Here is a 72,089-nt window from a genome sequence, read left to right as displayed (position 1 = left end):
ACCAAACAGGTAAACACTATGGCTGCAGGCGCAAGTCAGAGGTTATTAATTCTGCCGCTAGTACCTCATATCCCGTCTCCCAAATGCATGTTCAACATCTACAAGGCACATGTCAGGAGTATGATGGAATGCTCTTCACTTGCCTGAATGGGTGCAGCTCCAACAACACAAAGGAACTTCGAAACCATCCAGGACAAAGCAGACCGCTTGATTGGCACCCCAGCCACAACCTTCAGCATCCATTCGCTCCAGCACCGACGCACAGTGCAAGTAGTGTGTATCAAGAACAAGGTACACTGTGGCAACACACCAAGTCTCCTTCGAATAGCACCTACCAAAGCCGCTACCACTACTACCTAGAAGAACAAGGGCAGCAGATACATATGAACACCACCACCTGAAACAATCCCCTCCAAGCAACACGCCATCCTGACTTGGAACTGTGCCATCGTTCCTTCACTGTCGCTGGGTTAAAATTCTAGCACTCCCTTCCTTACAGCACTATGGGTGTACCTACACTCCCAGGACTGCAGCAGTTAAAGAAGGCAACTCACACCATCTCAAAAGCAATCAAGGATGGTCAATAAATGCTGGCCTCGTCAGGGGCGCCCACTCCCCATAAATGAACAATAATAAAAAAATAATCTCTCCTGCCCTACGTCCTATCGCACATCTTAACTTTATTTCTTCTTAACCCCTTTTTTCACTTTCAGAAAATAAAGTATAACATTTCTCATCTTTCCCTGTTCTGCTGAAAGTTCATAGACCTGAAATTACCTAATTTTGTCTCCTCAGATGTTGTCAGATCTGTTGAGTATTTCCCACACTTTCTGATTTAAGGTCAGTGTTTATTGGTTTGCCCGAGTGTCAGATTATTAATAGGGATCCCAGAAAATGACAGTGCTGGCATACAGATCCTCAGATCTCTATTTTCATACGACATCCTCTTAAGCGAAATTCTGAGGAGATCTTGCATGTGTAACATAATTTATATAAGTTAATAGCTGAGTATCAGTGCTTACTGCAAGTTCCTTGGTTAGTATTACAATTTTCAGTATGTTCATGTGTAAGTGCCACTGTTTACAGGATTGATCATTTCCTCGCAGACACAAGGAATTGACCCAAGTATCTTAAACCAACAACATTCTGAGCGTGTGCTTCAAGTTTCTTTGACAACCGGTTGCTGTCATCACCCATGTCTCATACTGAAATTGTCAGTCTGTGATATCTGCAAAACACACCTCAGGGAGAGGAGTCTATCAGACTCAGAAAAGACCGGATACACCTGCAGAAACCAAGGAGAGTGTGGCAGAGTTATAGATGGAGATGGTGAGAGGGGACAGTAACTGCAGTGAAACAGGGACACCAGCAGATGGAGATAGTGAGAGGGGAAACAGTAATTGCAGTGAGACACGGACACCAGCAGATGGAGATGGTGAGATGGGGACTGTCACTGCAGTGAGACAGGGACATCACACTGGGGGAGGACAAAAGCACTTCTCCTCTTTGACAAATATTTTATATTTCCCTCCCACTGCGCTGTATCAGCAGCCAGACCTGGAGCCCCCACTGAGAGATGGCTCTGTCGTGCCAGTCACTGCACTGTCATCATGCAGGCAGAATTGGAGACCACACCGAAAGCTGACCATGTGGTGCCTGTCATGGCACGGTGAAGCAGCGAGTAACATGTGAAGTCTGAGAACAAGTGATTAAATATCGGTTGTATTGAAATGCTGCCCATACCCATTCCTCCCAGCCCTGCACCCAGTGATCCACGAACATCATTCTTCTCTTACATTTAGCTCAGATCTCCACTGCACCTGGACAGAGAAAATCCCTGCATGAGGATTCACATGCCCACACACTGTGAAGGAACTAAAGTTATTAACAAAACAATCTGCACAAATTGACACGGATAAACGGTTAACTAATATTACGTTCACATATTGCACTCAAATTAATATTCATTCATGTGCCACCCAATAATGTTTCCTTGAAGGCTGTGTGTTTTCTAATTCTAGAGCTGCCCCTTTGACCTCAGTGTGGTGGACGCTTACTGCAGTAATATAAATGGCACTGCAGATATTTACAGCCGGGATTTTCGGCAGTGCGACCAATAGTGGGACTGACTTCTGGTTGGAGCATCTCGACTAACTTGGTGGTGCCTGCATGGGCATCGAACGAGGGTCTGTCAAGGGCGCAGATGCACTTCCCTCTTGAAAGAGAACACCGCCTGCAGCTCCCGTAGCACCAGTCTGCTCCCATGGGGCTGTACATTATAACTCACTGATCTGCATGAGAGAAAACTAAAGGACATCAGTGATCCGACCAAAGCTCCTCTCCATTCGAACCACTAAATCTGTCAATGCTGCCTCTCTACTTTGCGAGGCTGGAAGGGATTGTGGAAATCAGTGCCCCAACAGCAGCAGGTTGGGCTTTAATCAAAGCTGGCCTGTGTGAGTTGGTGTATGTTTTTGTGTGTGTGCGTGTGTGTTTGTATATCTGCCTGGCTCGGTGCCTGGGTTCTGATCGGTGTGCGTGTGTGTGTTTGTGTGTAAGTCTGTCTGTCTCTGTTTGTGTCTATGTGTTTGTATATCTGTCTGATTTAGTGCCTGGTGTCTGGTCGGTGTGTGTGCGTGTGTGTTTGTGTTTGTGTGTGTGTATGTGTGTGTGTGTCTTTGTATATCTGTCTGGCTCACAGCCTGGGTTCTGATTGGTGTGATTGTGTGTGTGTGTGGGTGTGTGTGTGCGTGTGTGTTTGAATGTCTGCCGGGCTCGGAGCCTGGGTTCTGATCGGGGTGTGTCTGTGCGTGTGTGTGTGTGTGTGTGTGTGCGTGTGTGGCGTGTGTCTGTGTTTGTATCTCTGTCTCGCTCAGTGCCTCGGGTCTGATCGGTGTGTGTGTGTTTGTGTTTGTGTCTGTGTGCACGAGTGTGTGTGTTTGTCTTTGTAGACCTCTCTGGCTTGCTGCCTGGGTTCTGATCTGTGTGCGTGTGTGTGTTTGTGTGTAAGCCTGTCTCTCTCTGTTTGTGTCTATGTGTTTGTATCGCTGTCTGATTCAGTGCCTGGGGTCTGATCCGTGTGTGTGTGTATGTGTTTATGTTTGTGTGTGTGTGTATGTGTATGTGTGTGTGCATCTTTGTATCTCTGGCTGGCTCACAGCTGGGTTCTGATTGGTGTGATTGTGTGTGTGTGTGTGTGTGTGTGTGTGTGTGTCTCTCTCTCTCTCTATCTCCCTCTGTCTGTCTGTGTGTATGTGGTTGTATATCTGTCTGTATTAGTGCCTGGGCTCTGATAAGTGCGTGTGTGCGATTGTGTATATGTGTGTCTGTGTTTATGTGTATGTGTTTCCATATCTCTCTGGCTCAGTGCCTCGGGTCAGATCGGTGTGTGTGTGAGTTTGTGTTTGTGCCTGTGTGCACGAGTTTGTGTGTTTGTCTTTGTAGACCTGTCTGGCTTGCTGCCTGGGTTCTGATCGGTGTGCGTGTGTGTGTTTGTGTGTGAGCCTGTCTCTCTCTGTTTGTGTCTATGTGTTTGTATCTCTGTCTGATTCAGTGCCTGGGGTCTGATCGGTGTGTGTGCGTTTGTGTTTGTGTGTGTGCATCTTTGTATCTCTGGCTGGCTCACAGCTGGGTTCTGATTGGTGTGATTGTGTGTGTGTGTGTGTGTCTCTCTCTCTCTATCTCCCTCGGTCTGTCTGTGTGTCTGTGGTTGTATATCTGTCTGGATTAGTGCCTGGGCTCTGATAAGTGTGTGTGTGCGATTGTGTATATGTGTGTCTGTGTTATGTGTATGTGTTTCCATATCTCTCTGGCTCAGAGCCTGTGGTCTGATTGGTGTATCTTTGGTGAGTATTTGTATGTCTGTCTATGTTTGTGTGTGTGTGTGTGTGTGTGTGTTTGTATATCGGTCTGGCTCAGTGCCCGGTGTCTGATCTGTGTGTGTGTGTGTGTGTGTGTGTGTGTGTGTGTGTGTTTGTGTGAGCCTGTGTCTGTGGGTTTGTATATCTGTCTGGCTCAGTGCCTGAGGTCTGATCGGTGTGCATTTGTGGGTGTGTGGTGTGTGTCTGTGTTTGACTGTATGTGCTTGTATATCGGTCTGGCTCAGTGCCTGGGGATTGATCTGTGTGTGTGTGTGTGTGTGTGTGTGTGCCTGTGTCTTTGTATATCTGTCTGGCTCAGTGCCTGAGGTCTGATCGGTGTGCATTTGTGGGTGTGTGGTGCGTGTCTGTGTTTGACTGTATGTGCTTGTGTGTATATGTATATCTGTCTGGCTCAGTGCTTGTGGTCTGATCAGTGTTTGTGTGCGCGTGTGTGTTTGTGTGTGTGCGCCTGTCTGTCTCGCTTTTTGAGTGTGTGTTTGTACATCTGTCCGTTTCAGTGCCTGTGTTCTGATCGGTGTGTATGTGTTTGTGTCAGTCTCTGTTTGTGTCTCAGTGTTTGTATAACTGTCTGCCTCAGTGCCGGGGGTCTGATTGGTGTGTGTCTGTGTGTGTACAGTGTCTGTCTCTGTTTGTGTGCATTTATTTGTATATTGCTCCAGCTCAGTGCCTGGGGTCTGATCAGTGCTTGTGTGTGTGTGTGTTTGAATGCATACCTGTCTGGCTCAGTGCTTGTGGTCTGATCGGTGTGTGCCTGTGCGTGTGTGTGTGTGTTAATGTATGTGTGTGTGCTGTGTGTTTGTGTCTGTCTGTCTCTTTGTGAGTGTGTGTTTGTATATCGCTCCAGCTCAGTGCCTGGAGTCTGATCAGTGCATGTGTGTGTGTATATATCTGTCTGGCTCAGTGCTTGTGGTGTGATCGGTGTTTGTCTGTCTGTACGAGCAGGAGTAGGCCATTCGGCCATTCGGCCCTGCTCCGTCATTCATTATGATCATGGCTGATCACCTAACTCAGTAACCTGTGCCCGTTTTCGCCCCATATCCTTTGATCCCCTTAAACCCAAGAGCGATATCTAACTACTTCATGAAAACATACAATGTTTTGGCCTCAACTGCTTTCTGTGGTAGCGAATTCCACAAGCTCACCACTCTCTGGGTGAAGTAATTTCTCCTCATCTCAGTCCTGAAAGGTTAACCCCGTATCCGAAGACTATGACCCCTGGTTCTGGACTCCCCCACCATCGTTAACGTCATTCCTATCTCTACCCTGTCAAGCCCTGTTAGAATGTTATAGGTTTCTATGAGATCCCCCCTCACTCTTCTGAACTCCAGCGAATATAATCTGAACCCACTCAATATCTCCTCATACGTCAGTCCCGCCATCCCAGGAATCAATCTGGTAAACCTTCGCTGCACTCCCTCGATAGCAAGAACATTCTTCCTCAGAGACCAAAACTGCACACAATATTCCAGGTGTGGCCTCACCAAGGCCCTGTATAATTGCAGCAAGACATCCCTGCTCCTGTACTCAAATCCTCTCACTATGAAGGCCAACATACCATTTGCAGTTTTTACCACCTGTTGGACCTGCATGCTTACCTTCAGCGACTGATGTATGAGAACACACAGGACTCATTTCATATTTCCCTCTCTCAGTTTATAGCCATTCAGATAATCATCTGCCTTCCTGTGTTTGCTGCCAAACTGGATAAGCTCACATTTATCCAAATTATACTGCATCCGCCATACATTTGCCCACTCACTCAACTTGTCCAAATCACCCTGAAGCCTCTCTGCATCCTCCTCACAACTCATCCTCTCACCCAGTTTTGTGACATCTGCAAATTTGGAGATATTACATTTAGTTCCCTCATCTAAATCATAAATATATATTGTGAATAGCTGGGGTCCAAGCACCGATCCCTGTGGTATCCTACTAGTCACTGCCTGCCATTCGGAAAAAGACCCATTCATCCCCACTCCTTTTTTCCTGTCTGCCAACCAATTTTCTATCGCAGTACCCCCAGTCCCATGCGTTTTAATTTTACATGCTAATCTCTTATGTGGGACTTTTTCAAATGCCTTCTGAAAGTCCAAATAAACCACATCCACTGGCTCCCCTTCATCATCTCTCCTCGTTACATCCTCGAAGGATTCCAGTTGATTTTCCAAGCATGATTTCCCTTTCGTAAATCCATGCTGACTCTGGCCGATTCTATCACTGTTCTCCAAGTGCTCTGCTATAAAATCTTTGATAATGTATTCTCGAATTTTCCCCACTGCCGACGTCAGGTTGACTGGTCTACAATACCCTGCTTTCTCTCTACCTCCGTTTTTAAATACTGGGGCGAGATTAGATACCCTCCAATCTGTAGGAACTGTTCCAGAGTCGATATAATTTTGGAAGATGACCACAAATGCATCCACCATTTCTAGGGCACTTCCTTAAGTACTCTGGGATTCAGACCATCAGGCCCTGGGAATTTATCAGCCTTCAATCCCACAAATTACCCAACACCATTTCTCTGCTAATACTGATTTCCTTCATTTCCCATCTCTCACTAAGCCCTGTGTTCCGCAACATTTCTGGTATGATATTTGTGTCCTCCTTTGTCAAGACAGAACCAAAGTATACAATTAGTTGGTCAGCCATCTCTTTGTTCCCCATATTAAATTCTCTGTTTCTGACTGTAAGGGACCTACATTTGTCTTCACTAATCTTTTTATCTTCACATATCTATGTAAACCTTTACAGTCAGTTTTTATGTTCCCCACAAGCATGCTCTAATACTCTATGTTCCCCTTCTTAATCAATCCCTTGGTCCCCCATTGCTGAATTCTAAACTGCTCCCAATCCTAAGGTTTGTTGTTTTTTTTCCAGCTAATTTATATGCATCTTCCTTGGATCTAATGCGTTCTCTAATTTCCCTTGTAAGTCATGGATTGGCTATATTTCCCATTTTACTTTTGCGCCAGACAGAAATAAACAATTGTTTCAGTCCATCCATGCACACTTTGAATGTTTGCCATTGCTATCCCACCGTCGTCCCTTTAAGTAACGTTTCCCAGTCCATCATAGACAATTCGCGCCTTATACCTTCATAGTTTCCTTTACTAAGATTCTGGGCCTCAGTCTCAGAATCAACTATGTCACTCCCCATCTTGATGAAGAATTCTATCATATTCTGGTCGTTCTTCCCCATGGGATCTCGCACAACCACATTGTCAATTATTCCTCTGTCTTTACACAATACCCAGTCTAGGATGGCCTCTTCTCCAGTTGGTTCCTCAACGTATTGGTCCAGAAAACCATTCCGTATACACTCCAAGAATTCCTCCTCTATGGTATTGTGACTAATTTGATTTGCCCAATCTATAGGCTGATTAAAGACACCCGAAAACACAAATGTTCCTGGATTGCATGCGTCTCTAATTTCCTGTTTAAAGCCATTCCGAACCTCACCTTTACAGTTTAGGGGGTCTATATACAACCCCCACTAACCTTTTCTGCCCCTGAGTGTTTCTCAGCTCTATCCATACATATGCCACATCGTCAGAGCTAATATCCTTCATCATTAGTGCCTTAAAAACCACTTTAACCAGCAATGCAACTCCACTGCCTTTTGCTTTTTGTCTGCCCTTCCAAAATACTGAATACCCCTGGATGTTCATTTCCCATCCCTGGTCACTTTGCAGCCATGTTTCCATAATCCCGACTGTATCACACTCGTTTATGTCTATTTGCGCGATTAATTCATCCACTTTATTGTGAATGCTCCACGCGTTTAGGCACACAGCCTTACGGCTTGTCTTTTTAACATTATTTTGCCCCTTCCCACTATTTTTAACTGCGGCCTTGTTTGATCCTGGCCCTTGTTTTCTCTGCCTTTCACTTTTCCTATTCCCCTGACTCTCTTTTGTCCTTGTCTTTGATCATCCCTCCTCTGACTCTTTGCAAAGGTTCCCATCCCACCGTGTGTGCGTGTGTTTGTATATCTGCCTGGCTCAGAACCTGGGGGATGATCAGTGTGTGTGTGTGATTCTCTTTGTCTGTCTGTGTATGTGGTTGTATATCTGTCTCGCTCAGTGCATGGGGTCTGATCGGTGTGTGTGTGCCTGTGTGTGTGTTTTATCAACATCCTTGCTGGTAGATTTGCTAGTGCTGTTGGGGTGGCAGGGGGGCTGTTGGGGGTTAAACTAATTTGGCAGCACAATGGTATAAGACTGGAGGTACAGTAGGGGTGATGCACAGTCAAATAAAGAAGAAAATCTAAGTCAGTTTGGAAGGCAGAGCAAACAGAGACCTGTTAAGGCACGAGCGAATAATGCAAGGATGGATTGCATCTATTTTATTAATGCGAGGAGTCTTACATACAAGGCAAATGATTTGAGGGTATTAATTAGCACATGGGATTATGATATTAATGGATCACAGAAACATATTTGTGTGAAGGGCCGGACTGGCAGCTCAGTATTAAAAGGTACAGAACCTTCAGGCGAGACAGACGAGGGGGTAAAAGAGTAGGTGGCATTGCACTGTTGATCAAGCAGTCAATTACTGCAGTAAGGAGGGGTGATATCTTAGAGGAAACCTCAAATGAGGGCATATGGGTAGAACTTCAAAACAAAAAAAGGGGCAATCATTTGGCTGGGCGTGTACGACAGGCCTCCAAACAGTCAGGGAGAGATAGAGGAGCAGATACGTAGGCAAATCTGAGGCAGGTGGAAAACTGATCGGGCTATAGTACGGGAGTTCATGTTCCCCCAATATTAACTGGGATATTCTTTTTGCAAAAGGCTTAATGGGGGCGGAATTCTTAAAATGCATACAGGAGAGATTTTTGAGCCAGAAGGTAAAACTTCCGACAAGACAAAGAGCAGTCCTGAACCTAATCCTTGGGAATGAAGCTGGACAAGTAATAGAAGCATCAGTGGGGGAGCATTTCGGGCTTAGTGTTCATAACTCTGTAAGATTTAAGGTAGCTGTGGAAAAGTACCAGGAGGGACCGGAAAAAAAAGTACAGAATTGGGGGAAGGCCAATATCAACATGAAAGACAGGATCTGGCTAAAGTGGACTGGGACCACCTACTTGAAGGAAAGTCTACATCAGGCCATTGGGAGTCAATCAAGGAGGAAATAGTGAGAGTTCAGAGCCAGCATGTACCCGTAAAGGTGAAGGATAGGTCTAACAAGCGCGGGGAACTCTGGTTGTCAAAGGATCTCGAGGATCGGATCAGGTAAAAAAGGGGGCTTGTGGCATATTTCGAGGGCTGAAAACAGTGGAGGCCATAGAGGAGAATAGTAACATAGAAAATAGGAGCAGGAGTAGGCTATTCGAGCCAGCAGAATGTGTAGGGGGGTGGGAGTGGGGGGGGGGGGCACAGAAAACATGTAATTTTGAGAGCGAAGAGCGGACATGAAAAGCACTGTTGGGGAAAATAAAGGGAAGTCACAAGTCGTTTTATAAGTATATTAAGGGCGGGAAGATAACTAGGGAAAGAGTAGGGCCCATTAGGGACCAAAGTGTCAATCTGTGTGTAGAGCGGGAGGACATAGGTATGGTTTTAAATGATTACTTTTCATCTGCGTTGACGATGGAGAAGGAGGATGTAGGCACAGAGATCAGGGAGGGGGATTGTGTTATACTTGTACAAATTAGCTTTGAAACGGACGAAGTATTAGCTGTTTCAGTGGGATTTAACGTGGATAAATCTCCAGGCCCAGACGAGATGCAGCCCAGGCTGTTATATAAGGCAAGGGATGAGATAGCAGGGGCCCTGACACAAATTTTACAATCCTCTCTGGAAACAGGAGAGTTACCAGCGGACTGGAGGCCACTGAATGTGGTACCATTATTCAAGAAGGGGAGCAGGGATGCAACAGATACTTTTTTTAGATTAGATTAGAGATACAGCACTGATACATCAGTGGTATGGAAACTATTGGGAAAAACATTCTGAGGGTCAGGATTAATCTTCACTTGGAGAGGCAGTGATTAATCAGCGATAATCGGCATTGCTTTATCAGAGGAAGATCCTGTCTAACAAACTTGATTGAAATTTTTCGAGGAGGTGACTAGATGTGCAGATGAGGGTAAAGTGGATTATGTAGTCTACATGAACTTCAGTAAGACTTTTGCAAAGGCCCCGCATGGGAGATTGGTTAAGAAGGTAAGAGCCCATGGCATCCAGGGTAATTTGGCAAATTGGATCCAAATTTGGCTTAGTGGCAGGCGGTAGAGGCTGATGGCCGAGGGTTGTTTTTGGTCGTGCAGACGTGTGACCAGTGTTGTACCACAGGGATCGGTTCGGGGATCCTTGCTGTTTGTAGTGTACATTAATGATTCAGACGTGAATACAGGAAGTATGATTAGTAAGCTTGCAAATGGCACTAAAATTGATGATATTGCAAGTAGTGAAGGAGGAAAGCCTTAGATTACAGGACGATATAGATGTGTTGGTGAGATGGGCGGAGCAGTGGCAAATGGAGTTTAATCCTGAAAAAGGTGATGCATAGGAGGGCTAACAAGGCAAGGAAATATAAAATGGATGGTAGGACCCTAGGAAATAGAGGGACAGAGGGACCTTGGTGTACTTGTCCATAGATCATTGAAGGCAGCAGCAAAGTTAGATAAAGTGGTTCGGAAGGCACATGGGATACTTGACTTTTTGAGTGGAAGCATAGAATATAAGAGCAGGGAGGTTATGATGGAGCTGTATAAAATGTAAGTTAGGCCACAGTTAGAGTGCTGTGTACAGTTCTAGTCTCCACACTCTTGGAAGGATGTGATAGTACTGGAGAGATTGCAGAGGGGATTCACCAGGATGTTGCCTGTGCTGGAGCATTTCAGATATAAAGAGAGACTGAAAAGGCTAGGGTTGTTTTCCATAGAGCAGAGAAGGCTGAGCGAGGACGTGTTTGAGGTATACAATATTCTGAGGGCACTTGTAGGTAAGATAGGAAGAAACTTATTCCTTTAGCTGAGGGATCAATAACCAGGGGGCATAAATTTAAAGTAAGCGGCAGGGAGTTTAGAGGGGATTTGAGGAAAAGAATTTGAACCCAGAGGGTGGTTGGCGTCTGGAACGCACTGCCTGAAGATATGGTAGAGGCAGGAACCCTCACGACATCTAAGAATTATGTAGATGAGCATTTGAAACGCCATAGCATACAATGGTCCGGGCCAAGTGCTGGAAAATGGGATTAGAATAGTTAGGTGCTTGATGGCTGGCACAGACACGTTGGGCCGAAGGGCCTGTTTCTGTGCTGTATAACTCTATGACTCTGACTCTATGATTGACCACCGCACAGTCCTTCTGGAGACAAAGACCTCATTACATTGAGGTATACCCACCATTGTGCTGTGTGGCACTGCCACAATGCTGAATGGCATAGATTGCAAACAGATCTAGCAACTCAAAACTGGGTATCCATGAGGCACTTTGTGCCATATGCAACAACAGAATTATATTCAACCACAATGTGTAACTTCATGGCACGGCGTATCCCCCACTCTACCATTAACATCCAAATGCGGGATCAACCCTGATTCAATGAGAGTGTAGTAGGACTTCCCAGGAGCAGCACCAAGCATACCTAAAAATGAGGTGTCAGCCTGGTGAAGCTACAACACAGAACTATTTGCATACCCAGCAGTGGAAGCAACATGTGATAGAAAGAGTTAAACAATTGAACAACACACAGATCAGCTCCCAACCCGATGCCTTCCCCACCCGTATTGCCAACCATCCTGACGCCCAGGTCATCTCCAAAAGGATTGAAAAATCCAGCCTGTTGAATCAGGCAAGGCTTCCAGCCACATGACACACCAGATAAATTAACTTGTCGAGAAAACAGGTAAGTCCTTTGGTCGATGAACTCCATTTTCCTCATAGTTCATATACAGTCCTCCTCCCCCCTTCCACAAGCTTTGTGGACGCGCTTCAACCTACAAGCTAACAGTTAAAAAATAATTCTTAATACTGTACCCACTCACTTGCCTGGATGAGTGCAGGTCCAATAACACTGAAACATATCTGCTGTCCTGCCGCATCCAGTCACGAATGGTGATGGACAAATGATCAACTAACAGGAAGAAGAGGTTCCACGAATATCCACATCCTCAGTAACAGTGGAGCCCAGCACATCAGTGCAAAAGACAAGGCTACAATATATACATCCATCTTCAGCCAGAAGTGCAGAGTGGATGATCCATCTCGGCCTCCTGCTGAGGTCACCAGCTTCACGGACGTCATTCTTCAGCCAATCATATTTACTCCACCTGATATCAAGAAATAGCCGAAGGCACCGGATACCGCAAATGCTCTGGGCCCTGACAATATTCTGGCAATAGTACTGATAACTTGTATTCCAGAGCTAGCCATACGCTGAGCCAGGCTGTTGCATTACGGCTACAACATTGATATCTACCTGGCGATGTGGAAAGTTGCCCAGGTATGTCCTGTGCACAAAAAGCAGGACAAATTCAACCTAGCCAATTGCCGCCTTATCAGTCTACTCTCGATCATCAGCAAAGAGATGGGAGGGGTGATCAATCGTGTTTTCAAGCAGCACTTGCTCAGCAATAATATGCTCACTGACACTCAGTTTAGTTCCCGCCAGGGCAACTCAGCTCCTGATCTCATTACAGCCTTGGTCCAAACATGGGCAAAAGAGCTGAATGCTAGAAGAGAGGGCAGCGTGACTGCTCTTGACATCATGGCAACATTTGACTGAGCATGGCATTAAGAGGCCACAGCAAAACTGGAACCAAAGGACATCAGAGGGAAAGCTCTCCACTAGTTACAATATTACCTAGCACAAAGGAGGTTGTTTGTGGTTGTTGGAGGTCAATTATCTCAGCCCTAGGACATCAGTGCAGGAGTTCCTCAGGGCAGTGTGCTCGGCTCAACCATCTTCAGCTGCTTCATCAATTACCATCCCTCCATTATAAGGCCAGAAGTGGGGATGTTTGCTGATGGTTGTACAATGTTCAATCCCATTTGTGACTCATAATATACTAAAGCAGCCTGTGTTCAGATGCAGCAAGACATGGAGAACATCAAGCCTTGTGCTAATGAGTTGCAAGTGATATTCGCACCAGACAAGTGCTCGTCAGTGACCATCTCAAACAAGAGGTAATCTAACCATTTCCCCTTGATGTTCACTGGGATTAGAATTGTTGAATCCCCCACTATAAATACCCAGTGCGTAACCGTTGACCAGAAACTGAACTGGACCAGCCAGGTAAACACTGTGGCTACAGACACAAGTCAGATGTCAGGAATTCTGCCGCAAGTAACTCATACCCTGTCTCCCCAGTGCCTGTCCACCATCTACATGGCACATGTCAGGAGTATGATGGAATACTCTCCACTTGCCTGGATGGGTGCTGTTCCAACAACACTCAAGAAGCTCGGCACCATCCAGGAAAGCAGCCCGTTTGATCGGCACCCCATTCATAACCTTCAACATTCACTCCCTTTACCACCGACACACAGTGGAAGCAATGTGCATCAAGAACAAGGTGCACTGTGGCAACACACCAATCACATACCAAAGCCGCTACCCATATTACTTAGAAGAACAAGGGCAGCAGATGCATATGAACACCACCACCTTAATATTCCCCTCCAAGCCACTCACCATCCTGACTGAGAACAAAACCGTCGTTCCTTCACTGTCGCTGGAATAAAATTCTGGCACTCCCTTTCTTGCAGCACTGTTGGACGTACCTACACCCCAAGGGCTGCAGCAGTTAAAGAAGGCAACTCACACCATCGCAAAGGCAATCAAGGATGGTCAACAAATGCTGGTCTCGCCAGAGACGCCCACTCCCCATGAATGAATAATAACAACAACAACAAACAATCTCTCCTGCTCTCCGTCCTATCATACATCTTAATTTTATTTCTGCTTGCCGCCTTCTTTTCACTTTGTAAAAAAAACTATTACATTTCTAACCTTTTCCAGTTCTGATGAAAGGTCACAGACCTGAAATGCTAACTCTGTTTCCACAGATGCTGTCAGATCTGCTGAGTATTTCCAGCACTTTCTGATTTAAGGTCAGGGTTTATTGTGTTGCCTGAGTGTCACATTATTAACAGGGATCCCAGAAAATGACAGTGTAGGTACAGAGATCGTCAGATCTCTACTTTCATAATGCATTCTCTTAAGTATTTGAGAAAGTCTGAGGAGATCTTGCATGTATAACATAATTTATATAGGTTCTTTGCTGAGTATCAGTGCTTACTGCAGGTTCCTTGGTTGGTGTGAGCATTTTTCAGTATGTTCATGTGCAAGTGCCACTGTTTTCAGGATCGATTAGCTCCTCACAGATGCAAGAGATTGACCCAAATATCTTCAATCCCCACCATTCTGTGCGTGTGTTTCAAGTTTCTCTGACAATCAGTTGCTGTCAACACCCTTGGCTCATACTGAAATTGTCAGTCTATGAGATCTGCAAAACATACCTCAGGGGGACAAGTCCATCAGATTGGGAAAGTACCGGACACATCCTCAGAAACCAATGAGTGTATGGTAGTGTTATGGGGGATTTACCTCGTTTCACATCATTTTTGTCTAGATTGACAATGCAGTTTGTGGAATTCTTTTAATAAATGTCCATTTCTGGGGAGTTTTTGTTTCATTCCAAGTGAGATCTAGAGGAATTAATCATTTGAACATTTTCTACCTGTGATAACTTTACAGTGGCTGCTCAGCTGAGTTCATGTATTGATCTGTTTTAAGTTCTTCAGACTCTTTTCATTACCCAGATCCACTTTCGCTCCCAGAGAAATCAGGCTGACATTAAATGTTATTTATTGGGGCACAGTGGACAGTTTATTGAAGCAACTGTCTACCTTCAGATCCCCTCTTTGAATTGAATCACAGCAAGTTAACTGCTGATATTGACACAGGCTGCATTTCCAGTGATCGGATCACAGCGAGTTAACACTTTACATTAACACAGGCTCAATCCTCCTGATTGTATTTGATTGTTAACAATATTCCTGCTTCATTAACCTATACAGGAAACAGCCTCAACATCTCATGGCATCTTCTATTTTAAATTAAAACCACAGCGAGAATTGATGCAGTGGTGTATCGCAGAGTGACTTATCATGTCCTGTTGATATTGTGTGTTATACATTTGGAAATTGTACACAGATTACAGATATTCTGTGCTGTGATTCAGTTTTTGTGATAAGAGAAACGTCTATTTGCAGACACTAAGCTGTCAAATATTTCCAATGAATTAATGATATTGCCCAGAAATGCTTCCCCCGATACATTGTCCTTTTGGACTTTAAACAACGTAATTTCAAATTCCGAGTTGAAATATGCTGCTGCAGTTTCTTGACATTACAGAGCAGCAGGCAAGAAAAACGGAAGCAGAGAAATCACCACAACGCCAGGTGCTTCCTCTCAGTTCAACAGAACAGAAAAACACGCAGTGGCTGTTCTGAGGCTCTGCAGACTGTGAGCTGCTTTTCACAGATTTCGGCAATGGAAAGCCGATATTGACTCCAAGTGATCACCTTCCAGAAAACAGATTCCTTTGTTTTCGAGGAAACACATCACATCCCTCCCTGTATAGTTCAACGATGGTGAATATTCACAACTTATGATGACCACTCAGTGTCTCAGTGTGTTCTGCGTCTCTCGACAGTCTCAATTAGAGTTCACATTTCCTCAAATATTTGGCAGTTTTCCCAATAAAGCTGCACAGTCCTTATATGGAGTGCAGAAGTATTGAGAGGAATGTCTCAGATACACTGTGCTGTTCCACAGTGGGCAAATACAGCACAACTGAGCAGAAAAGCAGTGATTGCTGTATTGCTGATAATGGTGGTAATGGTAATCGAGGTGACTGCCCTGGGCAAGAAGTCAACATTTGACCAAGTGCGTGCCGAAGAAGATTACTTTCCTGATCCCATCATATTCCCATTTGCCACTCTCTCCGAAGTTATTTATCGATTGTGGTTCTGTATTTACATTCAATTGCAACCTCACCACATTTCTCCATGACATCAACTTCTTTAAAAAGTCAAAATACTGCAGATGCTGGAAATCTAAAACATGAACTGAAAATGTTGGAACTACTTAGTCGGCGAGGTAGAATTTTGAGAAAGAGAATTTTCTTCAGAACAGGAAAGGTTTGTGCTGCAACAGTGTTTCAGTAAGGACAGAGGCTGGGAAAATGGGAACAGAGGAAGGAGATAAAGAGAGAAACTGTGATGGGGTGGAAGGCAGTAGTGATTAAATGAAGAACAGAATCATTACCAGAACCTGCTGTCAAAAACAAATGTGGGGCAGTAGTTCCCACGTGTTTATTTTTAAAGTTGATGCTGAGTCAGAAAAGTTGGAACAATGTAGGAGGCTGAGTACAGAGAGGTCAGCTGTGAGTGGGACAGCGAATGATAATGGCAAGTGAATGGAAGCTAAGGGACTTAAAGGAAGTACTCAGCAAAGTAATTGCAGATGGTATGCTTCATCTCCATGGTGTCGAGGACAATTGTTAAGAATTAATACATTGATTAAACAAAAACAAAAATACAAATAAATCACTGTTTGTGGTCCTGACAGTTGAAGGAGAGAAGGTGAAAGGGCAGGTCATGCATCACCAACACTTGCATGGGAAGGTGACATTGGGACAGTAGTGGGTGGTTTGAGTGAAGGAAGAGTGGGTCAAGCTGTACCTTCAGAATGCTGAAAATGGAGTAGAGGATGTCTGGTGGGAGCATTGCAGTGAAGTTGGCAGAAGTGATGGTGGATATTTCATTGAATGTAGAGTCTGGTGGAGTGAAAGTTGAGGGTAAGGGCAACTTCATTATGGTTAAGGAAGGATGGAAGGAATGATAGTGGAACTGGAATGGAGAGGTTCAAAGGCCCTTTCAGCCACCGTGGCAAAGAGCTAAATACACTTCATTCTAAAGCACACTTCTAACTGGAGAAGAGTAAAGGAGAGGGTGGAAAACAAGATCAACAACTTCTTATTTATGAGGGGCCCTTACATAGTTAAAATATCCAACTCATATTATCAAACACAATTTGATAGCGAGCAGCGTTAACAGATATTATGGCAGATGACCAAATGCTTCATCAAGGTGGTAAGTTTTAAGCAGCATCTTAAAGGAGGAAAAAGATGTAGAGAGGCAGAGGATTATGGAGAGAAATCCAGAATTTCGGATCTTGGCAGATGAAAATAAGACCACCAGCGGTGGAGCGATTAAATTTGGGAATGCTCAGGTATCCGGAATTGAAGGAGGACAAATATCTTATAGGGCTGAAAGAGATTACAGAGATAGGGAGAGAAGAGCTCATGGGGAGACTATAAAATAAACGTGGCAATTTCAATATTGTTAAGGTGCATGACCAGAAGCTAATGCGAGTGCAGAGGTGATGGATGAACGTCTCCTTGCGAGAGTTGTATATAGGCAGCAGAGGTTTGGATATCCTCAGGATGACTGAGGATGCAAACAGGGAGGTTGGCCAGGAATGCATTGGAATGCTCAAATCTAGAGGTGAAGATGGGGAATTAAATGCTGCACTCTCTGGATGAAAAAGGAATTGTCAGTTAAAGGAAAAGAGAAAGGAGAGATTCATTACAAATTCCAATTCAAGAATATAATCTAAAACCAAATAGAAAACAGAGTGTTGGAAAAGAATACAAGAAGGACAAAGGGAAAGCATAGAAAAGATCAGCAGCTAACAGTAAAGGGGATCAGAAATCTTGTAAAACATATACAAGTAAAAATAAAGGAATGGGGCAGCCGATTATGGAGAAGCAAATAAATATTCCTGTCGAGGCAGAGGTCGTGACTGAGGTACAGAATGAGTAATTTGCAACTGCCTTCAAAAAAGAAAAGGCTGAAATTAATGTCCCAATCGAGGAGAGGGATGCAGATATCCTGCATAGGATAAAATAGATGGGAACGCGTTGCTAAACAGTTTGTCAGTAAATGTCGACAACACCCCTGGTCCAGATGGGAAGCATTCTGGGAGATAAAGGAAGCTGGGTAGAGATAAGATCAGCCCTGACCACAATGTTTCAATCCTCCTTGTCTATCGCACTGGGGCCAAAGGACTGGAATTTGGCAAACGTTAGACTCCTTTTCAAAACGAGAGGAGAGGGTAAACCATGTGACTACACGCTAATCTGTCGAACCACAGTGAAAGTGTAGAGATCTATTAGAGGCCTTCATCAAGGACAAAATTAATTCTCACTTGCAGAAGCATGAGGTCAGATGAGAAAAACATCTCGGATCTATAAAAGGCCAATCGCGTGTAAATTAACTGATTGAGTTATTTAATCAAGTAAGAGACTGAGGTAGGCCTTGTGTATTTGGGCATCCAATGCTGACGAAGTACCTCATAACAGACTTATTCAGAAAATGGGAATGCATATTATTAAAGGGACGATGTCAGCTCGAGTAGTCGATTGGGTAAGAGATAGGAGGTAGAGAACAGTGGTGAATGGATGCTCTTCTGACAGGCGAGAGTGGCTGTTGCCCGGGGGTTGGTTTTAAGACTACTGTTTTTTCCTTCGACATGCAAATGACATAGACTTAGGTTTAGAATGTATAATGTTTACATTTGTGGATAGTGAAAAACATGGCTCTGCATTAAATCGTGAATATTATAATAGCAGACTTCAGGGTAGACAGTCTGCTGAAATGGGCAGATCAACGGTAGATGCAACTTATTGTGGTCAAGTCAGAAGTGATGTTCATTGTGAAAACATCATGTCAAAATAACATAAATAGTACCATTTTCAGGAGGTGCAAGAACAGAGGGACAGGGGAATGCATGTTCATAAATCTTTAAGGATTGCAGGGCAAGTAGAGAAGCTGATTGAGAAAGTGCACGAGATATTTGCTTTGAAAATGGGGTTATTGAATTGAAACATAACAGGCATCAAGCTACTACTTTATAGATCAATTGTTATGAATCAGCTGGCGTCCTCTGTGCAATTCCAGGCATGAATACCTTGGAAGAACTTCAAGGCCCTGCAAAACGTACAAATGAGGATTATCAAGAAGGCACCACGGGTGAGGGAATTAATTTACATGGAGAGAATTCAGGAGCTTGGATTTTTCTTCCTGGAACAGGGAAAGTTCAGTGGGATAGAAACATAGAAAATAGGAGCAGGAGTAGGCCATTCGGCCCTTCGAACTTGCTCCGCCATTCATTGTGATCATGGCTGATCATCCAACTCAGTAACCTGTTCCCGCTTTCGTCCCATGCCCTTTGAACCCTTTAGACCCAAGAGCTGTATCTCACTCCTTCTTGAAAACAGACAATGTTTTGGTCACAACTGCTTTCTCTGCTAGCAAATTCCACAGGCTCATCACTCTCTGGGTGAAGAAATTTCTCTTTAACTCTGTCTTGAAAGGCTTACCTGCATCCTTAGACTGTGACCCCTGGTTCTGGAATCCCCCAACATCGGGAACATCCTTCCTGCATCTATCCTGTCGAGTCCTGTTAGAATTTTGTAGGCGTCCATGAGATCCCCCCTCACTCTTCTGAACTCCGGCGAATATAATCCTAACCGACTTAATCTCTCCTCATACGTCAGTCCCGCCATCCCAGATCTAACAGAATTCAAAATCATGAGGGGTCATCGTAGAGTAAGAATGCGTAAATTATTTCCCCTCATGACTACGTTTGTCATCAGAGATCATGGTCAGGATATTACTGGCCCCCAGAGGCGTGATTGGAAGCCAGGAGGGGTGGGGAGGGGGCACAGGGAAAAGCGGTCTGTGGCAAGGGACTTGGCAGGATGGGGATCCCAGCGCCCTCCCATCGTCCAGTGATCCCGGAGGCAGGATAGGCCGACAACAGCCTTCTCGCCCAATGGCAGATTGAGGATCTTAAGTGGCCGATTAAGGGACAATAATGGGATCATTCCACCGCCGCTGGGATCTTACAGGCAGCGATGTTCTCCACCATATGGAGAGGACACCTTGTAAAACGAAGCATTCTTCCTGTGGCCTTGCGGGTGGGATGGGGCGTTGCCTCCTTCATGGCCAATTTGTGACGCACAAAGCGCCCCCACCAGGAACCAGTTCATTCCCCGGGACCTCCCTCCTCCTGCACCACAAGAAAACCACCCAGGCCCTCTCACCGGGGCCTTGCGTCCTTGCTCTGGTGACCCTGCCTCACCTACCTCTTCTCTGCAATTTCAGAGATGGGCCTAGGTCCGAGACCTTCTGTCGAACCGGCAGAATAACTAGAAAGGTAGTGAAGAGACATTTCTTCACACTGAGGCTTGTTTAGATCTGGAAAGCACGACCCGAAAGAGTGATGAAATCAGATTCCAGAGGAATTTATAAAGACAATTAAACAAGTGCTTGCAATAGAATAATTTGCAGGGTTACGAGAAAAAGCTACATATGTGACAATAAATTAGACAGCTCATTCAAAGGGCCGACTCTGACTAAAGTTGCCGAATGGCCTTTCCTGTGCATCTATGAATCTATGATCTGGACGCCAGATCAGTGATTCATTTACTTTTCACACTGTCACACGTCATTATCCTCGCAGGATAGGCTGGTAGTTGGGCCTTGGGTTCATTTTATCCATTAATGGTCACATTTCTTCTCATTGGTGTATTTTACCAGACTGTAATTCACGGTTCACACAAGTCAAAATCTATTGGTTATTTGGAAGGAAACATTGGTTTCTGCAGAACCTTCTGTCAAAGAATTAATTTCCACAACAGCCACAGTTTCAGAAGCTGCTGGAAGGAGCTCTTAGTGTCTGAGAACAGCGTTCGGTTAATGTTTTGTTCACATCGCTGTACCCAGCGCCAGAACGATGCTGCGGTCCTTCCTGACCCTGTCTCTACTGCAGCTTTTGAACTGTAAGTTACAGATTATTGAATGCATTATGTTATTTACTGATACACTGATTATTATTACAAGATGTATATTATTAATCTAATTATCATCTTTAATACAGAACCCATTTAGGAGATGTGGAAAGTAAATAATGCCTTATACATTTTAATTTGCTTGTGCAGAGTTTAATGAAATATCGGCACTTGTTTATTGCCTTCTACCAGCCGCTCGTACAGAGCAGACTGGCGTTGAAAATCTCATGGGTCGATTTAAGCAGGGTCTGTTAGAAGAAGGGACACTTCGCTGTTAGAATAGAATATGTCAGTGTCTGGGATCAATTTACGGAAAACGGATCTATTTTGTTTACAGTTGTCATTCATTGGGATGGTATGACATGGATAATGTTTTATATAATTTGTAGTAGTTTCATTTAATACAAATTTGGGATTGAATTTTTCAATTCTAAGTTCTTTCAACTACAAATAGGAATAAACCTTCATTTATATAAAAATGCCTTGCGCTTATGTAGCGCATTTTACGACGTCAGGACGTCCCAAAGGGCTTTGCTGTCAATTCGGTACTGTTTTGTAGTGTTGTCCATACTGTAATATAGGAAACGTGGCAGCCAATTTATGCACAGCAAGCGCCGACTAACAGCAATGTGATAATGACCAGAATACTTTTATTGTGTGTGATGTTGGTTGAGGGATCAACATTCGCCTGAGCACGAGGGATAATTCTCCTGCCCTTCCTCCAAATAGTGTACCTGAAAGGGCCGACGGAGCCTCGGTTTAACTTCTCCTCCGATGGAAAGCACTTGGGCAGTGCAGCACACCCTCAGTACTGCATTGGAGTGGCAGCCCAGATTTTGTGCTCAAGTCTCTGGAATTAGACTTGAACCCACCATCTCCTTACTCAGAGGCCAGAGTGCTGGCAATTGAGCTACTGCTGACAGTAATATTGTTTTGGTTACATGAAACGAGTTTGGAATATTTTACATCGAATAAACGGGTATTTTGAAGTCCCAGTTGAATTTGTATCGAACACAAAGACTGCGGGAGTTTGTTTTATATTTCCCCCTGTGTTTCTTATACTGACACAGCCAGCTGAAATTGAAATTCTAATCTGATTATTTAAAGCGCGTCTGATAGAAGTAGAGCGCCGTCTTTGTTTGAATAGAGTGTATCGAGGTCTGTGTGGAAGTTATTTCACTGAGTGTTGAACATCAGTCAAAACTACATCAACTGCCCACATGAACTGCCACACACATTCCTGTCACAGATATTTCTCAATACAAGTGCTGTCTGCTGTCCTAGTGATACAGTTCATGAAACTAAATGTTTTAAAGTAATTTGTTCAGTGTTGAAGTGTTATATTTATTCTATAATAAGCACTCAACTGGAGATGGAACCAATATTTTTCAATTCGTTTTCATTGTTAGTATAATTTTCACGAGCACTCTGCAAAAAATGATGTTACTGAAAGTTCCTAAATCGTTGGGGAATTTGCTCTGTATTATTGACCAGTTAGTGATGATCTTCAAGATCAATATCTTTTATATTAAATTAATTCTTCTATTTCCTCATGTTTGTACAGTGCCTAAAGATAGTTCAATTTTCCCAATCACATATTTTTACACAGTGCCATGTTGTGTGTAATGAGTTAGCGAAATTGTTCTTTATTATTGTTCTGACGGCTCGATGTTTGTTGTGTTATTCCATTGATGATTCCATTCTGTTTCTCACTATTTCCCGTGTGTGTTTGGTTACATTTATTAATCTCTGTCTATAAACATACTTTATTGGTTTACTGACAGGACAACCTAGTCCCAGTGTTATCAGATACTTTCTGTATTTAACGAATTATATTTCCATGAATATGAAATAATTGGAGAGCAACATCCTGTTTTGTGGATTATTTAAAGAAAATTTTATTCAAGCCACAGAAAATATAAACAATGAAGCACGTATGAATCCCTGTATCCTTCTCCCCAATCGTTAGTTGCTCAGAATCATTTTTAAAAGCAGGCATGCTTTATGACAAAAAACAATTTTATTCTTTGCTATCATATGAAGAGAATATTGAAATAGTTTATCACATTTGTAGAATTCACATTGAATTCACATCAGCTTGGGCTGATGGTTTGATTTTACATTCCATCAGTCTTAAATACGGAACAATTATTCATTCTTTTGCGATCAGAAAACATTGTTTTTATAATAGCTTGCATCTGATTAACACGTCGTCCAGATCCCCAGGTGGGACATGTGTAAAACTTTGATTTAAATCTAAAATTGAAAACAAATACCGTGGCAATTTGTTTTATTTGGTCCTCTGATGCTCTTGTACCGACATAACTGACTGGTGTTGAAATTCTAAGCAGATGATTTAAACACAGTAATCTAGCAGTAGAACGTGATCACTGAGAGAGTAGAAGGTCTCGCAGTTTGGGGTGTGGGGTCGATGGTAATGCAGGGATTATAGAACAGCAGTCAAAGCTAAATCTACTGCCGAATGAACCCACACGGGCATTTCTGTCCCAAGTATTTCACAGTCGAAGTGTTGTCTGACCCTGTGCGACATACTGAATGGAACTGAAATAATTTAAATAGTTTGTTCCACGTTAGAGTGTTGTACATGATCTTATCATATTGTATAATATTAACTGGAGGCAGAACCAATATTATTTCAATTAGCATTAGTTATTACTGTAATTGTGAAGTGCCTCTCCAAAAGATAATGTTACTGAACATTCCAAAATCCCCGGAGGATTTTCCATTTATTATTGTTTTCTTAATGATGACCTTGCAACTGTAGAACTTTGCATTGTAAATTCTCAACTTATTTCACATATTCATATGTACAGTGTCAAGTAATAATAAATGTGACAAAGTATCCTTCCACATGCTTCTTTTATGTAAAACACCGCGAATTGTTTAATGAGATATCATGAATAGTCTCCTTCCACCTGCTCGATATTTTTGCAGAGTTTTTCAGTGGATGATTCGATTCAGTTTCTCACTGTTTCCAGTGCGGGTTTGGTTACATTTGTTAATGTCTATCGACAACAAATGCTGCTTCACGCCAGGGAAACGCTCCCTAAATGTTATTGCATACTTCCATGATGAATTTTCTTTTGTTTTTGTAAAAGGGTTTGTATTCTAAAATCCTGAATTTGAAGGTAATTTAAGAATATTTTCTGCAAGCCATAGAACAAAGAGAAAGTGTGAAATCTATCTGACTCCCTGAATCTTGTTTTTAGCAATTGGCCCCAGATCAAAATCAATTTCTAGGAAATGTGCATATTTATTTTAATTTGTCATTTATTGACATCGTATAAAATGAATATTGAAACAGTTTCCTTAATTTATAAATTTGTCATTAAATACATTTGGTCCTGTTTGGTTTTAAGTTCATCAAATTCAAATAGGGAACTGTTATCCATTTTTGTCGCTGACAGCAAAAACGGATCTAATATTTGTCATCTGATTAATATTTAATTGCATTTCCAGAGGAAATTCGAGTTAAATTTAGTTTAATTACCAAAATTGAATATAAACACCGTAAGAGTTGGTTTTATGTTGTTTCCAAGACTCTCGTACAGACGCAGCAGACTGGAGTTAAAATTCTAACCAGGCGTTTAAAAAGTAGACTCCTTGAAGTAGAAAGTGCTCAATGTTACAATCGAGTGTATGTGAGTGAGAACTGCAGAGTACCGGGATCTGCATCTAGCCGACTCATCCCACATTGAGATATCTGTCCCCGGAATTTCTCAGTGAAGTGCCGTGTGATAGACAGAATTAGATTAAATAGTTTGTACAGAATTTAGAATATTCAGAAAGGGCAATAAATATTGTATACTATATTAACAGGAGGTGGGATCAATATAGCTGCATTTGTACTGATTATTAATAGAGTTATCAATTACATCCTCCAGAAATGATGCTACTGTTTTCAGGAGATTTGGCGTATGAACAATTTTATTTAGTCACCTACAATCTTCAAAACAAAGCCTTTTTACATTGAATCATGCTTTCTATTTCGTACATTTATGTGCTCGGTATTGTGTAATAGTTAGTGTTTCTCAGTCTCTTTCTATATGATGCATACATTTGATGTAGTATTTAATATCCAGACGTGTTTCTGAATATATTTCCACATGTCCCATTATTTTTGATATGGTGCGATGCAGTATTTAATGAAAGATCTGGAGTTGTTTCCCAGTCTCTGGGGAAAGGTGGGAAAGTACATCTGGGGCAGTAGATCAGCCATGATCTTATTGAACGGCGGAGTAGGCTGTGTCGACAGTATGGCCTAATCCTACTCCTATTAAATTCTTTAATGTCCTTCCACATGTCCCATACTCTGGTCACCTGTGGAAGAAATCCTGAATTCGTTTGCATATTTCAATTCAGCAGACAGTGCCCAGAACTAATTTTTTCGGTACTGTAAATGGTTGATGCGTGTTTGGCTATTTCTAACCGTGGTAACGTTTCTTCAGACACACAGCATCCGGATTCTTTCATATGAGTTTCTTCTGTCAGGCTTTGCTTGTGGTTGTACCCTACAATAACTGTAATTCTAACAAATAATTTGTTTCTGAAATCTACAGGAGCTCACTTAATTGTGGAAGTAGTTCAAATTGGACCTAAAATAGTTTGATATAATATAAGTATTTTGATTCTTGACCCACTTAATAATCAGCCGTGACAAGCATGTACTTATAAACTCTCTGCATTGATTGTATTTTGTAATCCCTATGCCACCGCTGTCCCTGGTTTTGTAACTCATTCAAGAGTTTAACTTCTGGGCTTTGTATATCCCACGTTTATCCCGTTTCCGTTCACCTCCTTTGAGTTGATTCTTATTTATAATTAATATTTCCATGTTACTGTTTGTAGTAATACGGTAAAATAGCAAGTTAACATAAGTATACAATGTTAAAATCGTTGGCCTCCTTGTCTCGAGAGACAATGGGTAAGCGCCTGGAGGTGGTCAGTGGTTTGTGGAGCAGCGCCTGGTGTGGCTATAAAGGCCAATTCTAGAGTGACAGGCTCTTCCACAGGTGCTGCAGAAAAGTTTGATTGTCGGGTCTGTTTCACAGTTGGCTCTCCCCTTGCGCTTTTGTCTTTTTTCCTGCCAACTGCTAAGTCTCTTCGATCCGCCTCACTTTAGCCCCGTTTTTATGACTGCCCGCCAGCTCTGGCGAACGCCAGATAACTTAACAGTTTTGCACAAAACCCGTTAGTCTAAACATCGGGAAGGTCATGGTGCGACCGCCAAAATCTGAGGTGTTGGGAAGCGGGAGTTACCACTTGTCAGTGAGAGCAGGGGAAACGGGTGGGCGGGACTGTCCGAGCCAGGATAACAGCAGCAGAGTTTTAGATCAGTTGAAGTTTTCCGAGGGTAGGAGGCCGACCAGAAGAGTATGAGAATAGTGGGTATATTCTCTGTATATGGAGTTGATTTGGATAACGGGATGCAAAGAAATGCATTCAAACTTTTTCAAGAAAAATAATGAGAGCAGTTAGAAATTGTGAGGAAGGATATGAGAGCAAAATGGAAGAGTGAGCAGACATGAGAAGTAGTGTAGATAAATGGAATAATAGTAATGATTGAGAAAGGGGAACGACTGAACATTTATCTGAGATGGTAAGAAATAAACTTGTCGAATAGACAAATATGGGAATTTCGGTTACAGATTGTTTAGATTCATTTTCGGGATATGAGCTTGCTGGCCAGTCAGAATTTACTGAACAACCCTACTTAGCTAGATGGGATGGCGGGAGGTTTTCTTGAACCACTATCGTCATGTTGGCGATATTGTTCTGCACCCATGTGTTGTCTATCCCTAGTTTCCCTAAGAAGATGCTCGCGCGCTTTTTTCTTGAACCACTGGATTATCTGAAAAAAAAGTCCAGTGTGACATGGGTGTTTACAGGCTGAAATGATAATTGCATGAAGAGTAGGGGAAATGAATGAGTGGATTCAAGAGGATTTCCGGACTCTACAGAAACACTGAGATTGGAACCGTTTTTCAGTAAATACTGAAAGGTTATTCCCCCTTGTCTGTCATTGGGTCGCTGAAAAGGCAACTTATGGGAACTGACTATTATCAGGTAAATTTGGGAGGAATGCTAAGGCTCCTACTGGGAGGAAGTCACACAATATTTACATTATAGAATCAGGACGATAAGGAGACCAGTGACATTATAGTTGGGAAATTGTAATGCATTCAAGATTACTCAGAAGGCACAGCTGAGAACAGGAATTGGTGTCCCGTTGGCAATAATATATCACCAGAGTATACAAAGAGGCAACAATACATGGGAGATATATTTTGACCAGGGAGTTGGGGAGCAATTCAACACACCATCTACAGTATATAACGTTGTGAATAGAAAACCATCTGGAGAGCTGTGAGACACTTTGTGATCAGGGAGATTGGGAGCAGGTCAACACACCATCTATCGTATATAATGTTGAGAACAGAAAAAATACCTGGAGATCTGTGAGACACGTTGTGATCAGAGAGATTGGGAACAGGTCAATACACCGTCGATAGTATATAATGTCGAGAATAGTAAAAACACCTGGGGATCTGTGAGACACATTATCATCAGGGGGATTGGAAGAGTCAACCGACTGACTGCATTTTTAAAAAGCAGAAACACTTAACCAGTAAACGGGAGGACCATTGATCGAACATCATTAACGGGTAAAAGAATAGGGCACGTCGGCGAGGGCAGGTTACAAGAGAATCAGAACAGCAGCAATTTAGTAAGACACAGTCAGCACGGAGTTAGGAGACTGAAAGACCCTTTCTCGTGTTTTGTTTTGTTTGAGGAAGCTATATATTTTATCGAACAGCAGAAAGGCCCAATTACAGCTTTATAGAAACTTTGAAAGGTACAGGTGGAAGGCTGTGCAGTAAATGAAAAGACATTGAAATTCACCACAGGATCGGAAAATCTTTAATTTAATTTAAATGTTCCCATTCCTTCTCGAAATTTAGATCAGAATACTGAATTCGCTGAGAGTGCCATCACCAGTGGGTTTAAAAGCAGATTCGTCACCACCCTCTGCTCAGGGCACCTGCACACGTGTCATCAATGATCAAAGCACCATCAGCACAAATCTACAGGGCGATGGGGAAAGGGAGTGGGACTAATTAGACTGCACTTACAAAGGGACAGCATAGGCACCATGGGCCGAATGGCGTCCCTCTGTGCTGTTTCATTGTAAGATTCTATAAGGGAGAGGACCATCACCACCGCCTTCTCAGGCACCTTCACACTGGTAATACATAAGGCCCACCCACCGCCACCAGGAGAGAATGTATCCGGGTGTCAGTGTGTGTATATGTGAAAACAATTCTGGATACATTCTGGCCCATTACCAATATTAATTTGTTGCAGAAACTGTATTTTTGGTTTTAAGGAATTAAATCACATATCCCTTATAATTTCTTCCGCAAAGTGACGGGAATAATGACCCTGCAGTTAGTTGTATTTGTGTCTTTTCTTTCTGACAGTTTCATTCATTTATTTCCCCAGTGAACACTAATTGTTAACTTCTCATTTCAGGCAGACCTGGGAACAGTAAGGCTGACCCGTCAGGTAATCGCCCTTTATTTTCACACTCTCTGCTATCTCTCTGCTCCAACCCATCCCATTAAATATTAAGCTTGGCGACAATCTCAGCACCTTTTTGATCACGGATTAACCCGTTGCCCTGTTGCTAGTCAGAAAGGGAGTGTGTCCCACATAGTGTTAGTAAAGATTTTTAATTCTAGCTGAGAGATGGCTGCTGTGTTCATTTGGAGGGACAATAACTGAGGGTCTCTGAAGAGCAGAGTGTGAAGGGTCAGCTCTACTCACACTGTTATCGAGCTGAGAGATGACTGCTGTCTTCATGCAGAGGGACAACAATTGAGGGTCTCTGAAGAGCAGAGTGTGAAGGATCACCTCCACTGACACTGTTGCCGGTCCAAAGGTCCACCTCACCATCTACACTGATCCCCAGATTACATCACCATCGAGCCCTGCCTTTATTGGCTGTGTTGGGTGTGGGGGCAATTTCCTCACCTCTTTCGTGGTGCTGGGAGCTTACTGTGTACGCCCAATGAGTACTGAGCACGTAAACATGTGATCATTACAGCCACGCCCCTCTCCCCACTTCGCAGGTTAAATCTACTCTCAGCCTCTCGCCACCCCGTTCCCATTGTCGCCGTTGTGTTGGTGGGAATATCCGGCTGTCTCCTGGTTCATTGCTCGTTTGCATCGTTTATTAGTATTTCCGTTTCCTTTTTCTTGTATGTGTAATATCTACTTCGAGTTCTTTTAGTGCAGACTGATACTCCTATCAATTCATGCCCTGGTGAATGGGGAGGGTTCGTGCGCTGGGAACCTGTGGGTTTAACACACCATAACCTCTTGATGATATTTGTGATGTTTTACAGAGAAGGCGAAGCTGCGACTGGTGAATGGGGGCAGTCAGTGCGCTGGGAGAGTGGAGATTCACTACAAGGGACAGTGGGGGACTGTGGATCATGATCTCTGGGACCTGCAGGACGCCGCTGTTGTGTGTCGGGAGCTGGGCTGCGGAACTGCGGTCTCTGCACCGCGCCGGGCTCACTTTGGGGAAGGGTCCGGACACATTGTGACGTGGAATGTAAAGTGCAGCGGGACCGAGGCCGCTCTGCGAGACTGTAAGTCAGCTCAATGGGATCACTATTCCTTGTCACACTCCAATGATGCCGGCGTCATCTGCTCAGGTAAAAATCTTTCTCAGTCTCTTCTCTCCCGCCGGGGCTGATAGAATCCGGGAAGAAGTGAAAGCAAAACAATCCGGGATGATCCAGTCAGATCATAATAATCCCAGTAATCTCCGGTTGGAATTAATGTTAATATTCGGATCAATGTTTAAAATTATATAATTAGTACTATATTTAATAAGCATTCTACACCGGGAGCAGCAAATACCTGATACCCCGTACATTTACAATACAGACAGAGCAGTTTCCATTGAGATATTCCCTAAAGCCGCGGTGAATGATCTGAACCGCTGTAAATGTCTCAATCTCAATCCAACTCGCCATTCATCAACCGAGCAGTCGCCACAAGGCATGTACTGTCAGCCCGGCTGTCCACCTGCAATGCTCACTTGGCCTCAGATCTGATGTATTACACAGATTGTGAAGCTGAGACTGGGGAGCATGGAAGGGAGGGAGGCAGGTTTCTCAGCCTCGGGGAGCCGAAGTAATGGGTCCGCAGTTATTGTTGGTATCACAAGAGGAAACTGCGCGTTAAGATCCCACCGCTGCCTGCGCATTGCCTTTTAAATTTTAGGAAATATTGAGAAAGTAAAATGCAGAGAATATTAAACAAAGGATCTAAGATAGTTCAGGAAGTAGCTGCAACGATTAAACTCAACACCGTTGAACTATTGGAAGAAAAGAGGCGAGTTTGCCTGAAAACATGGCCAGTAATGAGGATAGCAATAGTATTCAAGAGGATAAAGCGAGGCAGGTGAAATGGGCGGACAGGTTGCAGACGAAATTTCATGCAGAGAAGTGTGAACTGATACATTCTGGTTGGAACACGGAGGAGAGGCAATATCACAGAATCACTGAACTTTTACAGTTCAGAAGGGGACTATTCGGCCCATCATGACTGCATGGGCTCTCTGAAAGAGAAATTCACTCAGTTCCATTCCCCTGCCTTCCCTCCATAACTCTGCACATTCTTCCTTTTCATATAACTGTCCAGTTCCATTTTGAATGCTGCAATTGAACATGCTTGTACCACGTTCTCAGACAAACATTCCAGATCTTAAACACTCTCTGCATGAAAAACATGTTCTGCATGTCACTTTACCTTTTTCTTTACCAAATGCATTAAATTGGTGTCCTCTCCTTCTCGATCCTTTCTCCAGTGGAAACAGTTTCTCTCTACCTACTCTGTCCAGAATCCTCATTATTTTGAATATATCTGTCTAATCACCTCTCACCCTTCTCTTCTGCAAGGAAAAAAATCCAAACTTCTCATATTTATCTTCATAACTGAAATTCCTCATCCCTGGAACCATTCTCATGAAACGTCTCTGTATTCACTCCAATGCCCTCACATCTTTCCTCAAGTGTGGCGACCCGAACAGGATGCAATACTCCAGCTGAGGGCGAACTAGTGTCTTATACAAGTTCAACATAGCTTCCTTGCACTCTATTCACATTTTAATAAAGCCCAGGGCAGTGTATGCTTTATGCAACGCTCTCTCAACCTAGCCTGCAACCGTCAATGACTTATGCACTATTAAACCAAGGTCCCTCTGCTCCTGTAACCCCTTTAGAATTGAACCCTTCATTTTATATTTTACCTCCATGTCATTCCGACCAAAATGAATCACTTCGCATTTCTCTGCATTGAACTTCATCCACCAACTGCCTGTCAATTGCTCCAACTTGTCAATGTCCTTTTGAAGATCTACACTATCCTCCTCACAGTTCACAATGCTTCCAAGTTTTGAGTCATCTGCAAACTTTGAAATTGTGCCCTGTACACCAAGGTCTGTGTCATTTATATATATAGATTGGGAACTGAATATTGAAGGATACATGGCATTTAGGAAGGACAAGAGGTTTGTAATAGGTGGAGGGGTAGCTCTGTTAATTAATGATGATATTAGCACAATAGGGAGGGATTCCCTAAGTTCAGGAGACCAGGATGTAGAAGCTATTCAGGTCGAGATGAAAAATCATAAAGGCGAGAAGTCAGTTGTCAGAAGGCCACCTAACATTAACCAAACTGTGGGACGGGGTATAAATGAATAAATAATGGCAGCTTGTCAGAAAGGTACAGTGATAATTTGGGGCAGATTTTCACCTACAGATAGGCTGGAAAAATCAGATGGGCAGAGGTAGACTAGATGAGGAGTGCATAGAATATTTTCTGGATAATTTTTTGGAACATTACGTTGTGAAGCCAACCAGAGAGAAGGCGATACTAGACCTGGTATTGTGCAATGAGGTAGGAATAATTAATGACCTCACAGTTAAGGCGCCTCTAGGTAGCAGCGGTCATGATATGATTGAATTTTACAATAAGTTGGAGGGAGAGAAGAGTGGGTCAAAGAACAATATTTTAAACTTAAATAAGGGCAATTATAGGGGCATGAACGCAGAGCTAACAAAAGTGAACTGGCAAATCAGGTTAACGGATAGGTCAATCGAGATGCAGTGGCACACATTTGAGGAGATATTTCAGAATACACACATTTCAACAAGAAAGAAACATTCCAAGGATGGGACCGGCCATCCATGGTTAAGTGAAACAGCCAAAGCTCGTATCAAACTTAAAGAAAAAGTCTATAATTGCGCAAAGATGGGAGGCAGGTCAAAAGATTGGACAGAATATTTAAAAAAAGCAAAGGATGACTAAAAGACTGATAAAGAAGGTCACATTAGAGGACGAGAGAAGGCGATATACATATATAAGGACAGATAGAAAGAGTTTATATATATATATATATATATATTCATTTTATAAAAAAGCAAAGAGGTAACTAAGTGAGCGTTGAACTTATAAAATGTGAATCTGGGGAATTAATAATGGAAAATGAGGAGATGACAGATGAATTGAGCAGATATTTGGCATCGGTCTTCACTATTGAGGATAAAAGTAACATCCCAGCTTTAGCTGTAAGTCAGGAAATGGAAGGGAGGGAGGAACTCAAGAAAATTGCAAACACCAGGGAAAAGATACTGAGTAAATTGTTGGAGCTGCAGGCTGACAAGTCCCCGGGACCTGATAGATTTCATCCTAGGGTGTTAAAAGAAGTGGCAAGTGAGGTAGTTGATGCGTTAAGTTTAATTTTCCAACATTCCCTAGATTCGGGGAAGGTTCATTTAGATTGGAAAATAGCGAATGCAACTCCTTTAGTCAGAAAGGGAGGGAAACAGAAAGCAGGAAACTACAGGCCAATTAGTTTAACACCTGCTGTAGGGAAAATGTTACAAGCTATTATTAAAGATGTTATGGCAGGGCATTTAGAAACATTCAAGGTAATCAGGCATAGTCAACATGGCTTTGTGAAAGGCAGATCATGTTTAACCAATTGATTGGAGTTCTTTGAGGGAGTTACATGTGCTGTTGGTGAAGGGGAACTGGTCGATGTATTGTACTTAGATTTCCAGAAGGCATTTGATAAGGTGCCACATCAAAGGCTATTGCAGAAAATAGAAGTTCATGGTGTAGGGGGTAACGTATTAACATGGATGGAAGATTGGTTAGTTCACAGGAAACAGAGAGTAAGCATAGATGGGTCATTGGTTTGGTTGACAAGATGTAACGAGTGGTGTGCCATGGGGATCTGTGCTGGGGCCTCAACGTTTCACAATTTAGAGAAATGACTTAGATGCAGGGACCGACGGTATGCTTGCTAAATTTGCTAATGACACAAAGATAGGTAAGAATGCAACTTGAGAAGAGGACATAAGGAGTCTGCAAAGGGATATAGATAGGTTCAGTGAGTAGGCAAAGACCTGGCAAATGGAGTGTAATGTAGGAAACTGGGAAACTGTCCACTTTGGGAGCAAGAATAGAAGGGAAGCATATTATCTAAATGGTGAGAGATTGCAGAGCTCTGAGATGCAGAAGGATATGGGTGTCCTAGTGCATGAAACGCAAAACGTTAGTATGCAGGTACAGCACGTAATTAAGCAAACTCGGAGAATGTTATCATTTATCGTGGGTGGAATTGAATACAAATGTAGGGAGGTTATGCTTCAACGACACAGGGTATTGGTGAGCCCACATCTGGAATATTGTGTATGGTACTAGTCTCCTTCTTTAAAGAATGATGTAAATGCGTTGGAAGCAGTACAGAGAAGGTTTACTAGTCTAATATCTGGAATGGGTGACCTGTTATACGAGGAAAGATTTGACAGGCTGGGCTTGCATCCTCTGGAATTTAGAAGAGTAAGAGGCGACATAATTGAAACATATAAAATCCTGAGGGGACTTGACAGGGTTGTTGTGGAAAATATGTTTCCCCTTGTGGGAGAATCTAGAACGAGGGGTCACTGTTAAAAAATAACGGTTCGCCCATTTCAGACAGAGATGAGGAGAATTTATTTCTCTCAGAGGGCCGTGAGTCTTTGGAATTCTCTTCCTCAAAAGTCAGTGGAAGCAGAGTCTTTGATTTTTTTAAAGGCAGAGGTAGGTAGATTCTTGATAACCAAGTTGGGGGGTCGGTGGGTGGGGGGATGGTTATCAGGAGCAGGTGGAAATGCGGAGTCATCAGTTCAACCATGAACTTATCGAATGGTGGAGCAGGCTCGAGGGGTTGAGTGGCCTACTCCTGCTCCTAATTCGTATATTCATACGTATATTCGTATATAACAGGGAATATCTAATACATCCTCTTTATTAATTTAAACCCCTCTAGTATCTGAATTACCTCCTCTTTAACCATTGCCTGGGGTGCATTTTCTTCCTCGGCAAAGACAGACGAAAAGAATTCAGATAATGCCCGCTACCTCCATATGTAAATCCCCTTTCTGATCCCTCATCGACCCCACTCCTCCTTTTACCACCCTTTTACTATTTCTCTGTCGATAGAAAATTTTGGGATTTCTTTTAATGCTAGCTGCCAGTCTGTTTTCAAGGGTACAATTATAAAGTGGCTGCAGCCAAGAGTGACCTGGGAGTATTTCTGATCAAATGGTTGAAGGCAGCATGACAGGTTGAGAAAGTGGTTAATAGGGCAATGGAATGTTGGCCTTTTTTAAATAGAGGCATCGAGTACACAAGTAAGGAAGTTATTATGAACATTTGTGAAACACTGGGTTCACCTCAACTGGCGTAATGTGTACAATTCTGGACACGACACTTCAGAAGAATGTGAATGCTTTAGAATGGGTGTAGAAAGGATTTACAAGGAAGGTTCAAGGGATGAAAGACATCAATTACATTGATAGATTGGATATACTGTGGTTGCTCTCCTTAGAACAGAGAAGGCTGCCTGGAAATTTGATAGAGGTGTTCCCAATCATGAAGGGTCTAGACAGAGTAGATAGAGAGGAAGAGTTCCTCTTGGCAGAAAGGTCAATAACCAGATGACACTGTTATAAGGTAGATGGAAAAAGAACCAGCCGTGACATGAGGAAAAACGTATTTACATAGCGAGTAGTTAGGATCTGGAATGTTCTGCCTGCGAGTCTGATGGAGACAGATTCAATTGTGGCTTTCAATATGGAATTGGACAAGCACCTGATGAGAAAATCTTTGCATGGCTATGGAGAAAGGGCAGAAGCATAGGACTAGCTGAGGTGCTCTTACAGATAACCAGCATGGACACAACGGGCTGAATGGCCTCCTTCTGTGTTGTAAACATTCTATCATTATCAGCTGACTGCTGCATCTTGCTGGTCACAAACTGTCTGTTCAGTTTTTAAACTTAAAACTGTGGAAGTGGTTTCAAGGTAATTAATTTCATATGAAGGGCTTTGAAGGGTAATCATGGCAGACTGTAGCAAACTGGCTACAAAACAGTCATCAAAGTCGGGGTTTATGTAGTTATTCAGACTGGCAAAAGGTGAGAAGTATTGTGTGACAATTCATGTCAATGGGTTAGCGCTGTGCAAATGCGTTCCATTGTTTGGTCCATTCCGAAGATTACGCCACACAATATTAATAAGCGGCTGAGCACACAGCACAAAGCAAAACTTAAGGGCCCGATAACACTCCAGCTGTAGTGCTGAGATCAGTGCTCTGGAACTAGCGGCAACGCTAGCCAAGCTGATCCAGTAAAGTTACAGCAGTTACAGCACTAGGATTCAACTGATATGGTGGAAAGTTGCTCAGTTGCACACTGCCTAGAAAAGTAGGGAAACACTGACCAGTTAGCACCCAATCAACCTACTCCCAATCAACACCAAATCTTTCCTTGAGCTGGGTGCGACTCTCCTTTCAACGTATCTCTCAGAAATAAAGCTTAATCTTTTTCTCTATTTTCTAGAGCTTTGTTAACCTGCATTGCTATTTTATTGATTTTTATATCTGTACCCCTGAGTCCCATTGCTCCTCGACGCAATTTAGATTATCATTGTCCAAGGAATATGGGTTCTCAGTCTTCCTACCCAAATGTGTAATTGTACATTTATCTGCATTAAAATTCATTTACAATTTCGTTATAATAAAGTAGCTTTCTCACAATCTGCCTTTGTATTAACTATTGCTCCAAGTAGATGTCATTAGTGAATATTACAATTGTACGTCCTTTTTCTGAGTCAAAATCATTTATGTTAAATATGAGCAACTGAACTCCTAGCACCAGTTCTTGTCACACAATACGTCTTGCCCAGTTCTAACTGCTGATACAGTGCATCTTTCTCAGTTGCAGTGACGGCGACTGGGTAAGTTGTAAATAAATAAAGGAACATTTTAAACATTATAGTCCTGTCACATTATAAGCAGTAGTGATACAGGAAATCCAGCATCATCAATTTTGAACAGAATCTGAGAACGACTAATCTGTGATTAATCAGATGCGTATTGAAATATAAATATTTGTATTATTGTGATTATTAATGTATTATGCTAATCATGATATAATATGCTTATTCAGATCACAGATATCCTAGACTAATTTCCGGAGACTCTCCATGCTCAGGCAGATTGGAGATCCATTACGGTGAAAACTGGGGAACAGTCTGTGACCTTGACTGGGATTTGAAAGACGCCAATGTGGTCTGTAGTCAGCTTCGGTGTGGAGTCGCCGTGTCTGTGCCAAGATATGCCCATTTTGGAGAGGGCACTGGGCTCGTACGGACTGATGTCTTTGAATGCACTGGAAACGAGTCCAGTTTATTGGACTGCCGCCTTTTTCAAGGAACTCAGCAGGAGTGCAGCCACAGAAACGATGCCAGTGTGATCTGTTCCAGTGAGTACAGACTTACTGAAAACCAGTCAACTTCCTGCTTAATATTTGGAAAACTGAGGAAAGTGGCATTCCCATGTTGCAGTCTGAAAGGTTCATATCTAAACTAGTCATTATAGTTTACTATTACTTTAAAGGTCTGGTGTAACGTGATACAAAATACCCGCAATTAATGGTAAACAAGATGGTTCTAAATCTTAACATTTATTCTGCAAGAAGCAGAATTTTCGCAAGTTTGTTTACCACTGCACCGAATGTGTATTTAGAATTGAATATTGGCTGCAACAGTTGGGAGTTGACTAAATGAATATGCACTGGCCTATTTCGATACTTTAATTTGAACACCACGAATGATCCGACATTACAATAGCCTTCTGACCCTCCCTGACCACGTCATTATTCTTATCATAAATCCATTGAAACAGGTCCTTCGGCCCACCGAGTCTCTGCCGACCAACAACCACCCATTTATACTAATCCTACATTACCTACCATTCTCCGAGCAACTACTCACATTGGGGGTAATTTACAATGGTCAACTTACTTTCGACCTGCAAGTCTTTCGCTGTGGGATGAAACCAGAGCACGCGGCAGAATCCCATGCATTCACAGGGAGAACGTGCAAACTCCGTACAGACAGCACCCAGAACTGAAACCAGGTCACTGGAGCTGTGATGCTAACCACTGCTCCACTGTGCCCACGTTAACACTTACTGAACGGCAGGGTATAAAAGAACGGCTGTACTCTAGCACTGCTCAGTGCAATCAGGCCAGAAGTGAAAGATTACAAAGTTATTTTATAGAATGTGTGCATTTTACCTGCTAAATATGACAGGATCGGACACATATCCACATTATCAGTACAGAGCTTTCAGTTGCACCAGCCTGTTCCATCATTCAGTTAGATCATACCTGATATGTTCTTCAAAGTCTCTTTACCTGGCTTTGAACCAGATTCCTTGATACACCGAGCTAACAAAAATCTAACAATATTAGTCTGAAAATTTAGATTAGATGTAACATCCACAACTCTTTACTTTGGAAGTTGTTAAGGAATGTTCCAGATTTACACTGTTTTTACAGAAAAATGTGTTTCCTAATTGTTCTCTGAGGCCCAACTATCTTCTGGTGCTTGGTCAGTTACCTTCCCACCATCAAAATGTCAGAAGTTGGGCTTTTTGCTGATGATTGCATGGTCTTTGCTTCCATTCACAATTCCTCGGATTAAGAAACAGTTCATGCCCACTTACATCAAGATTAGGACATTATTTAGACTTGGGCTGAAAGGTAGAGAGTAACACACTCACCACCTCCGTGTCAGGTAATGACTATTTCCAACAAGAGAGACAATGACATCTCCCCTCGCTATTATAATCAGTGAATTCACTACCACCATCAAGTCCTACTGGGTGTTGTCATTGCCAAGAAACTGAACTAGACCATTCACAATAATGTTGTGGCGACGGGAGCAGGTGAGATGATCGGCATTCTGTGGCAAGTAGCTCACCTGCAGAATTCCCAAAGACTTTCCAGCAGCTGGAAGAGATAGGCTGGGAATGTGAAAAGACAAGTCTCTTCCAAATTTCAGGGAACCTAGCCACAGTTTGTGTAATCCTTCTTCATAATGAGGTGAGGCAGTGACGTGGTGTTAATGTCACTGGACTAGCAATCCAGAGCCAAAGGCTAATTCTGGGGATGCTGGTTCAATTCCCACCATCGCAGATAGTGGAATTTAAATTCAGTTAATAAATCTGGAATTGAAAACTAGTCTCAGTAATGGTGACCATGAAACCATTGTCCATTGTCATTAAAAAAAAATCTTGTTTAGTCATATCCTTAGGGGATGAAATCTGCCATTGTTACCTAGCCTGTCCTACATGTGACTAGAGACCCACAGCAATGTTGTTGACTCTTAACTGTCCTCTTACATAGCCTAACATGTCACCCAGTTGTGAAAGGTAACGAGGCATGAACAACGAATGCTGGCCTTGCCTGTGACGCCTACATCTGTTGAATGAATAAAAAATAGAAACATTTGAAGCCAAGGAATCATTCTAGCATCTCTTATGCTGCACAGTTTCCCTGGTCAACATATTCTTCCCAAAGCATATTGCCCATAGCTTAACATTACACCAGATGGGGCCTGACAAGTTTTTTTTTTAGCTGTAGAATCATTTCTAGCCCCTTGTATTCCATGTTTCTAGATATAAAGCCCAGCATTCCATTGGCTGTTTTGATTTTCGTTCCTGTACTTGCCCATGACCCTGAAATCTCTTTTCCCTGTGCTGCGTCCGGCGATTTAGAAAGTACTGTAATCTTTTTAAGTCCAAATTGGACACCTCACACTCACCAATATTGAAATAGTCATGGAATCTTTATTTTTTGTTAAGTTATGCTTAAAATATACATGATTACAATATGGCAGATGGTTTCTTTCAATGGCAATATTGAGTATGTCAATTATGTGTGGCTTTCTATCCAGTCATCTAAATCATTAATAAATATGCTGAATAGTTGAGGTTCCTGCGGGACGGCACCATCACATCCTGCCAGTTAGATGATCTGCCCATTATCCCTGCTGTCTGTCTCCTGCCACTCAGCTGACGTCCTAAGTAGGTCAATAGTTTTCCCTAAATTCTATGAGCTTCAACTTTAGCCAACAATCAGTTACGAGGGATTTTGTTGTGTGCTTTCCGGAACTTCATTTGAATAACATCCATTGAGGTGTCCCTGACCTCTACTTGAGTTACCTCCACAAAATATTTGATCAGGTTCATCAAGCATGATCTACCTTTTACAAATCCATGCTGGCTCTCTCTGATTGGCTGTAACTTTTCAAGGTGATCAGACACTCCTTCTTTAAATGTACTCTCTAGTAATTTCCTGACAACTGCTGTTAGGCTAACCAATCTATAATTCTTCGGTTCACTCGCTAACCTTTCTTTAAATAGCAGTGTGACAATTGCAATTTTCTAATTACTGACCCAGCAGTTTGCTCTCAATCATTAACAATGTGATGGAAGGTGTTGTTTACAGCGCTATCAAGCAGTACTTACCAATAAACTACTCACTGATGCTCAGTTTGTGTTTGCTCGGACCACTCAGTTTCAGACCTCATCACACCCGTTGTACAAACATGGCTGATATAGCTGTATTCCAGATGAGAGTGACTGCCCTCAATGTCAGAGTAGCATTTGGCCTACTGTGGCAACAGCAAACCTTAATAAAAGTTGTGTCCATGTAGATACTGATGCAAAGTAATTATGTCTAATTCCTGCCATTTCCTTATTTTCATTTATAATATCACAACTGTCATTGTAATGAGACCACATTGCTTTTAATGACAATATGTTTCTGAAGTGATTGTGAAAGTTTTGTAGCTCTTCCGATCTGTTTTGTCACCCTTTGCTATTCTTTGTATCTCTGCCATTCACGAAGATCTGTGCATTTTTTTTCCATTTTTGCATGTTTTTGGTCACTTTTATACTTATAATGTTACTGTGTCTTGCACGCCAGTCCATAATAGATGAGGTTGAGTTTGGAGTTGGACCATTCAATGCGGTGGGCATTGAGTTGAGCTTCTTTGATGGCAGGCTTGTGCCGTTCACTGCATCAGGGAAGCTATGGAGATCGATAAACACAAGACCGTCCCCCTAACAGTGGCCTGTTCCTCAGTGAATATCTGGCTTTCCCTACTCGAGAAACGCACAAGCACCTGCTATGCAGCCAACAGACCATGACCAGAACAGTAGTATGGATTGACTTGCCACGATGCACAATAACTGACGAATCAGCAGCAAGTATAATGGCATATACTGACCAATCATGGAATATAATTAACTGACCAATAACAGCCAGAACAAGAACATGTAATAACCTAACAGTAGTAAGATCCAGCCCACATTCCCATTCTGCACTACATATAAACGGACAGCTTCCACCAATTACAATTATTTCTCCAGACAATGGACAGAGTACACGGCCCAATACGTTGCGGTCTGTCAGTATTTCTAACAACTGCTTTTTCAAGAAAGCAACTGCTGTTTTCAGCGCAAAGGCACGTGATGTAAAACCGTAAAATGGTCTGACTCAAATGTTGCATATTTTAGTTTTCTATTTCCCTTTAGTACCTAGATATGCTACATTTACAACTGTGCTCTACCCCCTCCCCCGCCCCCACCAGCCTCCCCTCACCCATTTACTAGTTAAGGTTCCTGTAACAACCCTATTTATCCTTTATTCTGGGACCCTGATCCCAACCCGATTCAGGTGCTGCACATTCCAACAGAATAGTTCTTTAATATCCCAGTACAAGTGTCAGGGTCCCATGGAATGTAACACCTCTTTCCAACATCATAACCTTCAAGCACGTGTTCATCTCCCTAATCGTTTATTTTTCCGATGCCAATGTGCAAGCAGCTTGTATAAAACTCCAGAGATTATAATCCTTGAGATCTTCTTTTATATTTCAGCTCCTGGTACTCTCCGAAAAGAACCTCTTGCCTACTCTTCGCTATGTTGTTTATCCCTACATGGGCCACAACGACTGGATATTTCCCCTCCATTCTTGCAATCTGATTTGAGATAACCCTCACTTCGCACAAGTTGGGAAATTACTGTGTGGAACTCTTAATGCCCTAATTATTGAATCACTTAAAAGTATGACATTATGATCCACTCCTCCTCCTTTTGAACAGCTTCCTATTCCAAGGTATCACGGTCAACATTCTGGCTGTCCTTCTGACCGTCTTCATCCTTATCCTCACAAATAGCCAGGACTTTGTTCCTTTTCACTTCTGTATATCCTCGTTCTCCATTACATCTGGATTTCCATTACTGTGCACTATAAGCTGCAAAAACCTCATTCTGATCCTGCAGCTCTCTACAAGGTGTGACTGAAATCTGCAGCAAACTGTCAAATACTCTTCTTGTTGCCAAATGTGTTGGCGTTTCTCCAATTCCCACAACAGCTCTATGATCCTGAGCCAGAGAGTTTCCAGGTTGAGATATCTACTACAGACAAGTTCCCTCGCGGCAGTTCCATTATCTACAAATTCCAATACCCAGAAAAAAAACTGCTCTGCCAGAACTTAGTCTGTCTTTATTTTTGAGGTAAAATTATTTTTAGATGCATTTTAGCTTTAACGCTATTTCACTGGTTAGCTAACGCCGAAACACTAAACACTCATCAATTAACTTAATACTTATTTACAACTTACCCACGCCCTCTCACACTCTGACCTGACAATTGCTCACTGAGTGAGTTTTTCCCTCTATTTGCCTGGTGTCTGTCCCTCAGCCCCTTCCAATAGGCTCTGCTGCTGCTGGCTGTGACGCTCTTTGAAACCGGTGGCTCGAGTCACTGACTCCAGTTGAACAGACACAACAGAACACCTCCATCCGAACGCTCACTCTCTACTACCTAGAAGGACGAGGACAGCAGATGCATGGGAACACCATCTGCATGTTCTCCTCCGAAGCACACACCATCCTAATTTGGAACTATATAACTGGTCCTTCACTGTCGCTGGGTCAAATCCTGGAAGTCCCTTCCTTACAGCAATGTGAGTGCACTGAAAGCGCATGCACTGCAGTGGTGCAAGAAAGCGGCTCACCACCATCTTTGCAAGGGCAGTTCGGGATGGGTACTAAATGCTGTCCTAGCCCGAAAGTCCCACCCCCTGTGAAATAATAAAAAATACCTCCTGTTCCCACTCTGAACCGAATTCTTACTCTTAGCAAACTCTAACTTCCCACTATGTTCATAATGTATTCAGTTAACATTGCAATCTTTGTTTACACTCTGCCTTACTAGAAGTCTAAAAATAGAAACATAGATAATTGGAGTAGGAGTAGGCCAGACAGCCCTTTGGAGCCTGCTCCACCATTCAAAAAAAGTCATGGCCTATCATCTAATTCAGTACCCTGTTCCCGTTTTTCCCCACATCGCTTGATTCCTTTGGTATTAAGAAAGATATCTATCTCCTTCTTGAATATATTTAGTGATCTGGCCTCCACTGCCTTCTGTGGTCGAGAATTCCGCAGGTTCACCACCTTCTGAATGAAGACTTTTCTCCTCATCTCGGTTCTAAATAGCATACTCCATATCCGGAGACTGTGACCCGTGGTTTTGGACTCTCCAGCCATCGGGAACATCCTCCCTGTATCTAGCCTGTCTAGTACTGTTCCAGTCTTATAGGTTTCTCTGAGTACCTCTCTCATTCTTCTAAACTCTAGTGAATATAGTCCGAGTCGATCCGATCTCTCCTCATACGTGAATCCTGCCATCCCAGGAATTCGCATCGTAAATCTTCTTTGCACTCTCTTCATGACAAGGGCATCATTCCTCAGATAAGGAGACCAAAACTGCACACAATACTCCAGGTGAGGTCTCACCAAAGCCCTGTATAGGTGCAGTAAGACATTGCTCCTTTACTCAAATCCTCTTGCAATGACGTCCAGTATTATATGCCTTTTGAGGAACATTCAAGATGCAACAGTTTAGACAGTTTCCAGCAAACAGTAATTACCCCAGTTCGGACAAGCACAGCTGATTGACTGCTTACTGCTAACCTGACTTGCACTGTTAACTGCTAACTATGAAGTGCCTTGCAGTTTGGTTTTTAATTACAAGCGAAACGCTAAATGTTAAGGCTAGATTTCAGTCTTAGCCACTAATTACCAAATTCCAAACTTCCCACTCTGGTTGCAACACATGCACCTAAAGGTAAGGTCTATGCTTGCATACTTTGCCTTAACTCTAACTACCTTACTGAATGGCAGAAGAACATCCCCCATGCAGGCAATTGCAGTTCAAGAGGACGGTCCTGACACCGGTTTCAAGGGCAAATAAAGTTGAGCAATAACTGCCACCTCTGCTGAGATGTCCACATCCCTCATAAAGAAAAGCAGCTCCCAAATGAGCTTGTTCTGTATTTGTTCTTCAGATCTTCTATCGCTCATCTATCAAACCACTTAAACATTTTAAACACATCAACTAGATAAGCTGTAATCCTTCTAAACTAAAGTTACTACAAACAAAGTTTATGAAACTTGTCTTCATAATGTAACGCTTTAAGCATTGTTGCCATTCTCGTGACTCTGTCCTTAACCACCTCCAAAGGCAATGGTTTTATGAAGTGCAGAGCCCAAAAGTGACAACAGATACAACAGAAACATCACATCCATCATCTTCATATTCCAAAATCCAAGAGATAAAGACCAACAATCGATTAGCATTTGCAACAAGAGGTGTTAATTTTTGAGTGTTCAGCCAACTTCATAAAGAGGTCCTGTACTAATTATTATGACGAAAGGACACAGACCTAAAACATAACTCTCTTGATCTCTCCACAGATGCTGCGAGGTCTGCTCAGTATTTCCAGCATTTTCTGTTATATTTCAGATTTACAACATCCGCAGTATTTTGCTTTTGTGTTGCTGTGGTAATTCTAATTGTTTTTTGATAGATAATTTGTGTAAAACATGGATAGATAATCGTGTACATAAGATTCAACTGTTATACCCATTTTCTATTTTGCTGCTTCTATGCAGAGGATGATTTATAAACTATTTGGATTTGTATTTGTTTCCAATACAGGGAAACATGGACCTCGATTGGTTGATGGGACGAACAGATGCTCAGGCCGGGTGGAGGTGCTACATGGAGACCAGTGGGGGACGGTGTGTGACGTTTACTTTGATTTGGAAGACGCCAACGTGGTCTGTGAGCACCTTCAGTGTGGGACAGTAACCTCAATACCGGGTGGAGCTCACTTTGGGAAGGGAGCCGGTCCAGTGTGGATGGAAAGTTACAGGTGTCGGGGGAATGAGACGCGATTGTGGGACTGTCCCGTTTCATCCTGGGATCAGTTTAGCTGCTCACATGAAAATGACGCCAGTGTCATCTGTACGGGTGAGTCATCTCAGTCAATTGAACTGAAATACACCAACTGTTCTGCTGTCAAGCATCATTGACTATTTCCACAGGTCGCTGATTCACTAGTTTTGCTGATCCCATGCTTCCTTTGACACTAAGATTCCGAGATGTGTTTGTGGGTTTAAGTGTCTAAATTAAATTACAAATGAATCAAAGAGCTTCACTCCAGTAAACATTGAATACATACAATGTCTATTGATTAGTACTAATCGCTCATATAATATATCTTTTGTGGTAAATCTAGGGCATTATTCAAGGGGCATAGAATCAGCAATTTGCTCCCAGGACCACTGCCATAGCATAGAAATGTTGCTCGAGCATTGAAACTGTGATCAATGTTGGCCGTTCAAATATGAATTATCATGGAATTATCTGCAAAGATCAGCTGTACAATAGAAAAAAACTGTGAACTTGTTTCCAGCTAAATAACATGAGATAAATTTTAATTTCCATTGCATCAAGGGCATTAAAATGATAGTGAGTGAAGTAACTCGTTATTTCACCAATATGCCATGTCTTTGATTATTTCACAAACTTGATGTAAATTACAATTCTCCCAGTTATCCCTCAACCCGCGCCCTGTTATAACAGATTATCTGCTCTGTTATGTGATCGCTGTACGTGAGATATTGCTCAACGCACATTGCTCCCACGTTTCACAATTTAAAATATAGGTAATAAAAACAGTAAGTGCTGAAAATACTCAGAAGTTCTGGCAGCATCTTTGGTGAAAGAAACAGAATCAACCTTGCAGTTTGCAGATCTTTCATCATAACTTAGAGATTTAACAGTTTTTAAAGAAAGGGGAAAGCAAGGAAAGAGCGAAAGGAACAATCTGTGATATGGTGGAAGACAGGAGAGATTAAGTGGTAAATGGGACATTGCAAGGCAAAAATAGATCGGAATGGGCCAAGTAAAAAACACATTTCTAGAGGAGCTGCAAATTGGAAGGCAAAATATCGTCCAAAAAAAGAAAAAAAGGGGAGGGAATCTGATCTGAAATTGCTGAATTCAGTGTTCATTCCATAAGCCTGTAAAGAGTCTAGTGGAAAGAGGAAGTGCTGTTTCTCAAACTTCCGTTAACCTTCATTGGAACTGTGTAGGAGAAGAAAGAGGAGAGAGAGGTCAGTGTGGGAGCGGAATAAAGAATGAAAAGGACAGGTAACTGGAAGCTAAAGGTAAAGCTTGCAGACTGAACAAAGATGTTGTGCAAAGTAAGCACTCAATTATGTTTGGTGTCCCAATGTAAAGGAGACGGTATCATGATCAGTCAATACAGTGAGTGCAGTATACTAAAGAGAAAGCAGGACAAGAAAATCGCTGTTTCACTTGGAAGCCGTATTTGGGGGCTTGGATGGTGAGAAAGGTGGAGGTAACAGGGCAGTGGTTGTACCTCCTGCGCATTCATGGGAAGGTCCTGTGGGAAGGGGTGTTGACAATGATTGAAGAGGGCATCAGGGTGCCACAGAGTGAAAGGTCCCTTCAGAACGTTAAAATTGGAGGGAAGGGGAAGATGTGCTTTGTAGTGGCATCACATTAAAGGTGGTGGAAATGGTGGACGATGGTCTGTTGAATATGGAAGCTGATGGAGTGGAAGATGAGGAGAATCAGGATCCTATCATGGTTCTGGGAGGGGGGAAAAGGTGAAAGCAGAAGTATGGGGAATGGAATGGTCGTGCTTGAGGGCCCTGTCAACCATGGTGGGTGGATGAGGATGTGAGGAGAGTCCTCGGATGAGGAAAAAGGAAGACATATCTGTAACCACTGGTGTGGAAGGTTGAATCACCAGACAGATACATTGCCGTGGTGCAAGTGAAAAAATGTGATAGAGTCATTCGAATAATTGGGGGGTGAGGAAGCATAGACAGGTAACTGTGAGAGTCACTGGGTTTATTCTTTATATTAGTTAATAACCTATCTCCAGAATCAGAGACAGAGATTTTGAAGAAGAGAACAGAAGAGTTGAAGATGGACCATGTGAAGAAAAGGAGGATAAATTGGAAGAAAGGTTGATGATATTTTCAAGTACAGGGCGAGAGCTGGAAATATCAGTACATATGGACAGGAGGACGACCTTCAGTCCCTCGGGTCTCACCCCCAGTTCATTTTACCCTCTGTCCCCATTTCAGCAACCGTAAGCTGCTCGGTACGTCTCTGAAATGTATTTACTGAGAAAAGGTAATGGTGAAGAAGATCTTTCAACAAGCCTTCTGAACAATGATGACAGAAATAGCAACCATTAAAATTAATGACATTTCTGGTGGCAGTAAATTCTGAGATATTTTGCTTCAGTTTCACCATTCTCAATGTGTTTCATATTGTAGATGCAAATTGGTCACTAAGGCTGACTAACGGGGGAAGCTGGTGTGATGGGCGAGTGGAGATTTACCACAATGGCAGCTGGGGGAGATTGCAAGATAGACACTGTACCGTGAATGATGCCAACGTAGTCTGTACACAGCTGGGTTGCGGTGAAGCGACAGCCGCTTATAACTATTCAAAGGACGGAGAGAGTGAAGGACCCGTCTGGGTGAATGATGTCCAGTGTGAAGGAAACGAATTGCAGCTCCAGAACTGCAGCTTATTCACATTGAATTCGTCTCTCACTGACAGTATGGATGTTGGTGTCCTGTGTTCAGGTAAACATATTCTTCACTGCTTTTACAAAAACAAAGAAGTGAAATGTCTAATATGCTGAGAAAAGTGATAATCTAGGTTACTTGTTCCTGGGTGTCTCAAGCCAGTCATTTCACTCGAGGAGAGTGGGTGAGAATCGTGGGCGGTCGGCGAGATTGGGCTGGATGGGGGTGGTGTGCAGAGAGAGAGGACACGGACACAATTAAACAACAAGAACGTTTTTATTACAGAAATTTCAATTAACACATACATCACAAGGGGTTTAACAGGAATGTAAAGGGAGAGAAAACTGACACAGAACCAAACAAAGAGATGTTACAGTTGGTGACTAAATTCTTAGTCAGATGGTTGGATTTGAAGAGCCGGAGACACGGTAATATTTCTGGTGGAAATTCAGATCTGGGGGTTAGATGGTTAAAGGCAAAATTGAAAGTTGTAGGCAATTGAAGTGGGTGAAGTACAAGAAGCTGTATTCAGAGAAAAGCAGAGTTCCTGAAATGTTTCAGGCTGGAGACGGTTATACTGATGCAGGGGGAGAGCATGAAGGTGTCTGAACATGAAGATCATAATTGGAAACACGAGGTATTGATGGCGGGGAAACCAATAGATTGTCGAGTGCCATGGTGTTCCTGAGAGGAGCTTCATGTAGGGCAGGCAACAAAACTTTGGATGAGCTGATGTTTCTGGAGGATGCAAGATGTGTGATCGCCCAGGAGAACATTAAAACATTCGGTTCTTCAGGAAACAAAGCATGGGTGAGCATTTCAGCAGCAGATGGGCTGAGGCAGGAAGGGAGGTGAATGATGATAGAGGTGAAAGATAACGGCCTTATGATAAAGAGAATACGGAATTGGAATCTCAGCTCTGGTACCAAATCCGGCGCCGAGCTTGCAATCAGTTCCATTGTACAGTATATAAGTGGAGGTAGCTGTGTGGGAGTTGTTCTGGTGTAAGTTTCATTATGTTGTGTATAAAAGTAGACAGATGTTTTGGACTATATGCTTTAAAGTTTCATTGTGTAGCATGTTAATGCAGGCATGTGTTCTGGGGATGTTGCGTTATGCAGAGTGTAAGTGTGGGCAGATGTTTTCGGGTTGTTCCAATGAACATTTATTTCCATACGACAGTGTGGAACTTACAACATATGAGATAGTTAATGATTCAGATTTGATACCGATTGTTTACAGTAAATAATTTATTCGGGAACAGCGGAAATCAATACATTCCAGCGTTTCACGTCAGAAGTTTACAGTGCTGAATGGTTATTACACACTCAGTCACTGGACAGAGTAGAGTATGTCATCTTGTTCTTCAGTTAGGTAGATGGTAAGCTCCACCCAACATTTATGCCCACCTACAGAAGCCATGTGTCTTCTCCTTGTCTTCTACTTCTCTATCTGATGGGTCACATCGCTGATGTTTATTCTCCAAAGTGCCTGACGCAATTAGTCCAATCATTTTTGTCCAGTCCAGATTAAATACTGGTTTCTGTTCATCCAGGAGGTCTACACATCTGGAGTTCAATTGCCCATAGGCGCTTCCTGATCCTGTTCCACATTTTGCAGAGAGATCCTGTTTTCTGCCCTCTTTGGTCAGGTCCAACAGTCATATATTGATAGAATTAGTCGTTTAGTTCATTGACTTTTTACAGACAATAACAATTGTTAATTTGTCTCACAAGTTTCGTTTGCTCATTGAACATAATTGCAGCAGTCTGTCTGGACAGAGAGGTCTGCATATTTTCTGTTCAGACATGCGGTTTATGTCTCTAAAATTACTCAAATATGTTCCTTGTCAAAGACAGAGTCCCATCCTTACAAAAGTAATTGATTCTCCTATGCAATTAATATTAAATTGATTTATGATAATGTTATAATCAACACAACCCTGGAACGTAGTTCTGCACGAAGATACTGCACATTGCAAGGCTGATGTTTAAGGGTACTATTTTTGTAGACGTTACATTCTCCAATATGAAGTGGAAGTAATAAATAGGGTGGATTAAACTGCTGGTCTTGCCAGTGACACCAACATCCCCTGAAATAATTAAAAAACAGAAAGGAATGGTGACATGTGGCGAACTATCTGGTAATATAATTCTGAATGGATCAATCACATAAAGCATCATCGGGTCATCCTCATCTTCACTAAAACCACCCGTTTGACAAAGATTATCCAGGAAGGCATAGAAAACGCACAGCAAGTATTCTCCATCATAAATCTTCCTCCTGAACCACTTCCCTGCCTCGTCCACCCTGAACTCCAAAAATATGTGAGTGGAGCTCGCAGACATTTTGTCACAAAGTTCAAAAACATCCGTTTGGTCACCTCCACTACTTTCCTTTCTTCCCCAACCCACCAGGCCTAACTTCCTATCAGTTCCCATCCCCATCCCATACGATCTCCCTGAATTCCCATTTCTTGTTTCTCTCCTAGAATCCTTCACGCTGTCTCGGAACCTGTACTGTTGATGGAATCCACATTTTGCTGTCTACACCTTATTTCTATTAAACTACTGAACACAAACATTCCCTTCCTGGGTTCCATGTTAGCTGGCATTATTAACCATTATCTTTCTTTCTCTCTCTCTCTCTACATGTTCAGGCCCCTCCCTTTCAAATCAGCAGTCATCACACCTCTCCTCGGAAAGGAACCGTTGACCACCTGTCCATGCAGGTTACTGCCCCAGCTCCAACTGTTCGTACCTCGCCAAGGTCCTTGAATGTGTTGTCGCCTCCCAAATCCATGCTCATCTTATATGAAGCTGCATGTTTCAATTCCGCACGTCAATTTTCTATCCACACCACAGGACGAAAACAAATGATATCCGAAGTGATTGTGACAAATATAAACGATTCCACCTCCTCTTTCTTGACTTGTCTCAAATTTTGATATGATTGATCATGAAATACTTCTCCAATTCCTCCCCATTAACACCCGGCTGGGTGGGACTGCACTCAGCTTGTTCTAGTATTATCTATACAGTCATGGTCAGAAAGTGGCCTGCAATGGCTTCTCTTCCCGCTCCTGCAAAGTCAGCTATAGTGTCACCAAAGGATCTATCCTTTGACACTTCATTACTCATTTACATGCTGCCTTTCAGTGATATCCGCAAACACAGCCTCAGTTTCCACATGTATCTCACTGTATCCAACTCTACCTCGCATTCAACACTCTTGAGCCCTCCAATGCCTGCACACTGTCAGAATTCCGGGCTGACATTCAGTACTGCATCAGCAGAAAATTCCTCCAACTCAGTATTGAAAAGATAGAAACCATCAGTCCCCATCGCATGTTTCCTTGTCTCCAACTCCATTTCTCGCCATGCCAACTGTCTGTCACTCAGCCAGACAGCCTGTAATCTTGGTGTTATATTTGACCCCAGGGTGATCCTCCTATCAAATCTCCATATCCTCATTAACACTGTCTATTTTCACCTCCATGACATCACCCGCATTTGCCCTTATCTCGTCTTGTCGATAGCATTGTTCCCTCCAGACTCGATGATTGTAATGCACTCCTGGCTGGCTTCACGAGTTTCAACCTCTGCAAGCTCCGCTGTCTCGACCATTTGCCACTCAGGCATCTGCCCTCTGCTCACTGACCTACCTTTCCCAGCAATGAGCGGTTTTAAAATTCTCATCCTTGTTTTCAAATCCCTTCCTGGAATCACAGCTCCTGTCTTTTCAATCGGCTCCAGATTGACAGCTCCCAGTTCTGGCTTCTTGAGCATTCCTGGTTTTAATTGTGCACCATTGGCGGCCGTGCCTTTACTTGCAAAGGTCACACGCTCTCGAATTACTTCCTTAAATCTCTCTGCCTGTCAACCAGTCTTTCCTGCTTTAAGACGTTCCATAAAAACTAACTCTTTGACTTAGCTTTTGGTCATCTGACCTATTATATTTTTCGGTGCTCTGTGTTAAAATTTCTTTGATATCACTCCTGTATCGCCCCTTGGGATGTTTCATTACGTTAATGGCGCGAGATAAATGCAAGTCACTTGTAATTGAAGATGAGGGAAATAGGAGATGGCAGTAAATGTCTGACCAAGATAACAAATAAGGGTAACATGCATGGATAAAGAACAGATACAGTTATATAACATGAGTATAAATTAACTGTTAATCGTCTGAGTGATTGCCTGTTTAACACCGTACACAGCGTTCAAAACATAAGAGGGGACCTGGAGACCAGAACTTGTCAAAGCCAGATGTAATAGCATATCTGAAACATTGCTGTTCTTTGCATTCTATGTCAGAAGTAAGTGTAAACAGATATTCTGTTGTATAGTTTTATTTACCTGTCACAGGTGCATTTAACGTTCTTTTTTTGAGCTGGTGATGGTAAAATCAGTTGTATTGAGTGATGATGTGAATGTCTATTGAAAGTATAATCCTCATGTACTGTTATCCAACAGACAACGTGCAGTTAAGGCTGTCTGACGGTGGAAGCCCATGCAATGGCCGAGTGGAGATTTATTACAATGGGACTTGGGGCTCAGTTTGTGATGATTCCTGGGATCTGGCGGACGCTGACGTGGTTTGCAAACAGCTGGGTTGTGGAAAGGCATTGGACCTGGCACTTCCTGCATCTTGTGATCCAGGTTCAGGGCCAGTTTGGTTGGATGAACTGAAGTGTTCCAGTAACGAATCATTTCTCTGGGAATGTCCCTCAGCATCGTGGGGTAACCACGATGGTTCTCATAAAGAAGATGTGAGGATCATGTGTTCAGGTAAAGGTGCTTCCATGTGCCCATTTTCCGTAGTGTTGTGCACGTGGTTTCACAGGGAAGATATGACTTCGAATTACATACAATGGACAGCACGGAATCTGGCCATTCGGACTAACTGGTCAATGTGGTGTTTACGTTGCCCACGAGTATGGCCCAACCTCACTGCACCTAACCCTCTTTGCATATCCTCCTGCTTCTTTCTGCCTCATGTACCTGTATAGCTTTACCTTCAAGGCATCAGTGCAAATCACCTCAGCAATTGCATGTGTTCGGAATTCAAAATTCAAACCACTCCCTAGGTAAAAAAAAACAAATTCTCCTGAATTTCTTATAAGATTTATTCGTGATTATTCTATATTTATGATCACTACCTTCGGTCTCTGTCACTTCAGAAGTGATTAGTGCCTCTGTATCCCGAGGTCTCTTTGCTGATCTAAATCATTTTCACTCTTATTTTACAAGAGGTACGTGGCCTCTTTATTCTTCCTGTCAACACTGAGCACCTTAGACTTATCTCTATTCAACTTATTTGGCAATTGTATGCCCATTCGGCCCGTTTATTAACGTCTTCCCGTATTTTGTCTCTGTCTTTCTTAGTGTTAACTATATCCCCAAATTGCTGTCATCTTAAATTTTGAAATGAAGTCTCCCTTGTGTAAATCCAATTCGTTCATGTAAATGTTGAGCAGCAGTGACCCCAGCCCTGTGGAACACCACTTCCCAACTTCCACCATTCTGGGTTACCACATTGTACCCGGACGGTGTGTTTTGTAGCTGGTTTCCTATCATTCTTCCACTGATCTCTTGACTTCACAGGCTCTGACCACAGTCATGATCCTTGTCAGAGGCCTTCTGAAAAAAAAACATGCATATTGCATCGACTGCATGATCCCTGTTATCTTTCTGTAACTTCTTCAAAGAATTCAATAACGTTGTTTGTCGTTCTGTTGTGAAATCCGTGTTGATTATTCTTCATTACTTTATGGGCTGTCGGTGTTTTTCTATCGCTTTTCTGAAATAATTACTGGAAATCAGTGAACACAACCGGTGCAGCATGTGTTGAGCTGTGCAGTATGAACATACAACGAGTTATCAATCTAACCATCTGGATATTTCTTGTGTCATTGACAGAGCACAAAGAGCTGCGGCTGGTGAATGGGAAGCATCGCTGTGAGGGGAGAGTGGAAGTGTTCGACAATGGGAACTGGGGAACAGTGTGCTCCGATATATTTGATGGACCTATTGCAGAAGTGAACTGTAAACAGTTACAGTGTGGTCCCCTCAGTTATATCGATTATTATACTCAGTCATTCGGAGAAGGATCCGGACCCATTTGGCTCGATGGGATGGAATGCATTTCACACGACTCTTTCCTTTGGCAGTGTCAAACAAAACCGTGGGGTAAACACAACTGTGAACACAGGGAGGATGCTGGTGTTGTTTGTTCAGGTAACACAACAAACCTCTAAATGTGCGAGTGTCATTTCAAACATTGGTGTGTGATACAGTCAGCATGTTTCTCTTCTCAACAGAAGCAAAAGTAACTAAGGAGCAACCCCACAGATCAAAGGACTGCATTCGAGAATATGATTGTAAACGTCTGCTTTCACCAGGTGCTACTTCCTCTTTATTATACCAACTATCTGACATGTACTTCTTTCTTATACCACATTAACAATAATAACCATTGATTCTCTTTGTCAGATTCTGGACATTGGTTGCGCCTGTTGGAGGTAACACCAACTGCTCCGGGAGAGTTGAGATATTGTGCAATGACAGCTGGGGCACGGTGTGTGATGACTCCTGGGATATGGCCGATGCCAATGTTGTCTGCAAACAGCTGGATTGTGGTCACGCTCTTTTCGCCCCAGGAGGAGCTACTTTTTCCAAGGGTGACGGTGTTAACTGGCTGGATGAGGTGAAATCCACTGGAAGCGAATCTTCTCTGGCCGACTGTCCTTCCTCAACGCCTCCTCAGTCTGACTGTGATCACAAGGAAGATGCCAGTGTGATTTGTTCCGGTGAGAGTGACAGGGTTTGGAGAGTGAGGTTAGGGTTCATTGTTTTGTTAAATTGACTCACTAGTTCGGGAAATTAAAAACAGTATTTATCGTTTAAATGGAAAGTGCTGAAATTTCATCCTCCTGAACTTTTTGTGCAATATATTCCACAGGGCTCGATGTGCTTCCAATTGCTGTCCCGTCCACATCTGCAGGTACTTACCATTATTAGTATCCTAGCCAGCGTTAGGGTTTGAATTAGTTGAATTGGTATTGTCGTCATTTTCTCAAGATACCATGAGCACTTTCTCACTGACTGGAATATCTTTTCCTCACCGCATATTTCAAATGGTCTGGTTGAAATTCAGCTAATTCCAGACTCTGGCTGGACCTGAACTGTCATGTTCTCATCAGAAACATGGGGGCACTGTCTCTGTAATTTAGACTGGCTCACACTTCCCTCTGGTGCAATGTGCACCACACATATTGCGGAATGTTCAGCCTGACTCATCGCCCGGAAGCAGTGGATATAATTATTAACTCCCTTTTGTAAATATGTTATTGTGCAAGACGGACTGTGTATGTGTTAAACCTTTCTGTATTATTGTCATTAAGAACAGGGATATAAAACTACTTCCATCCTAGCAGCAGTCTGCTTCGGAGTCCTGCTAATCTGTGTGTTGATTTCACTGATGGTGGTTATACAGAAAAAGTCAATCAGAAGAGGTGAGGTTCTTATCTTACCGCGGATCCAACGAAAGATCCCAGATATTGTGTCATATGCATGCAAAACTCTCGTTCCTTGCAGATTTCTATGGACTGTCAAGTGGCCTTGTTAGAAACACATTATTTTTTTTTTTGCTGATTTTCTCCATTCAATGTGCTAAGGATATAGTAAAATGTGACATTTAAAATGGAGAGTGATTTGAAGTGTCCACATTCACTGTGAGAGTTCAGCACATCATACATGAAATTCTGGAAGAATTTACTTATTGTAACAAAGGATCCGGAAGTTTACATCAACTTTTTAAGCTGTGCATTCAACTATTTACTTGTCTGTTAATCTTCCTTCATCCATTGGTTATCAGTTCCAGCCTTCCAGATTCCGGCTCTGGGCATCCAATATCGAGCTGTCTAACCGTGTTTGACTGTTATTTTGACAGGTGATACTTGTATAGGACCTTCTGTATTCACCAGCGGTGATTCAACATTCCAAAACGACGCCCTCCACTTATATTTCACCCATCCAAATCACTCCTGATTTATTATAAGAAATGGGACGCTTAATAAATGACACTTTTCATAATAATATAAAGTTCCTATAGAAATAGACCTCTCTCTCTTAAGAAAGATTCTGTAGCTGGGACAGCATAGGCGCCTAGCACTGCCAAGGACCCGACCAGAACAGGCTCTGTAACAAGACAGTCCTAAATCTGATAAGGTCGAGCCTTGTAACCTCACTAGACAGGCAGTCGGTTACAAACGATCACAAGCAGGAGATCAGGTCATAGAGTCATAGATTAATAGAGTTATTCAGCACTGAAACAGTCCCTTCGGCTCAGCGTATCTCTGCCGGCCATCAGGCACCTATCTATTCTAACCCCATTTTCCAGCACTTGGCCCATGGTGTTGTATGCGATGGCATTTCAATTGTTCATCTAAATACTTCTGAAATGTTGTGAGGGTTCCTGCCTCTAGCACCTCTTCAGGCAATGTGTTCTAGACTCCAACCATCCTCTGGGTGATACTTTTCCCCTCAAGTCACCTCGATATATCCTTCCCCTTACCTGAAAACGATGCCCCCTGGTTGCTGACCCCTGCACTAAGGGAAAACTGTTCTTCCTATCTATCCTATCAATACCCTTCATAATTTTGTATACCTCAATCATATTCCCTCCTCAGCCTTCTCTGTTCTAAAGAAAGCAACCCCAGCCTTTGCAGTCTCGCTTCATAACTGAAATGCTCCGACCCAGGCAACATCCTGGTGAACCTCCTCTGCACCCTCTCCAGTGCAATCACATCCTTCCCACAGTGCAGTTCCCAGAACTGTGCACAGTACTCCAGCTGTGGCCTAACTAGCGTTGTATGCTGCTCCATCATAACCTTTCTGCTCTTATATTATGTGCCTTGGCTAATAAAAGCAAGAATCCCATATTCTTTCCGAACCACCTTATCTTTCTATGCTGCTGCCTTCAGTGATCTATGGACAAGTACACCAAGGTCCCTCTGACTCTCTGTACTTCCTATGGTACTACCATCCATTGTATATTCCCTTGCCTTGTTCCTCCACCTAAAATGCATCACCTCACCATTCACAGGATTAAATTCAATTTGCTGCTCCCTTGCCCATCTTACCAGCCCAGCCATATCGTCCTGTAATTTAAGGCTTTCTTCCTCACTATTTACGACACCACAGGTTTTTGCATCATCTGCAAACTTACTCCTCATACCTCCTAAATTCAGGTTTAGAATTCGAATTAGAATTAGAATTAGAACATTGCAGCGCAGTACAGGCCCTTCGGCCCTCGATGTTGCGCCGACCTGTGAAACCATCTGACCTACACTATTCCATTTTCATCCATGTGTCTATCCAATGTCCACTTAAATGCCCTTAAAGTTGGCGAATCTACTACTGCTGCAGGCAGGGCGTTCCACGCCCTTACTACTCGCTGAGTAAAGAAACTACCTCTCACATCTGTCCTATATCTATCACCCCTCAACTTGAAGCTATGTCCCCTCGTGTTTGCCATCACCATCCGAGGAAAAAGACTCTCACTATCCACCCTATCTAACCCTCTGATTATCTTATATGTCTCTATTAAGTCACCTCTCCTGCTCCTTCTCTCCAACGAAAACAACCTCAAGTCCCTCAGCCTTTCCTCGTAAGACCTTCCCTCCATACCAGGCAACATCCTAGTAAATCTCCTCTGCACCCTTTCCATAGCTTCCACATCCTTCCTATAATGCGGTGACCAGAACTGCACGCAATACTCCAGTTGCGGTCTCACCAGAGTTTTGTACAGCTGCAGCATGACCTCGTGGCTCCGAAACACGACCCCCCTACTAATAAAAGCTAACACACCATATGCCTTCTTAACAGTCCTATTAACCTGGTTCGCAACCTTCAGGGATTTATGCACCTGGACACCAAGATCTCTCTGTTCATCTACACTACCAAGAATCTTCCCATTAGCCCAGTACTCTGCATTCCTGTTACTCCTTCCAAAGTGAATCACCTCACACTTTTCCGCATTAAACTCCATTTGCCATCTCTCAGCCCAGCTCTGCAGCCTATCTATGTCTCTCTGTACCCTACAACATCCTTCGGAACTATCCGCAACTCCACCGACCTTAGTGTCATCTGCAAATTTACTAACCCACCCTTCTACACCCTCTTCCAGGTCATTTATAAAAATGACAAACAGCAGTGGCCCCAAAACAGATCCTTGCGGTACACCACTAGTAACTAAACTCCAGGATGAACATTTGCCATCAACCACCACCCTCTGTCTTCTTTCAGCTAGCCAATTTCTGATCCAAAGCTCTAAATCGCCTTCAACCCCATACTTCCGTATTTTCTGCAATAGCCTACCATGGGGAACCTTCTCAAATGCCTTACTGAAATCGATATACACCACATCCACTGCTTTACCCTCATCCACCTGTTTGGTCACCTTCTCGAAAAACTCAATAAGATTTGTGAGGCACGACCTACCCGTCACAAAACCGTGCTGACTATCTCGAATGTACTTATTCTTTTCAAGATGATTATAAATCCTGTCTCTTATAACCTTTTCCAACATTTTACCCACAACCGAAGTAAGGATCACAGGTCTATAATTACCAGGGCTGTCTCTACTCCCCTTCTTGAACAAGGGGACAACATTTGCAATCCTCCAGTCTTCCGGCACTATTCCTGTCGACAATGACGACATAAAGATCAAGGACAAAGGCTCTGCAATCTCCTCCCTAGCTTCCCAGAGAATCCTAGCATAAATCCCAACTGGCCCAGGGGACCTATCTATTTTCACACCTTCCATAATTGCTAACACCTCCTCCTTGTGAACCTCAATCCCATCTAGCCTCGTAGCCTGAATCTCAGTGTTCTCAACAACATTTTCTTTCTCTACTGTAAATACTGACGCAAAATAGATGATTAATGTTCACTACAAACAGCAAGGGTCCCAGCACCGATCCCCGTGGTACATCACTGGTCACAGGCTTGCATTCAATAAAACAACCCTCGACCATTACTCTTTGCTTCCTACCACTCAGCCAATTTTGGATCCAATTTGTCAAATTGCCCTGGATCCCATTGGCTCTTACCTTCAAAAGGGAAATATTGAGAGTTCAGCGCTAACATGTTCCCACAGAGTTGAAGGTTTGGACGAACAATTCCAGGGATATTGTGGGTGTCAAGGGATATGGAGGATTGGATAAGGAGCAAAAAGGAGGCTACTGGCAGATTCAGAGCGCTGAAAAACAGCGGACTCCCGAGAGGAGTACAGAAAGTATAGGGGGTACTTAAAACATGAATTCGGAGAGCGAAGAGGGGGCATGCAATAACACTGGTGAGGAAGATCAAGGGAACGCCCAATGCATTTTTTAAAAGTATATCAAGGGCAAGAGGATAACCAGGGAAAGAATGGGACTGATTAGGGATCAAAATGACCGTCTGCAATGTGCAGGCAGAGGACGTAAATTCGGCTTTAATGGATTACTTTTCATCTGTGTTCACCATGGAGACGGACGATGGCGGTGTCGAGATCAGGGAGCGGGTTTGTGAAGTACTTAAACAAATTAGCATTGAAAGGCAGCAAGTGTTTGTTGTTTTAGCGGGCTTAAAATAGAAAAATCCCCAGGCCCAGATGAGATGTGACCTAGTCTGTTAAGTGAGGTAAGGGAAGATCCAGCAGGGGCTTTGACATACATTTTCAACTCCTCGCTGGCCACAGGAGATGGACCAGAGGATTTAAGGACAGTGAATGTCGTACCATTATTCAAGAAGGGTAGCAGGGGTAAACCAGGTATTTACAGGCAGATGAATCTAACGTCAGTGGAAGGGAAAATATTGAAACAATTTTGAGGAACCCGATTAATCTCCAATTGGAGAGGCAGGCATTAATCAGGGACAGTCAGCATGGCTTTGTTAGGGAGAGATCGCTTCTAACAAACTTGATTGAAATTTTTTCCTCAGTCAACACATTTGTCCTCAGTCTGCTGCAGGTGAACATAGGGATATGCAGTAAAATTGACACATAGACATGCACGAAAATACACACAACAAAACTACTCCGCATTCACTGTACCCGACTTTGTCCCTTTACTTTCTCCGTCTCTGTGATTTGGATGTGTTCGCAGATAATTTACTGTTCAACGCTCGTGGGTTGCAACTAAACTTTCATCTTCCCACCCTCCATCTGACAGGTTCTGTTACTAGTGGCAAGGGTTCACCGGCTGGTTTATACCAAGCAATTTATGAAGAGATTGGGAATATTCCACCTGGCAAGGATTCCTATCAGATCCGGCGTTCAGGTCTGTGTTTTATATTTCATGCCGAATGTTCACAAGACAAATGTCACTTCCACTTAAATACCCCATGTTAATGGTCAGTTTACTGACTGAACACTGTCAGAAATCCGCTCGCTATCCCCAGGTGAAGGAATCATATCACAGTGCCAGTGTGTCTATATCTGTGCATATCGCAAGATTAGCAATGGGGTTGGGAAGATTTCCACCCGTTGCTACTGCTTAAAGAACGTGATTTCTGTTTGTTTGTAACTATCATGTCATTTTACTCCATTTAAGCAAGACCACAAATAGTCACTGCTCTCAGGAGGAGACAGTCACATTGACTCCCAGTTTATTTCTCTAAGTGACTGGATTTCTGGATCAGAAACACGTCTCCATCAGGAACTCCTTAACTGAAGTCGGTGGTTTCTCCAAAAAACATATCCTAACACTTTGTATTCTGAAGTTTAACATTAATCTACAAATTCTGTTTCACAATACTGGGGCAACAACACTAGCAAATCGATAAAAGTTTTGTCTTGCGATATATAATTGGAGGGCAATTTAACCATTGAGATTAATTTCTCAGGTTGCAAAAAAAAAACAGTAAAGAACAAATCCGTTATTCGTCTCCTTGCACTCTTTGCACTTTTCTGCCCCATTATCCGGGGTGGGGTTCGGTTTTAAAGCCACCACCATCCGTTTGAGACTCTGAAATTGAAAGATACGCGGACAGGATGGAGGGATTCTGGATTATGAAACTGTGCGAACTGATTATGTTTTACACTATTGTCTCTGCTCTGATGTCTGAAATCTGACCCACCAGCTGTACTGTGTATTGTTTTAACTGCTCGCTGGATGAGCCAACATATTTGGTCCATCCCGAGTTGCTCTTGAACTACTGCAGTCCCTGTGATAAATGTTTCACAATCGTGTCAGATACAAAGTCCCAGGACATAGTCACCAGATGATGACGGTATTATGTTATTTGCTGGAACGTCCCAATCGATCGCTCCAATAACCATCCATGTTTGTGTTTAACAGTTGCTGATTCCATTGAGTCCCTAAATCGGATTGAATATTACACCAGTCACAGTTTGGGTGATACGGATCCTGGATCAGAAAATCCTGAAGGGAACTCCTCCAGTATTCAGGGTGGGTACATTTTTACTTGTTACCATCACGTTTTTTTAATCCATCACGCAGTCTGCTATCTAAAATCAACAACTAAATATATCAGAACTTAATCGCTGTTAAATGATGCTGCTGAATGCATGGGGATTTGCTGAGGGATTTTAGTTTTTAAGAAAGGAGAAATAATTTGGATGTCTGCAAAATAATACCGATTGCAACCAATACTTAAATGGAATGAAACATTCAATTATTGTGATTTCTGACACTGTTGTGTGGGCGGTGAAATGTGACATTTGTGTGTATGTTGAATGGGTGATTCAATGGGACAGATGTGACTTTAAAACGGAGGGCAGAATTTTGTCACACAGTGCCGACAGACTGCGAGGGAAATTGCCACTGGATAGCAGTGCAAAGGAAGCCCGACGTATTTACTCTGTTAAGTGATATTCCTGGAAGCGGCCGAGCTGGTGGGTGGAGGCTGCACTTTAAGGCACTGGGCAGGCAATTTAGTCAATAAACAGGAAATTCATGGCAATTTTCCAAACCATTCACAATTTAATGAAAGGTGACAACAGTTTTCAGAGACTCGCCTTCTATAAGGAGGGGGAAGGTCAGAGGAAGGTCAGTTTTGGCTGTGAAAAGCATTGTGGCACTGGAGAGAGGGGGAGAGATATTGAATCGTGGTATTGGCAATCTGGAGGCTGACCTATCTTGGCGATCACAACAGAGGTATTCAGGATGAGCATCCTCTCCGACTTGAAACTTACAGACACCAAGTAAAAAGAATGGAGACCTTGAGAAGTGAGTGCAGCAATTTACAATAGGTCTAAGCCACTCCGGTTTTGAGGCCTCGCATTGTGGAGGAGAATGAGAGATGGAAGCAGCTGCAGTCCCCAGGAGTTGGGCTGCAGCACCCAGACAGGGACAATAATCATGAGGCTGGAAAAGAGTGTGGATGAGCAGTGCACACAGCCGCACGCAACCAGCTTCTTGAGTGCAGAAGATGCTATCCACCAGAGAGGGCTTACCAAAAGAGGCTCTGCTTCCTGCAAATGTCGGAACAGCAGTGTCACTGAAGATTGTGCTTCTCCAAGAAGGCGGGCACAGAGCTGTGCTCTATGGTGTCGGAACATCTGAACCAATGAGTGGGGCATCCCTTCTCTAATTTAATTTTTATCATTTGTGACATTTAAGGCTGTCAAATTAATGTTAGGCACTGCATTCACCTTGTCATACTACATCAGGGCATTGATCCCGTTCCTGCACTGAAACCTCTTTCATGGGACTACCTCACGGCTGCTCACTCCCTGCTCAATCTCCTGCCATGCCCTCCCCACCTGCCTCGCTGGCCTCCTCCTCCGGTCCCGTTGGAAAAGCGCTTCCCTCCTTGCCCTTGCTGCCTGGAGGAGCACTTCCATGGAGGCATGCGAAAACCTGGGCGCCAACCTTTCTCTGGCTGCTGCCATCTGCCAAACATGCAGGTTGACAGTCTCCCAACCAATATCCTACACTGCCCCTTCCTTTCAATCGATTACAGGCTGCATTTTAAACATAGCATGAGCTATGACTCGCCTATCGTGACACGACACGGTCCCATCATTCGCCAGCCTCTAATCTCACTATGGCTGAAGATCACAGTTTACCCAGGCTGGCCCGTGTCGACTGACGTCTAATAATCTAATTCTAAGTATTCAGTGATACCATTTAATTTCAGTGAAAATCATTATTTCCTCTCAGGTCTGGTTCCAGGTCATTATGATGATGTTGAGACTGGAGCCATTGACACTCAGGATGGCCACTTGTTGCTGGACAGTAGTCCTGATAATCTCTTCACAAGTGCCGGCGGTGATCTCTCCACTCTCGGTGAGTTAAACTCCCACAGTCACCAGCTCTCTGTCACTACTTTGAATTTCGTTCCACTCGGCGATGTCACAGACTGCTGGTTGATTTAAATTCATGTTGTGATTAAAGCAAATTAGACAAAACAATGCTTGAAATATTTTAGAAAAGACACCCTTATGTTATTCGGTGTGTGATATCTCTCTTGCTAACACTTTGACTGGAAATCTTCCAGGTGCTCAATCTGAACACCCTGATTCAGTTTTAGCTGATCCATTTCATCTGCTATCACCCAGCGGTAAAAAAAAAACAACACGGTGAATGGAGATGGAAAACATTCCGAGCTCAACAAATTCCAGTCCCCTTTACGTTATACGTATATAGATGACCCGCATTGGACCAGCTTTCAGTCAATCATTAATTCATAATCTTTCTCTCCACAGTATACAGCTCTCAGACCCGCACTGAGCCCACTTTCAGTCCAGTCATTCATTCATAAGCTTTCTCTCCACAGTATACAGCTCTTAAACCCGCACAGATCCTGCTTTCAGTCCAAGCATTAATCCATAATCTTTCTCTCCACAGTATACTGTTCTCAGACCCGCACTGATCCCGCTTTCAGTCCAATCATTAATCCATAATCTTTCTATCCACAGTGTACAGCTCTCAGACACGCACTGATCCCGCTTTCAGTCCAATCATTAAAACATGATATTTCTATCCACAGTGTACAGCTCTCAGACCCGCACTGATCCCGCTTTCAGTCCAATCATTAATCCATAATCTTTCTCTCCACAGTATACAGCTCTCAGACCCGCACTGATCCCGCTTTGATGCCTCCCTCCATTCCTGAAAACAATGAGGATGTTCACTGTGACACGTTCACAATAGCAGACATTACACCAAAGATGGGCAGTGACTGTGTGGTTCAACATCTTACATCTCCATCAGTCTGGTAAGACCAATGTTTTAGAATTTGTTCCGTGTATTGTGCTGACAGTGTGCAGTCCCAGCTGTTTCCGATATTAAGAATATCGATATTGATCCCAAAGTATCAGAAAGATAATGGGTGGCACAATGGTTAGCACCGCAGCCTCACAGCTCCAGCGATCCGGGTTCAATTCTGGGTACTGCCTGTGTGGAGTTTGCACGTTCTCCCTGTGTCTGGGTTTTCGCTGGGTTTCCTCCCACCACCAAAAGATTTGCAGTTGATTGGTAAATTGGTCATTATAAATTGCCCCTAGTAGAAGTTGGTGGTAGGGAAATGTAGGAACAGGTGGGGATCTTGGACGAATATGGGATTAGTGTAGGACTAGTAAAAATGGGTGGTTGATGGTCGGCAGAGACTCGGTGGGCCGAAGGGCCTGTTTCAGTGCTGTATCTCTGAAAAAAGAGAGCATTTTCTGTACTTACTAAAGAAATAGGAGGCTTATTGAAGCAGAAATATTCTGAGGTGATCATATACTGCATTTGATGTATTTGTTTGGTGGTTAACATTGCTGTTAACCTCTCAAGTCGTTTTTGTTGTGCTTTCAGGTAAAAGTCAGCCTCAAATCCATTGCATGATGTCTGGAGGTGGATCACAGACTGTTATTCTGTGTTAAGTCTGAAGGAACGGCATGAACTTTCCCAACAGTGTGAACATGATAATTATGCTTTGTTTTAAGATATAAACATCACTTTATTTTTATCAACCATCATTTTACATTGTGTTGAAATAACTAGATTTGGCTTTTCTCTATATTTTGTCTGAAGGTGCGTGTTTTCTGTTTAATTAAAATACCAAACAGAATTGATTTCGGATCATTTCTCTGTCTGTACAAATACTGAGATATATTACTCCGCATGTAATTACCAACACTGTTACAGAGATAAAAACCGGTGCTTATCAATGAAGAGTTTATGCAAAGTTCTTTTTGTAACCGATTCACTTTTCCATATCCTGTTAAAAAAAGGTTGAGAACACGTCAGGTGACAAATAAATGGTCTGTCTCTTTAATCTGCATTTATTGTAAATTCTTCCTCCACCACCACATACTCGATATGGACAAATTACTGCAGTTTATAATGTAAGTGTTGATGTTCAATGGGAATAACCTTCAAATATGATTAAAATGATTTATTCAATGTTGCAGTTGGAATTTGTGCCTTTGTCAATATTAACGACTGTATTATGGTTCAAGTACTAAATATACACCAATTTCTAGATACAATATAATGTTTTCCTGCGCTACATTATCCCGGAGTATGGTGGGAGAGCAGGAGAAACTGGTCAGTAATTCATGCGTTTTTGCCGTCAATTTTAAACATTTCAGTTTGTCATCAGCAGAGCGCAATTGTTACTCTGTCGGGAGAGCAGCTACACCATGCATTACTCTCCAGAAAATTGTGATTTTTGTGATTCGTCGGCTTACTGAAATACCCGTATCCACCAGCAGACGGCGAACATCATTTGAATTGAAAACGAATCATGCTGGAAACACTTAACAGCTGGGATATCATCTGTGGCGAGAGACACAGGACTAGCTTTGAACGTTATTGCGATTTCGTCAGAAATATATATTGGTCGAGATTAATTACTTTTAGCAAATACAGAATCAGGGAAAAAGGGGGACTGGAAAGAGTAAAAGAGTGAAGGTTTGTGTTAAGATGGAGGCAAGTGTTATGAAATGAATTCCGCCCCCTTTACTCTCTCTTATCTATCTCCCTGTGATGTGCAGCACTTTATTCTCTCAACCCTGACATTGTCATTAAACCTGCTGACAATGGAATCGCTGTTGTTGTTTGTTGTAAAGACCTCCACCTTGGGGAGCCTAAACACGAACTCTCTGACATATCGTTCCACTTCCCCCAGACCATGACTCCATCACTGAACATCATGTCATCCTTTCCCATATTATCTTTGAACTCATTTCCTCTTGAGATCTTCACCCCGTGCCTGTGACCGCGCACAGCCCCTTCTAAATCCTCCAAACATCCACAAGCAAGGCTACATCGTTAGACTCAACATTTCAATCTGTTCCTTTCCGATGGATCTTAACTCTTTCTATTGCACTTTCTCCCCTTGTTTTCTTCTGTCGCCATCCACGATTTTAGCTACTCTGGTTTCCTGGCCATAAATGTTTCCTTTTCACCATGGACATCCAGTCCGACACTGTAAACAAGACATGTAGATTCCTTCAACTACATCCCTCCCCAGGCCGTCCAACCACTCTACATTTACATCTCTCGCCTAGATGTTCATTCCCTTTAAACTTCTCTTTCTCTCTCTAGAGCATGTAATTCTCTTAAAACTCTATCTCTCACTAGGACGATCAATCCCTTTAAAACTCAATCCATTCAGGAAATTCGGATCCCTACAAGTCCATCCCTCATCAGGACGGTCATACCCTCAATACTTCCATCTCTTACCAGGATGTTCAAACCATCTGCAACTTAGCCCATTCAAAATATCCAGGTCTGTAATTTTCCATCCCACACCGGGATGTCCAGTCGCTTTACAGTCCATCTTTCACCAGGATGTATCTTCCAGCTACACCTGTATCTCTGAATAGGACGTGCAGCCTCTCTGCATCGCAATCCCTCGCCTCGCCATCCAGTTGTTTGACACCTTTACGTCCCACCAGCACACGACATCTTGTTTGGTAACATTGATGACTATTTCATTGTAGTTTCCTGACCTCATTCTCAGCTGAAAGGAATTAACTTTGCTGCTAGCTGCCAGCCCTACTTTACCTTTACACGACCCATCCCCAATTCGATTTCTCGAAATCCTATTTCTAAAACTGAGGATCGGCAGGTAGCTCACAATGTCTACCTGTAGCCACCAACCCAGAGACCTAGCTCGATTATGCACCCCTACCTCCCCTATCCTGCTTCGTGTCAGGTCTCTATTGCCTTCTCCAGGTATCTACATCTGTGTTCCAGCAGTTCCAATGATGCCACCTTCCACATCACCATTTCCGAATTGGCTTCTGTCTTTGATCGGCTGAAGAGTTCCCTTCTTCAGGCACGTAACCTGCAATTCCGCCCTCATCCCTTCTCGTCACCACCAGAGCCATGATCCTGTTCGCCTTGTCCTCACTTGCCACAGCAACACCTACATATTCAACAGTTTTATGCAATTTCAGCCGCCAGCGCCATGTGACGAATAAAGGCATCATTCCCTCCCTTCCCCATTCAACAATCCAAAGGCACTATTCCCTCTGTAAAGCTCTTGGTTAGCCCTTTGTCAATCCCAGAATCACTCCTCTTGCAACAAAAAAACATCTCATGCAATGGTTGAATGATGCAACACCTGTTCTTTCCCCTCTTCCCTTTTCACAGAGAGCGTCCCAAACATTCTTTCTGGATGAAACAAGCATCTAATTGTACCTACTTCGAACTGAATACATGGTATTTGTTACTCACAATGTAGTCTATTCTGTTGAGAACAAACGGCGATTCGATGAAGTTTCAATGAACACGTCAACTTTATTTTAGCACTTTTCAGCCCTGAAGGTGCTCCTGTATTTTTGAATAGCGGGTATTTGTAATGGACGAGCAAGTTGAATTGGAGGAAGTATGGGTTCGTGCTCGGTGTCCGGATCCACTATTGACTCAAGACAGTAGCAGTTACCCTGGACTCAACCTTCCTCTTTCCGATCATATTGGCAGATTAGATTAGATTAGTGATACAGCACTGAAACAGGCCCTTCGGCCCACCGAGTCTGTGCCGAACATCAACCACCCATTTGTACTAATCCGACACTAATCCCATATTCCCAACAAACATCGCCACCTGTCCCTATATTTCCCTACCACCTACCTATACTGGTGACAATTTATAATGGCCAATTTACCTGTCAACCTGCAAGTCTTTTGGCTTGTGGGAGGAAACCGGAGCACCCAGAGAAAACCCACGCAGACACAGGGAGAACTTGCAAACTCCACACAGGCATGTGTCCAGATAGGTGGTCCTCTTTGACAATTATTTCATATTTCCCTCCCACTGCCATGTATCAGCAGCCAGACCTAGAGCCCACACTGAGAGATGGCTCTGTCGTGCCAGTCACTGCACTGTCATTGTGCAGCAGAATTGGAGACCACACCGAAATCTGACCACGTGGTGCCTGGCATTGCACGGTGAAGGAGCGAGCAACATGTGAAGTCTGAGAACAAGTGATTAAATATTGGTTGCATTGAAATGCTACTCAAACCCCTTCCTCCCACCCCTACACCAAGTGACCCACGAAGATGATTCTTCCCCTACATTTAGGTCAAATCTCCACTGCACCTGGACAGAGAAAATCCCTGCATGAGGCATTCCCACACCCACACACTGTGAGGGCCCTTAGTTATTACTAAAACATTTTGCACAAATTGACATGGATAAATGTTTGACTAATATTACGTTAATAAATTGCACTCAAATTAATATTTATTCATGTGCCACCTAATAGTGTTCCCTTGAAGGCCGGTATTTTCTAATTATAGAGCTGCCCCTTTTAATTCAGCGTGGTGGACGCTTGCAGCTATCGTAAAAATGGTACTGCAGATATTTACAACCAGCATTTTCGGCGGTGCGACCGAGAATGGGACTGGCTTCAGGTTGGTGCATTTGGACTACATTGCTGGTGCCTGCATAGGCATGGGACGAGGCTCTGTCAAGGGCACAGATGTACTTCCCTCTTGAAAGAGGACACGACCTGCAGCTGCCGTAGCGCCAGTCTGATCCCATGGGGCTGTGCATTATCTCTCACTGATCTGCATGAGAGAAAACTGAAGGCCACCACTGATCCGACCAAAGCTCCTCTCCATTCGAACCACTAAATCTGTCAACGCTGCTTCACTACTTTTCGAGGCTGGAAGTCACTGTAGAAACCAAAGCCCCAATAGCAGCAGGTTGGGTTTCAATCAAAGCTGGCCTTCGTGGTTACCAGGGCTCTTGCATAGTAAGCTTCCGTAGAGGACAACACATTCTTCATAAGAGAACACAGGCAACTCGTTCCATGAACAGGAACGTCCGGGTGCCATTCATAGACTATTGGCTCCTCCATAGTCTCATCCATGATGTTGAAAGTCTGTGACAGGTTACCCACACAACCGTTCTCTGCTGGTACTTTTCCAATTTCCTTTGCGTGAACACCCAGGCATTGAATTGGTATTCCCCACACTCTTCAGCAATGTTTGGGTCAGGGCGCACTCGCCTGCCTCCTCTGTCCTCTGCTGTACCTTTCACCACTACCCGTGCTACTCACTTGCAATGTGAACCTCACCCTGTACAGACTGTGCTATCTCACCATCATTCCCATGCATTGTGCTAAATGCTGAACTGGTGCGTGTTGAAGTCAGAGGGGTGACTGTTCAGATTGTTATTGCTGGCTTGGTTCTCCTGTTTCTCAAGGGCCTAGTCGTGCAGAAGAATCTGTCAGCAGAGACAGTAAAAGCGAAATATGAGTACTGGGCAGGCTAAGCAACCTCATATCTGTGAGAGTGGAGAGGCACCTACAATTTGCCGCAGCTCCCTTAAAGAGATGCACATCCAGGACGAGAAGAAAAGAAGAGAACCTTTCACAAAACAAATCAATGTCGATGGTTATGTATTTTGCTGCGATGTGTCTTCTTTAGAGACCTGTTAAGTTAATGAGTCACGCAGCATTTTCTGAATAGTTTTGATGTATGGTTGGTTTCAGTTTATATGAACTTGTTCATTTTGTCCGTTGGAGGTCAGTTTATGAAAATACTGTCCGTTTATGGTTAGTGGCCAGTTGATGTTTTATGTGCCATTCTATAGATGCAGTGTCCATTTATTTTCTTGACCTTGAAACAGTTATGAAATACTGGATAAATTTACGGTGTCTCATGTGAAAACACATATTGCATCAGTTGGAGCCATTGGTGCAGTTTATGGAAGTGGATCTACCACTGGCGGTAAGCATTATGATATTAAACATAATGTCAAGAAAAGCTGCTATCAAAAGGGGATTTTTTTAAATCCATGGATTGGCAACCGACTTCAAACGTTTAATTATTAAGTATAATAAACTCACCTCTTCCTTGTTTAAACTCAAGAAAACTTGTCCAATTGGTTCTTTTATGATCACAACAAAGGATAAAGGTAAAACACTCACTGGAGTGTTAAGTAATCCAGTGTTTAGAAAGGAGTAAACCCTGCTGTGGTCAAATGAGAAGAAGGACAATTGGGGTGTAGTGTGACCCCTCGTCACCTGATCGCAATAATAAGCAATGCACTATTCTGTATTCCAAAGAGACGAGGATATCACTGTGAAAATGTAGCCAGTGCACTCTTTAGTCTTCCCCACCAGAGGTGTAAGCTGGTATTCACCAAATGAGGTAGACGTTACTATATCATTTTAGTCTTTGCACTCATCATTACTATATAAATATGATACTGCACTGTCATACCGACAAAAGAATGGAGGCATTACTGTATCAATGCAACAATTGTACTGTGCAGTATTCACCAGCAGAGGGAGGCAGTACTGTTTAAATGCAAGCATGGCACCGTTCAGAATCCACAGGCAGATATGGACAGTATTATACCAATGTAACTATTGCGCTGTGCAGTTTTCACCAGTGGATCAGTCAATCAAATTATATTCTGGGCTTTGGGAAGTTTCAATTCATGTCTGTGCAATATCTGGGCAAGTACACCGTTTGACAGATAACGTGTTCAGAAGAAAGCATGTTGCTGACCCTGTTTGTTTAGTGACTGTGTTTCATGGCACTTTCCAAGGGACCTATTTGTGCCACTGCAAGGTTTCTCTTTGATGTCAATAAGATTCTCCTTGCAATGTTACTCTACTATTGCGTCCATGACTGACAGTCACCTGCAGCTTTACAAAGAGGGAGAGAATGGATCAACATCTGAAAACAATAGCCTGGAAGCATATGATCTGGGAGTTTCAATGTGTATATTCAAATTGCCATATAGTATATATAGAAATTATGATACATATGGCAGTTCAGAGTGTCCACAGGTTGTGCTATCTCTGCTCGTTAGTTCCTGGTGAGCCTCCATCTCCAACTATTAATTCAGTAAACTACTGTCTTTTTGTTTCATTAACCACCTCATTACTGCTGCCTGTTCCTTGTAAGGATCAACGACTCTGATGGTCTCTTCACTGGCCTGTGGTTTAGCAGAGTTTAATAAGACATATGAGGAAAAGACTGAGGACCGAGTCAGCAAACTCTTGAACATAATGGAGTCTTCTTCACTCTGTTTTCTTTCACTTCCTCTTTCAGTTCCATCTGCTGGCTCGTGTGTGCATGGCAGCCTCAAATGAACAATATGTACAATACAATTGTCAAAACACTGCAATATCCAGTTAGTAACTGTATGAAGCATGCTTTACTGTATTTGTTTTATCATTTAACAACGGATATTCGCGGCTCTTGGCGGTAATTGCATCTCGCCATTTGAACAATTACATGACATCCCTGGATTGCGAGTTGTGTGTACAGGGGTACTAGTTTTCACAGAATCGTACGGAATTCTCAGCATTTATAAATAGACCTCTGGATTTATGTTATCGACAGACAGTTCTGGGATTGCTTATCAATGAATACAATTTGTCCATTGAAGTGACAGCATTTGAAAAGAATCTCTGGGAGTCTGGTAATATCTTCTGTGTCCATAAGATTTTCGTTGCAGGAGACCTTGCAACTGTCAGTATTTATTGTGTCCCGTTAATGTTATCTATTGACAGAGATACTCGGAAATTACCGTGTTGACAAGGAGATCCTCGAATTTCAACGTTTATATAGGATCCTGCATGTGTGGCATAAGTTGCATCCGAATATCAGTGCTTACTGGATGTTCCTTCGTTCCTTGCACCATTTTCAGAAAGTTAATGGCTAAGCAGGGCGGCACAGTAGTGCAGTGGTTTGCACCGCAGCCTCACAGCTCCAGTGACCCGGGATTAGGTCTGGGTACTGCCTGTGCGGAGTTTGTAATTTCTCCCTGTGACCGTGTGGGTTTCTGCCGGATGTTCCGGTTTCCTCCCACAGCAAAAGACCTTCAGGTTGTTCGGTAAATTGACCATTATAAATTGCCCCGAGTTTAGGTAGGGAATATGGGATTAATTTAGGATTAGCATAAATGGGTGGTTGTTGATCGGCACAGAGTGGGTGGGCCGAAGGGCCTGTTTCAATACTGTATCTCTAAATGAATAAAGTACCGGTATTTATGATTTACAGGAATGGCCGGCTTCACACAGATACAAGAGACCCATACCAAACATCTTAAACCTCCATCATTATGTACGAGTAAGTCAAGTTGCTGTGGCAACCAGTTGCTGTCAACACCCATATTTCATACTTACTGCATTGTAAGTCTCAGGGGGACAAACCTATCAGATTATGACAGGACCCGATATCCCTGCAGAAACCAGTGAGTGGATGGCAAAGTTATCAGAGTTATTAGCCCGGTTCCAATACAGTTTGTGACTTCTTTGGTTAAATGTCCATTTCAGGAGAGTTGCTGTTTTACATCCGGGGAATGAATTCATTTCAAGGTTTTCTACTTGTGGTAACTTTATAGTGAAACCTCAGCTCTGCTAATTCATTGATCAGCATTCGATCTTCAGGCTATTTTCATTCTCCAGGTCTACTTTTACTCCCGGATATATCAGG

General features: G+C 42.9%; 1 protein-coding gene across 1 annotated transcript; it reads left to right on the top strand.

Moving 5' to 3' along the window:
* The first annotated feature begins 24,908 nt into the window (after positions 1 to 24,908).
* Positions 24,909 to 44,749, top strand: LOC137359819 (scavenger receptor cysteine-rich type 1 protein M130-like). Its single transcript, XM_068025517.1, has 6 exons — positions 24,909 to 25,029; positions 28,309 to 28,341; positions 29,184 to 29,498; positions 36,350 to 36,664; positions 44,262 to 44,576; positions 44,727 to 44,749. The coding sequence occupies exons 1-6, from the start codon at positions 24,909 to 24,911 to the stop codon at positions 44,747 to 44,749; spliced, it is 1,122 nt and encodes a 373-aa protein (XP_067881618.1).
* The last annotated feature ends 27,340 nt before the right edge of the window (positions 44,750 to 72,089 follow it).

This window comes from Heterodontus francisci, unplaced genomic scaffold (genome assembly GCF_036365525.1).
Source record: "Heterodontus francisci isolate sHetFra1 unplaced genomic scaffold, sHetFra1.hap1 HAP1_SCAFFOLD_74, whole genome shotgun sequence".
Taxonomy (NCBI): domain Eukaryota; kingdom Metazoa; phylum Chordata; class Chondrichthyes; order Heterodontiformes; family Heterodontidae; genus Heterodontus; species Heterodontus francisci.
Note: the sequence above shows the minus strand (reverse complement) of the source record. Positions and strands in the feature narration are given on the sequence as shown.

Coding starts and splice junctions, on each gene's coding strand:
- LOC137359819 (XM_068025517.1), top strand. CDS start 24,909: ATGCAGTATTTAATGAAAGATCTGGAGTTGTTTCCCAGTCTCTGGGGA. Junction 25,030..28,308: donor CGGAGTAGGCTGTGTCGACA/GTATGGCCTAAT, acceptor TTCTCATTTCAG/GCAGACCTGGGAACAGTAAG. Junction 44,577..44,726: donor CGCCAGTGTCATCTGTACGG/GTGAGTCATCTC, acceptor TGTGGGTTTAAG/TGTCTAAATTAAATTACAAA.